Source organism: Macaca fascicularis, chromosome 7 (genome assembly GCF_037993035.2).
Source record: "Macaca fascicularis isolate 582-1 chromosome 7, T2T-MFA8v1.1".
In the NCBI taxonomy this organism is placed as follows: domain Eukaryota; kingdom Metazoa; phylum Chordata; class Mammalia; order Primates; family Cercopithecidae; genus Macaca; species Macaca fascicularis.
The window spans coordinates 87,659,295-87,731,383 of NC_088381.1; the positions used below are offsets into that span (position 1 = coordinate 87,659,295).

The 72,089-nt window shown below is 36.7% G+C and overlaps 3 protein-coding genes and 1 non-coding gene across 4 annotated transcripts; 2 read left to right on the forward strand and 2 right to left on the reverse strand.

The window, feature by feature from the left end:
- The first annotated feature begins 3,322 nt into the window (after positions 1-3,322).
- LOC123575045 (small nucleolar RNA U13) lies at positions 3,323-3,421 on the forward strand. Its single transcript, XR_006700212.2, has one exon. It is a non-coding gene; the product is annotated as a small nucleolar RNA U13 (small nucleolar RNA).
- A 3,079-nt stretch (positions 3,422-6,500) lies between these two features.
- On the reverse strand, positions 6,501-12,670 carry LOC107130342 (olfactory receptor 4S2-like). Its single transcript, XM_015453477.3, has 2 exons — positions 12,637-12,670; positions 6,501-7,477 (listed from the first exon to the last, which is right to left on the reverse strand). Exons 1-2 carry the CDS (start codon positions 12,668-12,670, stop codon positions 6,501-6,503), a joined length of 1,011 nt encoding a protein of 336 aa, XP_015308963.2.
- A 7,806-nt stretch (positions 12,671-20,476) lies between these two features.
- OR4Q3 (olfactory receptor family 4 subfamily Q member 3) lies at positions 20,477-26,430 on the reverse strand. The gene is made up of 2 exons (XM_005560652.4): positions 26,330-26,430; positions 20,477-22,566 (listed from the first exon to the last, which is right to left on the reverse strand). Coding segments are annotated over exons 1-2 (966 nt in total). The 5' UTR covers positions 26,332-26,430; the 3' UTR covers positions 20,477-21,602.
- An 8,702-nt stretch (positions 26,431-35,132) lies between these two features.
- Positions 35,133-35,903, forward strand: LOC107130341 (olfactory receptor 11G2-like). The gene has a single exon (XM_015453476.3). It carries the CDS (start codon positions 35,133-35,135, stop codon positions 35,901-35,903), a length of 771 nt encoding a protein of 256 aa, XP_015308962.3.
- Positions 35,904-72,089: the final 36,186 nt, after the last annotated feature.

The window sequence follows — 72,089 nt, forward strand, 5'->3', positions numbered from 1 at the left end:
GTTAAAAAATCCATACTACTCAAAATGATCTGTAGATTCAATGCAATCCCTATCAAAATGGAATGAACATTTTTCACAGCAATAGAAAAAATAATTCTGATATTCATATGCAATCACAAAAGAACATGAAAAGCTAAAGCAATCTTGAGTGTAACTACAAAGCTAAAGGTATTAAACGTCCTGATTTCAACTCCATTACAAAACTGTAATAATCAAAACAGATGTTGCTGGCATAAAAACACACAGACCAATAAAACAGAATAGAAAGCGTGGAAATAAACTCACATACATACAGTCAACTAATTATTTCAACAAAGGCACCAAGAATATACAATGTAAATGACAGACTTCTATAAATGATGTTGGGAAGTTTGATATCCATATGCAAAGAATCCATGCCTCTCTTATTCCAATCACAAAAGTTAATTCAAAGTGGATTGTAGACTTAACATAGGACCTGGCCCCATAAACTCCTAGGAGGAAGCATGGGGATAAGTTCCTGGACATTGGTCTCATCTTTATTTGTTCGATGAAAGGGAAATCTACAGAATGGGAGAAAATATTTGTATACTATACATCCAATAAGGAGTTAATACCAAAAATATATAAAGAACTTATACAACCAAATAGCAAATAAACAAGCTTCTAAATAGGCAAAAGATATTTTAAAAATGATTTCATAAAATGGGCAAAGGATCTGAATAGACATTTTTCCCAAGAAGATACACAAATGGCCAACAGGTATATGGAAAAAAATGCTCAAAATCAGAAATAATCAAGGCAAATCAAAACCTCACTGAGATATCACCTACCACCTGTTAGATTGCCTTTTATCAAAAAATCCAGTGATAACATGTGTTGGCAAGGATGTAACGGAAACCTGATATGGTTTGGCTGTGTCCCCACCCAAATCCCATCTTGAATTGTAGTTACCGTAGTCCTCACATGTCATAGGAGAGACCCACTGAAAGGTAATTGAATCATGGGGGCAGTTTTCTCGTGCTATTCTTCTGATGGTGAGTAAGTTCTCACAAGATCTGATGACTTTATATGGGGCTTTATCCTTCACTCAGTTCTCAATCTTCTCTCTCTTGCCACCACATGAAGAAAGACATGTTTGCTTCCTCTTCCACCATGACTGTGACTGTAAGTTTCCTGAGGCCTTCCCAGCCATGCTGAAATGTAGGTCAATTAAACCTCTTTCCTTTATAAATTTCCCAGTCTCAGATATGTCTTTATTAGCACTGTGAGAACAGACTAATACAAAGCCCTTGTAAACTTTTGGTGGAGATATAAATTAGTACAACCATTATTGAAGGCAGTATGTAGGCTCCTCAAAAAAAATAATAATAAACCTCCCATATGATACAGCAATCCCACTTCTGGGTGTGTATGCAAAAGAAATAAAACCACTATCTTAAATACATATCTGCACTCTCAAATTTTCTGCAGTATTATAACACTAGCCAAGATATAAAAACAACTTAAGTGTTCATCTACAGATGCATAGATTTTTTAAATGTGGTACAAATACACATAATGGATTATTCAGCCTTAAAAAGAAGGAAATCCTGCCATTTGCTACAACATGGATAAACCTGGAGGACATTATGCTAAGTGCAATAAGCCAGACGCATAACGACAAATACTACTATATGATATCGCATATAGGTGGAATCTTTAAAAAAATCAAACTCATAGCAATGAAGAGTAGAGTGGTGGTTAGCAGGGGTTAGGAAATGCCAGGAAAAAGAAGATGTTGGTCAAAGGGTACACACCTTCAGCTGCAAGATGAGTAAGTACTGGAGACCCAGTGTACAGTAGCTTCAAATTTGCTAAGAAAGTAGATCTCCGCCGAGCACGGTGGTTCACACATGTAATCCCAGCACTTTAGGAGGCCGAGGCGGGTGGATCACAAGGTCAGGAAATCGAGACCATCCTGGCTAACATGGTGAAACCCCGTCTCTACTAAAAATACAAAAAAAAAAATTAGCCGGGCATGGTGGTGGGCGCCTGTAGTCCCAGCTACTCGGGAGGCTGAGGCAGGAGAATGATGTGAACCCGGGAGGTGGAGCTTGCAGTGAGCCGAGATGGTGCCACTGCCCTCCAGCCTGGGCGACAGAGCGAGACTCCGTCTCAAAAAAAAAAAAAAAAGTAGATTTCAAGTGTTAACACACATACATACACACATTATACACAAATGATAATCATGTAACATGATGAATATGTTAATTAATTTGGTTGTGGTAATCATTTCATAAGTATGCATATGCCCTAAATACATGCAAATTTTATTTGTAAATCATACCTCAATGAAGCCTGAAAAAATTGTAGTATATATATGCAATGGATATTATTCAGCCTTTAAAAAGCAAGATACAGAAGGACAAATACTGCATGATCTCACTTATATGTGGAATCTAAAATACTCAAACTGGAGGTGTAATGGTGGTTGCCATGGGGTGGAAAGGAAAGGGAGAAATGAGGAAATATTGATTAAAGTTTACAAAGTCTCAGTTATGCAAAATGAATTTCATTGTTTCTTTTAATGGAGAGTTAATGCACAACATGGTGTCTGTATTACAATGCAATACTGTATTGGACAACTGAAATGTACTAAGGGAGTAGATCTTAAGGGTTCACACCATACACACAAAAAGGTAACCCTGTGAGGTAAGGGATGTGTTAACTATCTTTAATGTGATCATCACTTCACAGTGTATACATATTTCAAAACATCAAGTTGCACACTTAAATATGTACAATTCTTATTTGTCAATTATACTTCAATAAAACTGGGAAAGGGGTATGAAGGAGAATAAGCTAGATCATGTGGCCACATGCTGGTTGACCTCCCACTAAAGGTCATTCCTCCTTTCAAATGGCTATCATAAATCTCTCTTCTGGGGGTTTCTGTATTTCCTCCCTCTCTCAGTCCCTTCAGGCACAATGGTTTAAACAGCTCCATCGCATCTTACCTCTGATGATAGCACTGGCCTGTGTGGTACTCTATGCCTATAAACTCACAGACAGCATCTCTTTAAATAAATCTTTATTATCCTATATTAAGTGTGTCATTAACTTCCTGATGGAACTCTAAATGATACAATTTTCCACAAATGTATCCTTCCTTGAGTGTATAAACTTGTTTCAAACTACTGACTGTACCTTTACAACTAAGATGCTTCAATATATTAGATAATATAAATTTTCACCCTCTCCTTTCTGTTTTAAGAACCTGGGGGGCTTCCATCTTCTGCTTTCATCCATTTATGTTGCCTCCTATGCCTACTGTACAGCTGTCATCTTAAGAGTGCCTTTGATCCCTTTGTGGTTCATAAGCATGATGACTGAGTTTTTGCACTCCTGCATGAGATGTATCTCCCTCAAACCTTATGACGTGCACATTACCTGACTCACATGAAGAAAAATAAAGGAAAAAGAAAAGAGATTGGGATCTTTTTAAAAATAGCTTTAGCCACCCTGCATTGCATATATTAATTTATTGATCTCATTTCTTCCTCTTGTTTTGCTGGGACACATTATCCCATACTTTCAGAAACAAAGAATACTTGTGAAGTAAACTTTATAAATTTTTGCGTGACTAAAGCTTTATTCTCTCTTCCTGATAGATTTATTCTATATAGAATTCTAGGATGAAAATCAGTTTGACGAACTTTTCCACTGTATCCTAAGGATGAGTTTGCTACAGAGCATACTCATGCCATTTTAATTTCTGCTCATTTGTGAGCTATGTGGTTTTTTCTTAATAATTTTACAGTATTTTCAATCATTAAGATGATAAAATTTCATAGTAATGTGCCTTGGGATTTTTTTAAATCTTGTGCTGGGCATTCAGTAAATCTTTCGTATTGAGAAAATTAAGCTTTTTCTGTTCTCAGAAATTCATTTTCATTGTTTCTTTTAAATCCATCCTTCTGTTTGTCCTCCTGGAATATGTGTGAGTTGAATGGTTTGCCCCCAACTTGACTTCTTATGTTTCTTGTTTTTATCTTTCCTATTTTCTATTTCTTTGACATTTTTACTCTACTTTCATAGAGACTGTACTTTTATGACTTCTTTGACTACTTGTTTTCTTATAATGCCGTACTAATTTATTTTAATTTTGTTTATTGTTCTTTTTGATTTTATTTACTTTCCAAAAATAAGTTTTTCAATATTTTTTCAATGCATCGTATTCTTATTTAAAGATTACAAATATTTTCTTTCATTGATGAGAAGATACAGCTTTTTAAAGTTTTTTTTTCCCTGAATTACCTCTAATTCTACCAGTTTCCTTTTGGTTTTTTTTAAGACTGACTTTTTTCTTTTTTCAAAACCCTTATGTAAATGTTTAATTTATTGGTAGGCTTCTGGTTAGGGTTCCAGTAGAAAGGTAGCCATTTCTTTTGCAATCTCCAAAGGCAGATGTGACATTAACATTCATTTTCTTAAGCAAAGGTGCCAATATTCTGTCTGTGACTCATATGCCACCGATGGCATCTGGGAGCAGAAAGAGAGGATGGAAGATTGAACTGTTCCTTTCTCTTAACCTTCATTAGCAGCCCTGAACCTCATCTCCCCCGACCTGGCATCCTGGCATCCCAATCATCATAGGGATTCCAGGAAGAGAATCTCTGCCCTTTTCCTCACTATTCCTCTGTTGGTAATTTAGACTTAGCCTTCCTGATGCTGTCAAATCAGTTACTACTTTTTTGTCTTACATTTTCCAAACTTTTGTTGAAATGTCTTGGCATCTAACTCCTGTCCTGTTTTGTTCCTGTGGGTCTAAGCCATTTTTTTCTCACTGCAAGTGTTGTTGTTGTCATTGTTATTGTTATTATAATACTTCGCTCTTAGGAGGAAAAAGGAAACCTAATGTATTCTATCATTTTAAATATAATTTGTGTGTTTGTTGTTTATCTTAAAAAATCAGGAGTTAAAAAAAGGATAGAATTACCCTTTTGCAAAGGGAAAGTAATATGAAAATAACTATAAGGCAATGCAGTAACTATAAGGAAATTTTAATCATCAAAATGTTCATGGTGATCATGTATGAGACGGCTGGAGTAGACAAACCATTTTAAAGACTTTTCAAAAGTGCCACCAACCAACTACTATTAATATCAGATTGTCCACACTGGGCTTCAAAAGGAATATCTTTTTCTTATAAGGTCATTCTAAATTATTGAATTGAAGTTTAAAAGAATCTGAGGCAAGTCAATGCAATATTTTAATTGGACCACCATAAATAATGTCAGGTCCCCATTACTAAGGAAAAAAATTAGAAATTAGAGTTATAATCAACAGATTCTGACAAGTACCTACTGTGCAAGCCCCTCTGTTCCATACATGGAGAGTAGAAAAGAATATACATCACTTATATTCTTCATAAGTGGTGGATACCAGCTAAAAATCCATTAAAAAAGAGAAAAAAGTAAGTGATATTTTATAAATTATATACAGGATTGCTTAAGGCATATAGAAAATAAATGTTGAATAAAAATAATCAGGGCAGAATTCTTGAACAATATGAGTCATGAGATAAGAACTAAGAAAATTTCTCAGGAGAAAAATGCCTTTCCCGGAATACTGAGAATACTTATCTGTTTTTCAACTTTACTAAGAATACCACAAAAAAGAAGATGTGTTTATTCCATTTTGTTCTTTTAAAGAACTGAAGACAAGTTCAACTAAAAATTTATAACAGAATTACATCTCCTTAGTCATTTCAATAGTACAAATATCAACTCATTTTAGTTGCTTTAATCTAGTCTGTGTATTTATTGCCAAAAAAGAGTAAGATTTCTTTCAGTAAAAATAGTATTATAGTAATGTAGTAGAAGAGTATTCAGATTTTCCAAGAGGGTCTTTAAAGAAATTGCTGTCCACCTCAAAATATGTAAAGTTATATTTTCTTTCCTGTACAGAAACCATCCTTCAGGCAATTTATTGATTGTAGGAAGTATATATTTCTATGTCTGCATTTGTTGTATTGCATTATAATTACCTCCTTGCAAATCTGTTTCCCCAACTAGATTTTGCAATATTTATAGGAAAATACTAGAAAAGGAAGAAAAAGAAAATGAAGTAAGGAAGGAAAGAAGGAGGGAACAACAGTGCAGCTTCTGGTAAATTAGACTTCTTTTTCGAAGAGACATGATCTGGTGTGAAGATATGACCAGGAATATCTTTCTCTTATAACCCCGTTCTAAATTATTGATTTGTAGCTTAAGAGAGTTTGATGTGGATAGAAGGGATCTAACGAGGTTAAATGAGCTATTGAGTAGCAGCGTTAATTCTTTTACTCTAGAAGTAAGAGAGGATAAACCTTGCCAAGCATGGAAAGGTTTAAGTTTAGCCTGTCTAAAATAGCCTCAAATTATTTCCTGTTAGACAAAACATAAAAGCTGCATTTAGGAACAATTTTTTTTAATTATTAATAAATTAGGGATCATTGAAGGTATCCACTAATTCTCTGATTTTGCAATTCTGACAAACTATCCTCTCTGCTTTTCCTTCAAGGAGATCTTGCTACTCCATAGCCGCCTCATGGCATTCTTTACATCCTCATTCCGCAGCGTATAGATGAGTGGGTTCAGCATTGGGGTGATGGTAGTATAGAACACAGACACAGCTTTATCCAATGGGAAAGTAGTGGATGGACGGAGATAAATAAAGATACATGGAACAAAGAAGAAAGTTACTACAGTCAGATGAGATCCACAGGTAGAGAGAGCTTTACGTCGGCTCTCTGCAGACTGTTTTCGAAGACTAAACAGAATGACTGTGTAGGAGGCCAAAAGAATGAGGAAACACCCCAGGGAGATGAGACCACTGTTGGCAACTACCAACATATTTACCAGAGTTGTATCAGCACAGGCAAGTTTTAGGACTGGGTGGACATCACAAAAGTAATGGTCTATAACCTGAGCATTACAGAAGGGCAGCTGGAAGGTCAGGAGGGTCTGAACAAAGGAATGACCCAGGGCCCCCAACCAGGACAGTGATGCCAGCACAGTACAAGCATTAGCACTCATGATGACAGTGTAACGGAGGGGTTGGCAGATAGCAGCATAACGATCAAAAGCCATGACGGTCAAAACAAAAATCTCAGCACAACCAAAAAAGTGGAAGGTAAACATCTGAGTTATACAGCCCCAGTAGGAAATAGTCTTTTTCTCAGAAATAAAGTCTGCAATCATCTTGGGTGCTGTGGCTGAGGAATAGGCAATATCCACAAAAGACAGGTTACTGAGGAAGAAATACATGGGTGTGTGCAGTCGGGAGTCAGAAAAGACCATAAGCAAAATGAGCAAATTTCCCACCACGATCACAACGTAGAAGAGGAAAAATAAAACAAAGAACATCAATTGCATTCCAGAATCTTGGGAAAGTCCCAGGAATATAAACTCAGTGACATTGTTGGCCACTTTCATGGGGCCCCAGGCAGGACTGGTGGAGTGACTCTGGTTCTCTGCAAAAATAAATATATGTTATAAATCATTGTAAGCGTGGTAAAGCCTAACAGTAAGAGTCTTGTGAAAATACCTACACGATGTTAAATATGGTAGAGAAAGTTCTTCATATTTCTTGAGCATAGTTCATGAATATTTTTCTTATTATTAGCTTTATTTCCACAGTATTGACTCACATTTGAATTTCTTCCATAATTAGTCTTATAGTTCCTTTTCTCCATACAAGAACCTAGAGAATCTGAGACTTTTTTATTGAGTTTAATGTTTTTCCCTAATCAGTGCTCTCTCTCCCCACCTCCAACTTCTCTTGTCAGAAATTTGCTTTGGAGTGAAAACTTTATTTAATTAAGTAATTAATTTTTTGAGGCAAAATAAAAGCATGAAGTCAGAGTATAAGATCTGATGTATAAAATTTCAGAATCCTTCAAAGATAATATATACTACTCACCTATAGAAAAGTAACATTTTATTTAATCAAGAGAGGAAGACTCAGATTCCAATTTCTCAATTAGATTGAAAGTCTCATCAATTAAAAATTAAGTCATTTTTGGTGCTTATAAATCAACATTGAGGAAGTCTGAATCATAAACTTGATCTGCAGGTTGAAAATTCCATTTTGCTTGCCAATAAGGAATACATGAGAAGTGATCAACTTATACAGAGAAATACTTTTTTCTATGTTGCTCTGAAGAGTTGAAACATTTAAAAGTTATTGAGTTCTGTATCATCCTCAATCCCTTTGCAGGTCCCTGTCATGCTCAATCCCTTTGCCTTGAAAAAAACCCAGATAACTCTCTGTCCTTGTTATCATAGATAAAAATTAGGAATGAAATTTATCATACAGATAATGTTATAAATGATAGTTTAAAAATAAGTGTCTGAAGCCATTTTATAAACTGTAAAAGGAATGCTTACATCATACAGAGAAAATAATGCTTAAAAATAATCAGGAAAAAATTCTTAAAGGAGATTAATATTAGACAAGATCCAAAGTTTCTTGAAATAAAAATGGCTTTTATGAAATATGAAAATTACAAGCTATTTTCCGTCTTTACTCAGAATACCTCTTTTCTGCATGGACAGCAGAAAGAGCACTGCCCAGAAGCTGAATGGTATAAGTTTGAGTGCCCTCATCAGCTTTATAACTTTGGATAAATCTATTTATCTTCCCTGAATCTCAGCTTTCTCATCTATAGAAGATGAATGATAAAATTTTTTACCTCACAAAACTGTTTCAGAATTCAAATGAGATCTATAGAACACGTTTTGAATTTATGAGGTGTTTCCTTTTAATTTGAATCTATCAAGTGGAATCTCTCCAGTAAGCACAATTTATAATTTGGTCTATTTTGTTATTATTTAAAAGCTATATAATGTAACTACTAGAAAATATTAAAAACATATATGATTTTATTTCTGAGATAATAGCTATAATATCTGCCCATATCCATTAAAGAAATATCATTAATAGTTGCTAACATTTACTGAGCATTTTACCATGTGCAGAATCGTGTGCTAAACTCTTTGCGTATGTTACTTCATTCCATCCTCACAATAATATCATAATTTTTATTATCTCCATTTTACAGAGCAGAGCACTAAAGATTAAAGAAGCAAATTGCCCAATATAATTTTTAGTGAAAGGGCTGGTATAATTGTAGTATTCTTATTCCAGAACACACCTAACTTACAAATCCTTAAATAAATGATAGGTAGATAGAAAGATTAGATAGACAGACAGATAGATAGATAGATAGATAGATAGATAGATACATACATACATACATACATACATACATACATACATAGATACATAGAAACATAGATACATAGATAAATTTCTTATAAAAGAACTGAATTTATTATTTATTTTATTTTATTGTTATTATTATTTTTTGGAAAGGAAGTCTCACTCTGTCGCCCAGGCTGGAGTGCAGTGGTGCAATCTTGGCCCACTACAAGCTCCACCTCCCGGGTTCAAGTGATTCTTCTGCCTCGGCCTCCCGAGTAGCTGGGATTACAGGCACTTGCCACCACAAAAAGAACTGAATTTAAACAATTGCTTTCTTATCGTGCAAAGTCCTTCAATTGGAGAATATGTTTCACATTCCTAAAATCATTGAATAGTTTGTGCCCCTTACCAACAAAGCCAAATTGTGCTCAGTCATCACCAGTTGGCAAAATCATTAGGGTTGAAAAAATGCTTAGGTAAATAGAAAACACTTATAATGTACTTACTATATACCAACTTTGATTCTAGATGTTTTACATATTATAGCTCATTTAATGCCCATAATGATCTTATAAAGTAGTATCTCACTCCTATTCCCACTTCAGAAATGAGGAAACTGAAGTACAGAAAGAGTAACTAACTTGCCCAAGGTCATAGAGCTAGTGACTGGCAGAGTTGGTATTTGAACCTAGGCAATGGGAGTTCATGATTTATTTTCCTAACTACTACGCATATCCTAGGTCTGATGGCATCAAAGCCACCAAATATGTTTCTCATTTGAAAGCCTTCAACCTTCTACAATAATCAAAAGACTCTTTTTCTTCTAATCATGAAAAGGTTTTTTTTTAATTATATATGCTATTTAGAGACAAAGACTATAGCTACAACTGGCAAGATCATCACAGCATAGAGTCTGTGCCCAACTCTTCTCACATTAAATTTACAGTGGGGATGTAATAACAAGTGATGGGATACTGATCATTAATTCAGTCATTATTTGATTTGGCAAGTATTGTCAATCAAGTGGAGGAGGTCCACATGTGAACTGTGACAGTTCTCTGGGAAAGGGCTCAAGAAGGAAGCCCAGGAGAGATAGGATTGCCTTTTCAAATGCTGTCACTGGGTGGAATTCTGATAGATGAGTTAGAGTTAACCTGATGAGGAGGAGGATTGCAGGGTGTGGGCACAAAAGAGTAGACAGGGCAGGAAGAACTTTGCAGGCCTAGCAAATAGAATATGTGAAGGTAAAAATCATCACACCATCCTCTTTGGGGAGTGCCAGCAAGTTGAGTATGATTCAGCACAGAATCCACATAGAAAAGTGGCAGAAGATGAGGCTGAAAAGAAGGCAAGCCTAGATTACAGAGTCTTGTGTGTTAAGCTTAAAAGTTAGCAATTGATCTTGAATTAATTGGGGTGCCATAAAGAAAGATCATGGCCACAGGAGGAAAGTAGCTGCGATGGAAGCTGGGGAAGAGAAGTTGTAAAAAAGAAGATGCCTGGAACCCCCAACTTGTCTAGGTTCAAATTTCTGCTTCACCATTTACTAACTTTATGACTTTAGGCAAGTTACTTCACTTCCCTTTGCCTCAGTATTCTCAAGTGTAAAATGTGGATAAGAATAGTACATTTATATAGAGTGTTGTACATATTAAATAGATATTACATATAAAGCACTTATGTGCATAACATACTTTAAGTGAATATATAATTATCATTATCCATCTTAGCTATCAGAGAAAATGCTGATTGGAAGGAGAGACAGACACCTAGATAGGAGTCATCTTAGAACACTAACCTCCTTACTATATTAGCCTCTTGATTCTCATCTATATGCATGCTCATGCTTGTCCAACTCTTAGACTGTGTATCTACTGCTCACACTCACCCTCTCAAATATATTCCTTTCACTGGAGCAGCAACGGAGTACATTCTATATCCTTGCACAGATGTATTCAAGAGTTCAAGCATGGATGCCCAAAGATGTTTGGACCGCTGCTGTATTCACCCTGAGTGGTGACAACTCAACTTTATCTAGACTCCTTCTGAGGAGTTTATCAAATTAATCAAAGTCTAGGACTTAAGATCTTTTTGCTATCTTTGCTGGGAGAAACAGCACAGGATTTAAAGATAGAACAACTCACAGCTCTGCTTCTTCAGGCTATGTAACATTAACATAATTTTTCTAACATCTATTAACCTCCCCTGTGACATAATGCTACCCATGGTAAGACTCAAATTAGACAATGGACAAAAAAATCTATAAACAATCTGCCAGACTAACTCTTGATCATTTTTGTGGTAGAATTTCAGGAACACCGGTATCAGACATCTGAACTCTATGAACCAGAGCCTCTATGGGATGGATTGTTTCTACTGGTCTACCCAGGTTCTTAGGTTAAACTTGATCTCTTTAAGACAATGCTAAAGAATATATATTAGTTAAAATGGGATTTGTGTAATTAAAGAAAAAAGTTTCCTCGTTTATTTAACTCCATGAGCCTATACAAATTATTTCCAATAGAACAACTTCAAAGAATGCAACTCTTGGAATCTTCTGGGAAAGAGATTGTCTTAGTCCCTCTCCTGAGAGATTTACAAAGGGCAGCCATATACTATTCTGGATCTCTTTCCTAACAGCAAGTTCTATCTCATGGAAAACTTTTCATACAATAGTGTTCTTGACTTCAATATCCCTCATAGAGACATTATGACACATGTGCATGCTTTTATGTCTCTTGTTACCTGACATTATTTTATTACTTATTAATCCTATCCTGTTCCTCTAATCGGCCCCAATTGAGGAAACAATTTACTAATCTTTGTGGAGCTGAAAGATAAGGAAAAATATTGAAAAAATCTGCAAATGAGTTAGCATAGCACAATGTATAGATTGTTTAAGGTATCATTGATTTGATTTATATTTCATAAGTACCAATATTAATGCATCCTTTCACTTAATAAATATTTACTAAACTTAATGCAACCCAATTCCTGACATAAAACCATTTATATTAGAGCAGCAGTTTTAAATGACCTCCCTAAATCATCTGAGACTGAAGCATAATTTATGTTAAGTCCTATACTTATCTATGTATAAAGGATTTTAGAGATTGTTTGATTTTATCACACTCATCTAACCATTGGGAAAAAAATAAGGTACAGAGAGGGGAATTAAATTATCTAAGTTTACTGATGATGATAAACCTAGTAAACCTAGAACTGAATTCCAATTGAAATTATATTGACACACACTTTAAATTGTAATATACTATTTCTTAAATTAATTACTAGAACAGACGTTATAAAGCAGGTGAAGAATTTATAGAAGTAAAGAATTTATCTTCGAATGTAATTTGAATCAATGACAACTGACCTTGCCTCTTTCACTGGTGGTTAAGGTATCATTCTAGATGGAAAGCTTACCCTGGACTTTTTCTTGAGTGTGGTCCCACCGCATGGATTTGAACAATCCAAGATCTTGGATCAGAAAAGCCTTTGAAATAAAAATGTGATCGATACCAAGATACGCACACTAAAAGACTGAGATTTATATAATGATGCTTCTCTTATATACGTGCCACATTTCCTCTTGTACAGCCTAAAAAGCGGTCTTGAGTTTGTTTTCTCTTTCTCTCTCTTCTTTCTCTCGCTGTCTCTCCCTCAGAAAGATAGTATTTTGTGAGTTTACAGCCATGCCATAGCTTCTGATCTTGGTATGCAAAAGATTTCTACGTTCCTGGATGCCAAAGGGAAGAAACTCTCAGGAATCTTTATGCATCATCAAAACCCTGAGGGAAATGATGGACAAGTGATTGGGTAAGCAGCTGGAGAATATGGTTAGGCAGAGAAAGTGCAAGTGTAGTCTCTACTAAATAACTCCTTGTAAAACCATGCTGAAAGCTGGCTGAAAATAAGGCTTTTAATTAGGGTATTGAAGATGAAGAGTTGGTCAATATTTCCAGCAGAAGCAGCAGCATGTTCAGAGGCATAGAAATATGAGGAAACTGCACATAGTTCAGAGGTTCAAACAGTGGAACAGGACTGGGCAAAAATTGGAATTAGGATTGATAATTGATCTTGGAACAAGTTTTTCTACTAGAACAAGGCCTAAGGTGTAGAGTGGTGGTGTAGTATGAGAAATATTATTATCCTAGATTTTCTTATCACCATGCAGAACCTATACCCCGATAGAATCTCATAATATGTGTACCAGAATCTGAGGTAGGATAGAACACGGAAACAAGAAAGTATAGGTTTGATGAAATAAGAGGGAGAGACTGGTAGGGCTAGGATGTATATGTTAATTGACTCAACTGAGCCATTTTACTATGTAGACATATTTCAAAACATCATGTTGTACATGACAAATATATACATGTTTTACATGTCAAGTAAATAAATAAGAAACCATGCACAGATGTGGGCAGAGTGGAGGGGGAGTCAAATGTTCACTTAAAGAGATAAAAACTAGAACTGCACTGTATTTATGTTATAGATTTCACCATTTCCTCTAAGTAATGGAAGCTCATCAAGTATTTTCAAGTATTTATTTACAGAATAATTTCAAAAAGCTTTTTGGGAACATAAAGAACATAAGGACAATAAATTAAATAACTGCCATGATAAATAAAAAGTGGACAACATGAGTAAGCCATTTCCTTAAGGAAGAACAAAAGAAATCTGAATAAAAGGTACAATGTAATTAATAATAATGCATCAATATTGGTTTATTTGTTTGACAAATGTACCATAGTAATATAACAATAAGAAAAATAGCATGAGGTGTAATTATATTCTGTGATATCCAACATTTATGTAAATCTGTAACTATTCCAAATTTTAAAAATTATTAAATTTAAAAATGATTTTATAAAATCTTCGAAAGCATGTTGTAAGCCAGAAATTTGGGAGGGCCTATAAACATCTGCTTTATTCATTCCCTTTCATTCCTTTTTTAATTTCAACTTTTATTTTAGATACAGAGGGTACATGTGCAGGTTTGTTATGTGGATTTGTTGCACCAAGGTAGTAAGTATAGTATTCAACAGGTAGTTTCCCAACCCATCCCCCACCCTTCCTCACACCTCTTGTAGTCCGCAGTGTCTATTGTTCCCATGTATATGTCCATGTGTGCTTAATGTTTAGCTCCCACTGGTAAGTGAGAACATGTAGTATTTGACTTTCTGTTCCCGAATTAATTTGCTTAGGATTATTGCCTGTAGCTCCATTCATGTTGCTGCAAAAGACATGATTCCATTCTTTTTTGTGGTTGTATAGTATCTAATAATGTATAAACCATATTTTCTTTATCTAGTCTACCATTTATGGGCACCTAGGTTGATTCTGTCTTTACTGAATAGTGCTGAGAAGAACATACAAGTGTATGTGTCTTTTTGGTCTTTTTGGCATAATCTATTTGTCATAATCTATTTATATATATATATATGTATATATGTAATAGAGAGAGAGAGAGAAATAGGATTGCTGGATCAAATAGTAGCTTTGTTCTAAGTGATTTGAGAAGTCTCCAAAATTCTGCCCGCGGGGCGAACTAATTTACATTCCCAACAACACTGCATAAGCACTCCTTTTTTTTCTATAGGCTCACAAGCATCTGTTGTTTTTGACTTTTTAATAATGGCCATTCTGATTGGCATGAGATGGTATCTCATTGTGTTTTTGATATGAATTTCTCTGACAATTAGTGATGATAAGCATTTTTTCATATGTGTGTTGGCTGCTTGTATGCTTGTATGTCTTTTTATTGAGAATGATCTATTCATGTCTTTTTCCCATTATTAATAGGGCTATTTGTTTTTTGTCCATTGTATTGTTTAAGTTCTATTTACATTTGGGATATTAGACCTTTGTCAGATGCATAGTTTGCAAATATTTTCTCCCATTCTGTAAGTTGTCTGTTTCCCTTCTTGATAGTTTCTCTTTCTGTATAGAAGCACTTTAGTTCACCTAAGTCCCACTTGTCAATTTTTGGTTTTGTTGCAATTTCTTTGGGGGACTTAGCTAATTTTTTTCCCAAGGTCAATGTCAAGAAGAATATCTCCTAGGTTTTGGTCTAGGATTTTTATAGTTTGTGGTCTTACATTTAAATCTTTAATCCATCCTGTTAGTTTTCTTATATGGTGAAAAGCAAGGGTCTAGCTTCATCCTCTTGCACTTTTCACCTCAAGGAATTAGAAAATAAAGGACAAACCAACTCCCTAGCTAGCAGAAGAAAAGAAATAACTAAAATTAGAGAACAGCTTAATGAAATTGAGGTGCAAAAATCTATACAAAAGGTCAATGAAACCAAGAGTTAGTCTTTTGAAAAAATAAGACTGATAGACTGCTAGTTAGATTAAAAATAATAAAAAAGAAGATCCAAATGATTATAGTCAAAAAGGACAAAAATGACATTACAACTGATCCCACAGAAATAAAAAAGATCCTCAGAGAATACTGTGAACAACTCCATGCACATAAATTAGAAAATCTGGAAGAAACTGATAAATTCCTGAAACCTCACAATCTCCTAAGATTGAATTAGGAAGAGATTGTAATCCTTAATAGACAAATATCAAGCTCTGAAATTGAATCAGTAATTAAAAAAAGAAACTCTACTAACCAAAAAAAGCCCAGGACCAGAGGGATTCGCAGTTGAATTCTACCAGACATATAAAGAAGAAATGGTATCAATCCTACTGAAACTATTCCCAAAAAAAAATCAAAAAGGAAGGGTTCCTCCCTAACTCATTCTATAAAGCTAACATCAGCCTATTGCCAAAATCTGGCAGAGACGAAACAAAGAAAGAAAACATCAGGCCAATATCCTGATGGACGTGGATGCAAAAATCCTCAACAAATACTAGCAAACCGAATTCAGCAGCACATCAATAAGTTAAGTCACTATGATCAAGTAGGCTTTGTTCCTGGGATGCAAGGTTGACTTGACATATACAAATCAATTTGATTCACTACATAAACTGAATAAAAAATAAAAACGATATGATCACCTTAATGGATGCAGGAAAAGCTTTTGATAACACTCAACATCCCTTCATGATAAAAATCCTGAACAGACTTGGTATCAAAAGACCATATCTCAAAATAATAGCCATCTATGACAAACCCATAGCTAACATGATATTGAATGGGCAAAAGCTGAGACCATTCCTCTTGGGACCTGGAACAAGACAAGGATGTCCACTCTCACAACTCCTATTCAATATAGTACTGGAAGTCCTATTTACAGCAATCAGGAAAAAAAGAAAAAAGAAAAGTCATATAAATAGGAAAGGAAGAAGTCAAACTATGTATTTTCACTGATAATGATTCTATAGTTTAAAAACTCAAAAGACTTTACCAAAAGGCCACTAGAACTGATAAACAATTTTAGCAAGGTTTCAGGATACAAAATCAATGTACAAAAATCAGTAAACATTTCTATATGCGAATAATGCCCAGGCTGAGAGTCCAATCAAGAGCATAATTGCATATACAATAGCCACAAAGAAAATGAAATACCTAGGAAAACATTTCAGCAAGATGAAAGATCTCAACAAGCATAACTACAAAACACTGATCAGAGAAATCAGAGACAACACAAATTAACGGAAAAACATTTTGTGCCCATGAATTGAAAGACTTAATGTCATTACAATGGCCATATTGCCCAAAGCAATATACAAATTCAATGCTATTCCTATCAAACTATCAACGTCATTCTTCACAGAATTAGAAAAACCTCTTCTAAAATTCATATGGAACCAAAAAAAGAGCTCAAATAGCGAAAGCAATCCTAAGCAAAAACAACAAAGCCAGAGGTATTACATTACCTGACTTCAAACTATAAGTCTACAGTAACCAAAACAGCATGGTACTGGCACAATAAAAAGACACATAGGCCAATGAAACAGAATAGAGAATAGGTGTGTGGGACAAAGCCACACACTTACAGCCCTATAATCCTCAACAAAGTAGACAAAAACAGGCAATCTTCATTGAATAGGATAGCCCCCTATTCAATGAAGAGTGCTTAGATAACCAGCTAGCCATAAATAGGAAAAAAAAGACCTAAAATATAAATATTTTACATAATTTTGAGGGCATATACATCACCTAACATAAAAGTTATTATGCCAAGGCCAGTTTCAATATGAATAAGGCAGTTATTAGGAATTTTGCTGTCACCTGATAATGGTCTGGAGTCAGGTTCATCTTTCTGTTCTTTGATTCTCTAAGATTAAACAATTGTACAATATTCTTTCAGTCTTGTTCCCCTTTCAATTTACGAGAACAACTAGTAATAATAATAACATAATCAATCAATATATAATGAGTTCTGACCATATGTAGACATTCTTACTAGAGCTTTGTAAGTATTATTTTGTTTAGTTTTTCCAAAAACCCTGTGAGTTGGGTTCTTTTATTGTCCTTATTGTACAGACAAAGAGGTATTGAGGTTGTCATTTGCCCTCTAGTATATGGTGGAGCTGAGCCATGATAAGACCATTTGACTACAGAGTCCACAGTTTGGACCTCTCCATTCTACTCTCCTCAATCGTCTGGGCTCACACATTGCCTTAAAATGCTATTCACCTCCCACTAGTAGACATTGAGAGACGTAGAGTCTCAATTAGATATTTGGGTGATCTATTGATGCTTAGTGGAAGGCCCAAATGGGAAGATATCTACATTTCCAGGCACATAATAGCACACAGCAAATAATTGTTGAATTAATAAGTGGATAATAACAATAAATGAAGAAATACTAAAAGATCCAAAAATCACTAGCAGTTTTTTATTAGAGGAACATCTTGCAGGAGATGTTTTCTCTAAATCTGGTGTAAATATTATGATGGCATGTTGGTGTCTCTCTAATAATACCTTCTAGTTTCTAGGGCTTTTAGAGGCAGAAATTTGGCAATGGGTGGGTAGGGTTTCCTGGCTTATATTGGCCCAGTTACAATGTCTACTTTAGAGTTAGGCTATAAATGTGCTTATCTTTAGTTCCCATGATGTGTCTTGGAAACATGAAGTAAATAATTCTCCCATGATTTCATGAATCAGGCTTGTCTTTGTCTCCTATGAGTTATTTCAGTACCTGAGAGGGCCATAAGAGCTGTACAGAACAAGAAAATCCATCCCAAATGTCTATGAGACCCAAGGCAAGAGTACAAATGAAGCCCATGTAACATATGACTAAAAGCTACACAGCAAGCTAACAAAATGTAAATAAAATATCTTCTCATAGCCTCATAACTACTAGAAGGCCAGTTTCCAATCCAAAATCCCCAGGCTCCTTAAATTTCTGCACCAGAATGTCAGCATGAACAGAGCAGGCCTTTGACTGTGAGACCTTCAGTCCACCTCTTCTCTAGTTCCAAACCCCACCATAAGGGGTCTCTCATGTATGAATGTGGACCCTGCTGCCCACATGTGGAGGCTTTGTCCACACGTTTTGCATACAGGGCCCCTCAATACCTCTGCAGTCTAGGGATGCACACATGATATGGTCCACTCTTAGGAGGAAAGACCCAGAGAAGAGGCTCAGGCAAGCTGTGAAAGTGGGCTCATGGTATCTGAACAGGAAATTCTGGAGGACCAGGTACCTAGATAATAACAGTCATGTGCAGTCTCAAGAAAGAGAAATTTTATCATTATTAATAAAAAGAATTTTAATATATATAATTGGTTAAACAAAGAGAGACTTGAAAATGTAGAAGGGAATACAAAAAGCTCTTGCTTTTCTTAAAATAATGCTACCAATTCCAGCTATCAACAGGACATTTAAAATGATTTGCCAAGACTATACATTTTGCTATGAAAGAAGAACATCAGAAAAAGGGGATGTTGCAGCCGGCTTATACTAAGAGAACGCCTGGAGCTCTATGTCCTTGAAACATGCCTGGTAATCCCTAGCACCACTCAAACCTTTCTGTTAACTCACACACTACTCTCGGGCAGTTTCCAGCTCTTCAGGATGTTCAAAATACTATCTTTGGGATATCATACTGCTTTTCGGGATATTCATTGTATGCAAAAAACTCTGAAAATGTTGAGTGAAGCGAAAGAGGAGAACATGATGTTCCAGGTGTTTCATTCTCACCCTCACCCATGCTATTTAGAAATCTCCCAAATGGCAGCCTAGTTCCTAGTCTGTGAGGAGTCCTTCTGTAGCAATATATACATATACACATACATACATATGGCTTCTTAAATATAAAGTCATTAACTCCCAACACAAAAATAAAAATACATTTTTTGTCCCTATATCAAGAAAGCTCTTACAAGGCTAGGGGTATTGCAATTTTCCAGTATATCCTAGGATTAGATGGAGTTTCAGACATTTTTTTCAGAGGTGTATTTTTCAGCTAAGTAATCATAAAAACCTCTCTATGTCAATTAATTAGGAGATAAAGTGACAAAATGTAAAAACATTGTTAAAAGTTTGTTACTATCTTATACAGTAAATAGAATAAAGACATTTTCACAGCCATAAAATATTGCAAGGATCCTACATCAGAGATAGATAATCTTAAACATAAATGTTTAAGTTAACCTTTTTAGGGATCTTCCAGCTCTGAAGCTCCTACACAGGTATTATAGAAATTAAGTAATCTGGCCGGGTGTGGTGGCTCACGCCTGTAATCCCAGCATTTTGGGAGGCCGAGGCAGGCAGATCACCTGAGGTCAGGAGTTCAAGAACAGCCTGACCAACATGGAGAAACCCCGTCTCTACTAAAAACACAAAAATCAGCCAGGCATGGCTGATTGTAATCTCAGCCATGTGGCCGGTGCCTGTAATCTCAGCTACTTGGGAGGCTGAAGTAGGAGGATCAGTTGAACCTGGGAGGCGGAGGTTGTAGTGAGCCAAGATCGTGCCACTGCACTCCAACCTGGGAGACAAGAGTGAGATTCTGTCTTAAAAAAAGAAAAAAAAAAAAAAAAAAGACATGAGAGAAAGAAAGAAAGAAAAGAAGAGAAAGAAAAAAGAAAGAAAGAAAGACAGACAGAAATAAAGAAAGAAAGAAAAAGAGAAATCTGTATAATTGGGATAAATACTCTTTCTGAGGAGAAGTAAAATATTAACTTCATTATGTAATTATAACCTTTCTTTTTCTTTTTCTTTGAGACAGAGTTTTGCTCTTGTTGCCCAGGCTGGAGTGCAGTGGTGTGATCTCAGCTCACTACAACTTCTGCCTCCCGGGTTCAAGTGATTCTCCTGCCTCAGCCTTCCTGAGTAGCTGGGATTACAGGCACGTGCCACCATACCCAGTTAATTTTGTATTTTTAGTAGAGATGGAGTTTCTCCATGTTGGTCAAGCTGGTCTCGAACTCCCAACTTTAGACGATCTGCCCACCTCGGCCTCCCAAAGTGCTGGGATTACAAGCAGCTTTATTGATTGATTACGTTTTTTCTAGGTGGTCATTGGCAAGTCACTTAACTCTGAGTTCATTCTCAAAAATGAAGTTAGGTAACATTATTTATTCCTCAAAGCATGTTTGAGACTCAGGTAATAACTGTGAGCATCTCAAGAATAAGTGCTTTCAACCACAGTTCATTTCTTCCTCCTTTCCTTTAGAGGTTAAAATTCTTAAACATTATGGTCAGTTGAAGAGCCAGCTTACCTATTCATCCCCACTGTAATTCCACTCAAAGAGAAACTCAATGTGAAATTGGGTACCTCTTCTTGAGAAGCCTCTACAACAGAATACTGACAGCTTCCATCACCCCAGCACTCCTGGACTTCCTTTCTCTCACACATAAACTTTGTTAAGAGCCTATGTTCATTAGAGTGATGCCTGACTGCATTTCTAAAATTTGGGACACTATGGAACATAGTTCCAAGGTAAATACTACTACATAGGGTGGTTGTTACTGTTCTCAAGCTTTGTTAATAACAGAACAAAGAAATTCACACTACTTCAGAAGAGGATCTGATGAGACCTCAGAAGGAACTTCCTAACACTAGGAATCATTAAACGCTGGAGGAACGGAACACAAAAAGAGATATATCTTCTTTCATTTGAATAGATTTAAAAAGTGGAACAAATTGAATAAATGAAGAGTATTTAGAGACATAAAGATAGAAAAGTTGATCTTTCAAGGTGTCCTCTAATCCTAGGACTCAATTAATGCTTGTTATCATTTGTGGCCAGTAAATTCTCCTGAGTTCTCGAGTTCTCTTGATTATGGTCAAAAGGCATAGGTGGCGTTCTAGAGTGCCACCTGTGCTTTTAAATCGTAATCAAGAGTGATCCATTATAATCTGTATACTGTCTTCTCTTTTATACCAAAGTCATCAAAATGGTTTTTACACATGTACAAGATGAGTTAAGAGTCTTCCAAGAAAGAGTATGTTTTTCAAATCACCTCTTCTGCTCATTCTTTAACAAAGCAATGGAATGCCACATGGTTTTATTCTCAGCTTCTTCATAGCTGTCTTCATATCAGCATTTCTGAGTGTGTAGATGAGGGGGTTCAACATAGGTGTAATCACTGTGTAAAACACGGAGAATATCTTATCCACAGAGAAGCTGCAGAAAGGCCTCAAATAGATGAATATACATGGCATGAAGATCAGGCTGACCACTGTCAGGTGAGAGGCACAGGTAGAGAGGACCTTGTTCTGGCCCTGGCGGAAGTGTTTTCTCAGGGTGATCAGGATGATAGCATAAGAGAATAGTAAGACCAAGAAGCAGACAAGAGACAGCAGACCACTATTGGCTATCATGAGCACCTCTACCACATAGGTGTCCATGCAGGCCAGCTTGATGACCTGTGGGACATCACAGTAGAAGTTGTCCAGTTCATTGGGGCCACAGAAAGGCAGCTGGATGACTAGTATGATCTGCATGATAGAGTGGATAAAACCCCCACACCAGCAGGCAAGAACCAACCAAAGGCATAGCTGGGGATTCATGATTGTAAGGTAGTGCAAAGGATTACAGATGGCAACATACCTGTCATAGGCCATGACTGTCAGCAGAAACATCTCACTGGCTCCTAGAAAGTGGAGGAAGTAGATCTGGGTCAGACATCCTGAAAAAGAGATGCTCTTGCTCTGCTGTAGGAAATCCCCTAACATCTTTGGCACAGTAACACAGCTCAGGCATAGGTCAATGAAAGAGAGATGACCTAAAAAATAATACATAGGAGATTGGAGCAGGTGAGCATGGACTTGCACTGTTACCACTATCAAGAGGTTTCCCAGGACAATAGCAATGTAAAAAAACAAAAATAGTAAGAAGAAAAATAGCTGCAGCTCCCAAGAAGATGATAGGCCCAGAAGAACAAATTCTGTCACGTTGGAATCTTGTTCTTTTTTCATCAAGCCAAGAATATCAAGTGACCTAGAGAAAGAAGAATTAAATCAGAACAAGGGAGATTTAAGGTAGATACAGATAGATAGATAGATAGATAGATAGATAGATAGATAGATAGATAGATAGATAGATGGATAGTATATAAATTATATAAAAATTATTTACGCAAGATCTATGAGGTAGTATAGGCAGTACACTCTTACATTGATAGAACAAGGAATTTTGTTCGTTTCTTCCAACTCTTTATTTCTGTAATACTTTTAAATTGCATTAACAGTAAACTAGAAAGAAACACAATGACCTGGACATGAGGTGATAAGTGCATGTTAATCTTTCCATTTCTTTTAATAGACAGAATAATGTCCTCTAAGGACAAAAGTTCTGGAATGGAATATCTAGATCCAATGCCCAGCTCCACCATTACCAATGGAGTACTCTCAGGCAAGGAAATAAACCTCTCTGAGTTTTATTATTTGGTCATTCAGTTTAATGCAGAGTTAGTAATATCTCCCAAGATTGTTTTGAGAACCAAATGTAATGCCTTTGAGCACCATAAAAAAATAACTAGATCTCTCAAGATGAGGAAATATCTCTTACTCATCTTTGTAACCACAGCACAATACTTACTGCATAGCAGAAGCTCAATAGTTTATCAAATCAAAGGAAGAATGTTTTGTAAACAACAAATTGCTATGTTGTTCAAAGGTTAGTAGTTACTACGAATAAACGTATTAGGAAACAAACCATTTAGGAAGGATTGAAAAAGAGCTCATATTTTTTTGTCTTTACTATCCCAGGTCACAGAAATTGGGAAGTTTGTAAAAATGAGGTAAGAAGAAATAGTCTCAGTCTTTAAGATATAGGAAAGCATCAGACTCAGAATGAGTAGGACAATGATTAAAAGACACTAATCACCAAGAGAAGAGACCAGGGGCCATGACCCACATCATGGGGGCATGCACAAAAGCCCACCATGACCCTTTTATAAAACAGAGTAACAAGAGAAATCAGAGTTGTATTGCTTCTGGACTTTTCAACAACCATAGATCCATAAGAAAATAAAGGATTTGCTAAGATATTGTTAGATCCATTTTCCCCTGCTCTACACTCATACTCATCCCCAACGTTTGGTGAGAGTACCTTGGATTACAAACAGAAAATCAGAGAACGTTGATACATTTCTTCCATTGAAGTAGTAGATGCTTCTCTGTCTAGAATATTTTTTATCTAGAACCAGCTATAAGCAAAATATGAAGTAAGACAAGATTTTATTTTGTGTCCCAAGCTTCGTAATCCATGTTGCACTTGGTTCTATCGAGTCATTCAGAGAATGTTACCCAATAAAATCCTTCATACTAGATATCAGGTATTTACAAAGATAATGCAGAAAAGTACTTAAATTCTAAAAATAAAAGCCCCTAATGACAAGAAAACTTTCTCTAGGATATTGTTCCAAGATAAGCCAGTAAGAGAGAGATTCAGGGCTCAAGCCACCTTTGGATGCCTCTGTCACACTATGTTTGTGACCATCCTCCAACTGCCTATATAACCAGGTGCACAGGTGCATCTAAATCTATAATCTCATAACTAATAGAAGGAATCACCTCACTTTCTATAATCAATTGGAAAATAAAACAAAGCAAGAAATACAAGTTAGGGAACGATTTGCTGTTATAGGTACAGCCCTACTTGAGCTCTGCTATATTGAAAATTCTCCAATCTTTTTTGCATGCACCAAGGATTGCAAATTTCCGTAAGAAAACATCATTTTGATGTTCTTTTCAGTTATCTAAAATGCATAATTAACAGGGGTCAAGTCTCATTAAAATTATGGGTCTAATTTTTAAAAATAATCTTGGGAAAACTGGAAAAGTCTGAGAAAGAGAAACCAAAGTTATTTTTTTAATTAAAAAAGGTTTCTAGAAGCCAGAAAACAATGGGAACACATAGTCTAAAGTACTGTTATAATTTAGTCTCAGAATACGGCTGAGAAACAATGTCATTATTTCCTAATGTAAAGGCATAGTATACCCAGGGTGTATGGTACACTTGTTATTTCCACCAAACATGTTGAGAAAGAAACGATTATATTAAAACAGACAATATTAAAACTAAATAAATCAGAAGGATAGATTAAATAAGAGAAGAATATGTAAAACATGTTTTAACCCAAATTACTACAGTACATTTATAAACCTGAGTTTACGGCCTACTTGTTTAAAGTAAGATTTAATATTAGGAAATTTCAGTACTATAAATATTCTGGACAGTCCCTAGGTGATTATTCTGATAAGATTTTGATTAATAACATCAAAATCTTTACAATTACTTAAGATAAAAATAGGCAACTCTGTATGTTAGTTATTTGAGGTTTAATCAAGGTAAGGGCTGGATTCTGGTTATTCTTGGATTTTTTTTACTGACAATAAATTTGCAATCTTCAGCCCATATGAAACATAACACTAAACAACACAGAAAGCTTCCTTTTAGGTTGAATAACATTTCCACATTTGGTAGTCACCTCCCAGCTTCTGTGTTTCTGAAGTCTCATCACAGTAAGAAACTAAGCCTGTGACTGTTCTGTGAAGAATGAAAAGAACACGACACCTATCAACATGAAGGAATGTCTACACCCCAAAACTACCCCCAATCACAACATAATTTCCCTTGCCAAAGCCCTGCAGAGCATGGAAAGCCACATTCAAAAATACCAGCTCCATTACCCCATTAGCAGTAAGATCAGGCCCTATCAAGCATTTCATGTTTCAGAGCCTAAAAATAACCTAAGAATGTGAAAAAGTCAATAAAAATTTTAAGTACACAAAATGAGCCAAAATAATTGAGAATGCTTAATGCAAAATGAAAGTCTTTATGGAAGGACCCTGCTTTGAGAGAAGAGGACAAACTAAAGCTCCTTAAATAATCAAAGGCTACTTGTGTGCAGCTGAGCAGCTGGTCGCTCGTCTTTCTAAACAGGGAACCAGAGATGTTTATGAGGAAAATATGAAGAAAAGGAGTAAAATTTTTCTCCTGGTACTTGTGCATGTGTGTGCTTTAAGCATAATAGCATACTATATTTTGCTATTATGTTTGTCTTGTATTTATTTTGGTCTGTGTGGAACTAAATGCATTATTAGAGGAGGAAATTTGACTAGCTCAACAATAGAAAATGATTTGCTAGCTGGAGTTTCAATTCCATATGAATTCCTTCTGGAGGCATTTGATGCATTTTTAAATTTCTCCTGAAAACCAAGAAGTGGACACCATTGTTGAAGATGGTACCTACAGTGGTATTGTCTATTGAGAAAGAAACAATCTTTCTGCTGTAAACTTCTTTGGCCTTGTTTGAAACATTGCATTCTATATTGCACCTGTGGAAAGTAAAGAAGATTTTAGTAAAAAGAAACTTTAATAATTAAAGAAATGGAAAACGGAATCTAGAAGGGACTATAGCAGAATTAGGTAGTCTTAAGACAATATTGCCATGAAACCCGTGCCTTCAGTTATGTGAATTTGGTCCTATCTTATCCAAATCTTGCAACTACCTTCTAAGATGCCACTAGCCCTAGAATTCCTTGATGCTATAGGAATTTCACTGTTCCGTGAATGTTTCTAAGAGTAAATTTAAAACAACAAAACTCAAATGATCTCTTAAATGTAAAAATGATCAATGCCAGAGTATATAGAGAAAAAGAGTGAGGACAACAGTAAACATAAAAATAGCATCAGAGTCAGACAGAGGAGCAGGAAGGGGAGGGGAGCTTTGAATAAATATATCTGAGAAACCTACATCTTTGCTTGTCAGAAGCTATGTGGTTTCAAGGAAGGAAGATGTTTTCCTGCCATTCATCCTACCAACCCTGTCTTCAGCTTCAGGCCAGCAAAATGGGCAATCTTCAGATGACCATCGCAGCTGCCCAGTGCATGTCTTAACTGCTTCCTTATAAGCCAAGCCCTAGTTGAGGGCTGGCTGTATGAACTGGAAATATCTCCTATCCCTAGGACTCTAGCTGTATCTGAGGTTTTTATGGTTCTTACAACACTGCTTAGCTTAATGAGCCCTGGGATTCCCTAGGCTGCTGCTGTTTGAGTTGTATTAAATTTAGTTCTTGCTAGGAAGCTGACCTTGGGACCTGCAGGCTCTGAAGCAATTAGAACTGCTTCATAACAGAACCCACTTATTTTACTTACTTTGGATTGATTAATTTGTAATTTGTCATTGATTTATTTGTATATGCCATCCATTTTCCATGCCTCAGTCTGTATCTGAAGAAGATTCTCACTGGTTTTTCTCTCAACCATGCTCCTTGAAGTAGCAGAAGCTAAAGGATAAATACCATGCTAAGGTATTTATCTCTGGGATAATTCCAGGGATAGCTTAGTATTTATCCTTTAAGGTAATATAGAGTCTTGATACAACACCTGATCTCTTGAAACCTCGAGCAGCTTACCTACTGGCATTTATTCATGGAGTGTATCCAGAAAACACAGCTGTTGTCATTAGTAATTTAATTTTTTATAGACTGACTGTCAAATCTAATTTTTTAAATATCATAAAACATAATTCTCAAACAAATACATAATGAACACATCAAAACCTGTATTTAACTAATTAATGAAGGATAGCAGGATAACAAAACCTGTTCAAAAAAGAATATGAAAAGTGTGATTTTACATAATCAGAGCAAAAAATGAACACTAAAATAAAATTGTTAAATTAGACGTAATCCAGTTAATGTCTCATGACACAGATTTACCTATATAACAAACCTGCACGTGTACCTCTGAACTTAAAAGTTAAAAAATATCAACATGACAAAAATATTCATTTTATTTCATACAGCTCTAAAAAGGGGTAATAAGACCTTAATCTTTGGGATTATCTTTTCTACCACACTAAAAAGATACAATTTAGCAGTTTTCTATAACATCTAGCTATATGTAATTATACAATGTCTGAGATTCCATAATTCATATATAATAAGTTAAACAAAATCACATTTGCTAGAGAGTCAGATGACTCTTAGCTGGGCTTGCTAAACAATGATTTTTGTTTTGTTATTTTTTATTTCTGTTGGTACATAGTAGGTGTATATATTTATGGAGTATGAGATATTTGGGTACAGGCAAATAATACATAATAATCACATCGTGGTAAATGGGGTATTTATCCACTCAAGCATTTATCCTTCGTGTTACAAACAATCCAATTATATTATTTTTGTTATTTTAAAATGTACAATTAAATCATTATTTACTATATTCACCCTGTTGTGCTATCAAATACTAGATACTATTTGTTCTTTATATTTTTTATCCCTAACTATTCCCATTTTTCCCCATCCCACACTTCCACCATCCGTCTCAGTTTTTGGTAATCATCATTCTACTCTTTATCTGCATGATTCAATCGTTTTAATTTTTAGTTCCCACAGATAAGTGAGAATATGGGAAGTTTGTCTATCTGTGCCTGGCTTATTTCACTTAACACAATAATCCCCATTTCCATCTGTGTTGTTGCAAATGATCTCATTCTTTTTATGGCTGAATAGTACTCTATTGTATATATATGTACCACATTTTCTTTCTTCATTCATCTATTGATGGAAATTTAGGTTGCTTCCACATCTTGGCTATTGTGAACAAAGCTAAAACAAACATGAGAATGCAGATAACTCTTTGATATACTGTTATTTTTTCTTTTGGGTCTACATCTAGCAATGAGGTTGCAAGATCATAAAGTAGCTCTATATTTTGGGGAGAATCTCCAAACTGTTTTCCATAGTGGTTGTACTAATTCACATTCCTACCGACAGAGTATGACAGTTCCCTTTTCTCCTCATCCTCATCAGCATTTGTTATTGCCTGTCTTTGGATAAAAGCCATTTTAAATGGGGTGAGATGGTATCTCATTGTAGCTTTGAGGTTCATTTCTCTGATGATCAATGGTGTTGAGCACCTTTTTATATATCTGTTTGCTATTTGTATTGTCTTTTGAGAAATCTCTATTCAGATCCTTTGCCTAGTTTTAAATTAGATTATTAGGTTTTTTTCCTATAAAGTTGTTTCCTGGTTATTAATCCCTTGTCAGATGGGTAGTTTGCAAATATTTTCTCCCATTCTGTGGGTTGACTCTCCACATTGTTGATTGCTTTTCCTTGGATGTGCAGAAGCTTTTTAACTGGATGTGATCCCACTTGTCCATTTTTGCTTTGGTGGCCCGTGTTCATGGACTATTTCTCAAGAAATCTTTGTCCAGACCAATATCTAAGAGAGTTTCCCCCAATGTTTTCTTTTAGTAGTTTAATTTTTTAAGGTCTTAGATTTAAGCCTTTAATCCATTTTAATTTGATTTTTGTATATGCCAAGAGATAGGGGTCTTGTTTCATTCTTCTGCATATGGATATCCAGTTTTCCCAGCACCATTTATTGAAAAGACTGTTCTTTCCCCAATGTATGTTCTTGGCACTTTTGTAGAAAATGAGTTCACTGTTGATGTACAGATTTGCTTCTGGGTTCTCTATTCTGTTCCATTGACCTATGGGTCTGTTTTTTATGCCAGTACCATGGTGTTTTGGTTACCATAGCTCTATAGTGTAGTTTAAAGTCAGGTAATGTGATTCATCCAGTTTTGGTTTATTTGTTCAGGATAGCTCTGGGTATTCTGGATCATTTGGGCTTCCATATCAATTTTAGGATTGTTTTTTCTATTTCTGTGAAGAGTGGCATTGGTATTTTGATAGAGATTCAATCTGTAGATTGCTTTTGGTAGTATAACATTTTGACAATAACTGTTTCAATTCGTGAACAAGGAATATCTTTCCATTTCTTTGTGTCTTCTTTAGTTTCTTTCATCAATGTTTTATAGTTTCATTGTAGAGATTTTTACTTTTTTGGTTAATTCCTAGGTATTTAATTTTATTTGTAGCTATTGCAAATGGGATTACTTTCTTGGTTTGTTTTTCAGACAGTTCACTGTTGACATATAGAAATGCTACTGACTATTATATGTTGATTTTGTATCCTGCAACTTTACTAAATTTATCAGTTCTAATAGTGTTTTTGTTGAGTTTTTAGGTCTTTTCAAATATAAGACCACATCATCTGCAAACAAGGATAATTTGACTTCTTCCTTTCCAATTTGGATGCCTTTTATTTCTTTCTCTTGTCTGACTGCTTTAGCTAGGACTTCTAGTACTATAGTAAATAAAGTGGTAAAAGTTGGCATTCTTGTTGTGTTCCAGATATTAAAGGCTTTCAGTTTCTCTCCATTCAGCATAATTCTGTCTGTGGGTCTGTCATATATGGCTTTTATTATGTTGCAGTTTGTTCCTTCTATACCCAGTTTTTTGGATTTTTATGATGAATGGATGTTGAACTTTATCAAATTTTTCAGCATCAGTTGAAATGATGAGATGGTTATTCTCCTTCACACTGTTGACTGTGTATCATATTGATTGATTTTCACCTACTGAACCATTCTTGCATCCCTGGGATCAATCCTACTTTGTATGTTGTCATTTACTTGTGGAAGCTAAAAATTAAAACAATTGAACTCATGGAGATATAAAGTGGAAGGTTACCAGAAACTGAGAAAGATAGTGGCTGGGGGAATGGGAAGGCAGGTAGGGATAGTTAATGGGCACAAAAGGTAGTTAGAAAGAATGAATAAAATCTAGTATTTAATAGCACAAGAGGGTGACTATCATCAATCATAATTTAATTGTACATTTCAAAGTAACTAAAAGAGTGTAATTGAATTGTTTGTAACCCAAAGGATAAAAATGCTTGAGGGGGATGGATACCTCATTTACCATTATGTGATTATTATGCATTGCATGCCTGTATCTAAGTATCTCATGTACTCAATAAATATATGCACCTCCCACGTACATACCAAAGTTTAAAATAAATTTTAAAAAAGAAAAGAAAAGGCCAGGCACAGTGGCTCACACCTGTAATCCCAGCACTTTGGGAGGCCAAGGCAGGTGGATCAACTGAGGTCAGGAGTTCAAGACCAGCCTGGCCAACATGATGAAACCCCGTCTCTAATAAAAAATACAAAAAAAAAAAAAAAAAAAAAATTAGCTGGGCCGTGGTAGTGGGCACTTGTAATCCCAGCTACTCAGGAGGCTAAGGCAGAAGAATTACTTGAACCCAGGAGGCGCAGGTTGCAGTGAGCCCAGATGGTGTCATTGCACTCTAGCCTGAGCAACAACAGCAAAACTCTGTCAAGAAAGAAGGAAGGAAGGAAGGAAGGAAGGAAGGAAGGAAGGAAGGAAGGAAGGAAGGAAGGAAGGAAGGAAGGAAGGAAGGAAGGAAGGAAGGAAGGAGAAACTACAAGGCAATAACTTGACCATAGATGCAAAAATTCTCAACAAAATACCAGCAAACTGAATCCAACAACACATTAAAAAGACAGTTCACCACAACCAAGTGGGTTTTATTCCAGGAATGCAAGAGTGAGTCAGTACAAGTGAATCAAAAAGTTTGATACATTACACTAATAGAATAAAAGACAAAAACTATACAATCATTTCAATAGATGCAAAAAAAAGCATCTGATAAAATTTATCCTTGCTTCATGATAAAAATTCAACAAATTTAGGCATAGAAGGAGCATACTTCAACATAATAAAGGCCATATATCAGAAACTCACAGTGAAAATCATACTGACATAGGAAAAACAGAAAGTCCTTCTTCTAAGAACAGAAAAAAGACAAGGATGCTCACTTTCACCACACCTATTGAATGTAGTACTGGAAGTTTTGGCCAGAGAATCAGCAAGAGAAAGAAATAAAAGGCATTCGAATTGGAAAAGAAGAAGTTAAATTGTTTCTCATTGCAGATGACATGATCTTATATAGACAAAAAACATAAAAACGTTATCAAGACAACTCTTAGAAGTGATAAATGAATTCAGTAAGGTTGCAGAATACCAAATCAACATACAAAAATAAGTAGCATTTTTATGTGGTAATAATTGTCTGAAAAGAATTCAAGATAACAATCTTATTTATAATATCTACAAAATAAAAAAATATAACTCTTAGGAATTAATTTAACCAAGGATGTGAAAGATATCTACAATGAAGCCATAAAATGTTTATGAAAAAATTTGAAGACAGAAATAAATGGAAAGATAATCCTGCATTCATGGATTCAAATAATTAATATTGTTAAAATGTTCACACTACCCAAAACAATCTATGGATTTATCGAAATACCAATGACATTCTTCACAGAAATAGAAACAACAATCCTAAAATTTGTATGGAACTTACAAAAGACCTGGAATAGCCAAAGCAGTCTTGACCCAAAAGAACAAAGTTGGAGGCATCACACTACCTGACCTGAAAGTATACTATAAAGCTATAGTAACCAAAACAGCATGATACTGGCATAAAAACAGATGCAAAAACCAATGGAATAGAATACAGAGCCCAGAAATAAATCCACAGGTGATACAGTCACCTAATAATATTTTGACAAGGCTGCCAAGAACACACAATGGGTAAAGGTCAGTATTTTCAATAAATGGTATTGGGAAAACTTTGTATCTATATGCAGAAAAATGAACTTATAAACCCTTATTTCATACCATACAAAAAAATCAACTAAAAATAGTTTAAACACTGAAACATAAGACCTAAAGCTGTAAAACTAGTAGAAGGGAAAACATAAGAGAAAAACTATACAACACTGATGTAGGCAAAAGCTAAGGCAAGAAAAACAAAAATAGACAAAGGAGGTTACATCAAAATAAAAAGCTTCTGCTTAAAAGAAATCACAGAACCAAAAAATGACCTACAGAATTGGAGAAAATTTTTGCAAACTATGTATCTGATAAGGGGTTAATATTCAAAATATATGAGGAACTCAAGCAACTCAATAGCAAAAATCAGCAACATCATCAAATAATTCACTTTAAAAGTAGGCAAAAAACCTGACTAGACATTTTTAAAAATATGACATGCAAATGACCAAAAAGCATATGAAAAAATCCTCAGCATCACTGATCATCAGGTAAATGCAAATCAAAACCACAATGAGATAGCACCTCAGCCCAATCATGATCAAACAGACAAAAGATGGCAATAGTTGGTGAGAATGCTGAGAAAAGGGAATGTTTATACACTGTCGGTGGTAATGCAAATTAGTACAGTCATTATGAAAAACGATATGAGGTTCCTCAAAAAATTAAAAATATATATAGTATATGGTTAAGTATACAGTAGGCATTCAGTAAATATTTGTGGAATAACTAAATGCCAATTAAATTTTTTGTGCGCTACATAAAATTCAACTCAAATATCTCTAATAACTCTGCAGGTATAAATATTTGATGAGCAGAGAATGATTTTTCTTCAAAATAGATATAGAGAGTATTATGGTAAAGCTTACCACTGTAGCTATAATGACAATCCCTTTTACTACTTAATTATTCCTCAGGAAGCTTTGACAATACATGGACACAAAAGAAAAAAGAAAAGATAAGATCTGCTTCCACATTTTCACTATTCTTTAGGGGATAGTAAGAACTGGCTTTTGATTGTGAAAATTCAAAATGATATCCTCTTTTAAACAAACACTATCAAAACATCACAAGAGAGACAGAGCTCCAAGTCCCAACAGGCTATGATGCAAGTAAATAGACATATATAATACACTCACTTGAGCTTGCATTTTGGCCATTAATATATGCTTTGAAGGTGGGGAAAATCTTTTAGGGTTTACTTTTTGCAACCCATGAGAGATTACAAACAGGATCATGCAATTCCTTGGAAGTTCTTCACGTGTCTTTGGCTCTGTGGAATAATATTTTGTCTCCTGTCCCTGACCTTCTCAGCATTCATTCAAAGAGTGAGTGGGAAGTATATAACACGTGAGTCACCCAGTTTTTTTTTCAAAAATAATAGAAAATGTTTTCTTCTTGTCTTTGAGAAAACTAAAAATATATCTTAGAGTGAAATGCTGGCAAAGAATGAAGCTGAAAAATACAAGTTCTTCTTCTTGTTTCCCTGAATTCTGGAGGATATTTTTCAATTATGGTTCATATCCCTTTAAAATATGAATAGCCACATATACAAAAAGAAGAGGATTTCAAATGAAGATGTATATTAACTGATGAATTGATGGAGAAGGGTATATTTTGGTAATTTTTGTTACTTGGTAAGTAGAAGAAATATGGCATATTTCTCTTTCCAGCAATATTTTCTTTCTCAAGCCCAAATACTGATTTTCAGTTCCATTACATTAATAAGACTTGGTATTATACAAATTACTTATTATTTAAGCAACAAAAATCTTCAGCTTGTATGACTTTTTCTTATTTTTGTTGTTATTTGGGCTAGAAGTTAACCAGAGAGTGATCAGGGGAAACGTTTCATGTTTCAGGTTTGCCTAGATAGGAAAGGCCTCAGAGAACCACCACAGTGAGATGCAAAATAGCACCAAAGGTCAAAGAAAGAAAAAGGAACATGTGGAAGAAAGCAGTGAATAAAAAACATGGAACATTCATAATATAAACCTTATCTGCCTTTCTTATTTTCCTGCAGCTGACTTGGTCATGGTTAACAAATAACAAGCACATTGAACTTGGCCACATTCACTCAGACCAGCTGCTCTCCCTAACCTCAATGTCATAATGGGCATATGAAGTTCATATATTCACCTGGAAGCATATAAAAATATTTAGAGCAATTTAAGGGCCAAAGTGTGGCACACTTCTTCACAGCATATAGTGTATCCAGCTGCCTAAAAAGAAAAGAATGTATTTTGTATGCTAAACATTGGTAGAGATACATGAAACAGCATAAAAGACCATATATCTTCTAATGACCTAGTTCTTTCTTATTACCACTTTAAAACACTACAAGTAACCTGGAGTAGCTGAAATTGAAAGTAAATATTAATTTGTGCCCTGGCATGGCACTATATTGAGAAAGAGTATTTTTAAATATCTTGTTTTGTATTTTATTTTTATATCACTAATGAATCATAATGAATCAGGTATTCATAGTCCTGTTGAAAGAACTTCATACCCAGATAAATATAGTATCAATAATGCAGGTAGACAGAAGAAAGGGTAGACTCATTGTATATAGGTAATTTATTGGAATCACAAAAATTTGCATTCCCGGTTTCAAGTCTAGTGGTCTTAGCAAGAAAAAAAAAACAAAACTCTCCACAATTCATATTTTCCCTGCTTTTTATTGTTGTGATTTATTAAAATAAATATGTGTAGGAGTTGAGTCGTGAAAGTCACACTTTTGTTGTTTAAACAAAAGTCCAATTGTTTACTACTTTATAATATACATGATAAAGAATTTTGGTTGTTTCCAAGAAGAACCAGCATGTTCCATTTCATGTTTCAATTACCTCTGCCATCTCCATGTCTTCCAGACTAATGAATGTGTCCAGCATAGAAACTATCAACTTTGTTAGCTCCTTTATCCTCATGGGCTTTCCCTCAAGCCCAGAAATGCAGCTCCTCTACTTCAGTCTCTTCTCAGTAGCCTATACTCTCACCCTGATGGGAAATGCAGCCATTGTCTGCGCTGTGTGGTGGGACCGGCACCTTCACACTCCCATGTATATCCTCCTGGGAAATTTCTCTCTCCTGGAAATATGTTATGTTACTACAACTGTTCCTGAAATGCTGGCCAACTTCCTCTCCACGAGCAAGTCCATCTCATTCATGAGTTGTTTTGCACAGTTCTACTTCTTCTTCTCTTTTGGGTGTGATGAGGGCTTCTTCCTTTGCATCATGGCCTTTGACAGGTATCTTGCCATCTGCCGCCCTCTACATTATCCACGCATCATGACTAAACAAGTATGCACTGGCCTTATTATCTTTGCCTGGTCATGTGGGTTTGTAATCTTCCTGACTCCAGTTATTCTCATTTCACAGCTGTCATACTGTGGCCCAAATATTATCAACCATTTTGTTTGTGATCCTGTCCCATTGATGATGTTGTCCTGTTCTGAAGACATCATCACCCAGCTCATTTACACCACATTCAATTCTGTCTTCATGATTGGCACCTTTCTCTTTATCCTTTTTTCCTATGTTCTGGTGATTCTGGCTGTAATACGGATGTCCTCAGAGGCTGGCAAACAAAAGGCTTTCTCCACTTGTGCTTCTCATTTGGCGGTTGTCACCTTGTTTTATGGCTCTATCGTGGTGATGTATGTTAGTCCTGGATCAGGACACACAGTAAAAATGCAAAAAATCATTACCTCATTCTATTCTGTGATTACACCTCTCTGCAATCCTCTAATATATAGTCTCAGGAACAAAGAGATGAAAGATTCTCTGAGGAAAATCTTCAGGACTGGAAAGGGTGTTAATAAAATATAAATAAGAGATAATTTCCATTTATCAAATGGAACTTAATTAGACATGAATATTTGTCTACAGAATCATTGTTTTATTTAAGAACTGCTATAATAATGACCCATTAACATCTTAAACACCACTAACCATAATTTGCAATACTATGGTCTTAAGAAGAAAGCTTCAACGGTGAATTAGATTTTGTGTTGAAGTGAATAAAAAGCATGTAAAATTCTGTGTCTAAGCTAATCAGAACCTCTATATGTAATTCAACTTTTTAAAAAAAATACAGATGTCCATTTTGTATTACTGAGCTAAAGCAATTGATAACACATGTAACAGATATCGTAGACTGCTCCCACAATTAACACTGTAATTCCATAATTGTCCACCAGGACATACTGGCTGAAATAGAGTCAAGTTTTTAGATGTTCATCTTGTCAAAATGTAGCAAGTGGGCTTTACATTATGGAAATAGATTAATAGCCTTAGTTTGATATTCAGTGTTTTTTCAGAGAGTACACAAAACAAGAATTAGGAATTTAAAGCAGTTTAGTTACCTGGAATATAGTTCAGGTAAGACCTAAACAAAAAGGTGAGCACTACTCAGGCTATAGCTTGCTTTGCCGTAAACCCAGTTTAAACACAGGTTTTGATATCATAATTAATTTAGTATTAATACTTTGTAACTTGTGTACTGCTAGGCAGTACTAAAATAAAATTCTTAAAATCCATTTTATAAATATTTGACTAACATATTGCTTTGATTTTGATCTTTGCTTTGTTCTATGGCCATTTTTTCCAAATACAACTCTCAAAAACATGATGAAAAGGAATCACAATATGAAATGTAATTTACAGAATTTTAATTTGTAAGCCCTCATAGTTATTTGCTCCGCAAAATGAGGTGCAGCTGCAATTAGTTTTTGTGTCATAAAGAACCTGTGTTGAGAATATTTTCTGGGTTTGAAAGGCAGGATTTATGTGAGTCCTGGGGAAATGGGTGGTTGTTTTATTATACTTCACATGTGAAATGTAAATTAAATAGCTAAATACTTGCCTGAAAAACTCTTTTATATAGGAAGAAAATAGAAACAATTTAGAACTTCATTCAAACTGACTTAAATGGTGGCCTCTCTTTAAAGTGCTGACAAATTTAACACTGAGTTTCACCTTTCCATGCCAGTTTTGTTTATCTTTCTTAATTATATGAGAAAAAAAGGGATAGAAATTCTTAATAAAATATAATGTCAATTGTTATGAGCATGCACCGTGCCCATATTTGCAATTATCTTCAAGTTAATCATTAACTAATCTTATCTTACCGATATTAAATTCTATCTCATATTGAGCTTGCTAGCACCTGATAGAAAAAATAGCAAACTATTTGATACAGTAAAAAGCATTTCCATAAGATACAAACATGCCTTCATTGTGACAGCATCTCTTCCTCAGTTTGTCCTCTGACTGGGCCAGGTCCCTGATGGGCACAGAGTTGAGAAACAAACATCTGCATACTTTGTGCTTATTCTCATAGGCCCATACATAGGCCTCCACCTCAAATTTCCTTAAATCTGATTTTTCTGTATTTTGGGGGAGCTTTTCTAAGTGAAGTTTTTTTACAACAATCTTTATTCTACACATATCCTTATCTTGCATAGCAAGCTATTTCTCCCAACATTCAAAGTGGACAACTAAGTATATTGCTCCCAGATCATCGGTTTATGAGGATTTCCTCCATCACTACATTCTATGGCTACCCTTGAGAGGTGTTAAACTGCAGCATGCAGTCATACCTATGGCTTCATGGTGGGAAATAGAGAGATTTCATACAACCAACTAATAAAGGAGGAAAGAGCCTCAGGCTTCGCTCACAAATGGATTGTCTGAATATACACTTGGACAAGGAAAATACTGACTAATGCTGCAGCTAATGCCTCTCAAGGGTAATCATAGAATGTAGTGATGGAGGAAATCCTCACAAACCCATGATTTGGGAGCGATATACTTAGTTGTCCACGTTGAATGTTGGGAGAAATAGCTTGCTAGGCAAGTAGAATAATGATTGTTGTAAAAAAGCTTCACTAAGCAAAGCCCCCCAAAAATACAGAAAAATCAGATTTAAGGAAACTTGAGGTGGAGGCCTATGTATGGGCCTATGAGAATAAGCACAAAGTATGCAGATCTTTGTTTCTCAACTCTGTGCCATTAGAAAGTATCCTCCAGAGTGGAGGCACTCAATAGCTAGGTGAAAAGAATGAGTCATCTAAAAATGTCAGTCAACTCTGATTTCATTCACCTCAGTGCTTATAAAAGGGAATATAAAGAAAGTTTTATACATGGAAAATATGCACGAGCCAGAAAATATGGGCATTCTCTTACCAAGGTTGGTGACAAGTCACTGAGCCACTGATGAGCCACTGAAGATGCAGCCTTGATGAGAAACCAACACTAAGCCCTCAATATGGCATCAATCTTTGAGAAAACCAGCCAGCAATGGGTGGCAAATTGATTACATCAAATTTCTTTTACTTTGGGGGGTGCAAAGTGACATGAAAGAGCATAGTCAACCTCTACTTCTTCATTTCTTTTTTTTTTTTTTTTTTTTTTTTGACACGGAGTCTCACTCTGTTGCCCAAACTGGAGTGCAGTGGCGCAATCTCGGCTCACTGCAAGCTCTGCCTCCCGGGTTCACGCCATTCTCCTGCCTCAGCCACCCGAGTAGCTTGGACTACAGGCACCCACCACCACGCCTGGCTAATGTTTTTTGTATTTTTAGTAGAGACGGGGTTTCACCGTGTTAGTCAGGATGGTCTCGATCTCCTGACCTTGTGATCCTCCCGCCTCGGCCTCCCAAAGTGCTGGGATTACAGGCGTGAGCCACCGCGCCCGGCCCTACTTCTTCATTTCTTATTCACTCCCCAACCCCCTATGATCTTGCTTTCTATCTCCTCTGTTTGACTAAAACTTCTTTTCATCATGTTTCTGTAGAGGATTAACAATAATCATCATATGGATATTTTATCTTAGGTATAAGAAAGTATAGTAACTCAAATAGGTTTTTCAATCTACCATTGTTTTCATTAGTCAACATTATCTTAGCCAGTGAAGATGTGAACTCTACATTTTGTAATTCTGTGTTGTTTGGGTTTGAAAACCTTTGCTATAACCTGGGAATAAGTTGTCTTGGATCAGTTGCAGCCTCTTATGAACAAGAGTAAAGATGAAAAAGTTGAAAAATGTGTATTACCCTATAATTGCAACCCGAAATCTAGCTTATTTTTCATGTTTCACATGAAATAGATGTTTAACCTAGTAGTTCTCAACTTTAATATCCATATCAATCACCTATGGATCTTTTCAAAACGCAGATTCTCTGTGACATCAGGAAGACTGAAGAATAGGAGGTCCCAGTTTTCCCTCCCCTTCATAGAATGTTCAATTAGCAACTGTACACAGACAAAAACTCCTACATGAACACTTCAAAACTCATAATTAAGCCTGAGAAACCTGTGTGAACTAAAGAACCAAACAAAATGCCACATGAGAAGGGTAAAAAGAATAGTCTCACTTTGACCACATCACCTCTCCCTCTCTCCCAAGTCAGCACACCACTTAGAATTTTTCTAGGCCCACAGTTTCTACAGTAGGAAAAGAGAACTAGAGGTGGACATTCACGTTCCCTGCATTCCAAGATGCTTCCCAGGAAGCCTACTCTGGTCTCACCTTGGAAGGAGCATGGGGTAATAAAATGGCTAGACTACTATGGTCAGGTAGAAACAGAGCAGGAAGGCAGAGCTCATAGTGACAAACATGCAGATCTTGGTGGTAGCTCTATGTAACGGCCATCAGTGGTATGTGATTAGGGGTATTAGCCAACAGTGTAACAAACCAACAAAGTCAAGCTGGTTGCCCCTGGAAATAGGAAGTTCTACCTGGCTTGAATCCCTAAACAATCAGCCTCCATGCCAGCCCCAGATCCCATCACAAAGCCCAGGGAGGGGAGATGACCACAGCACATTTTGATAAAGTACAAGGGCTAGACCTGCCCCACTCAGAAGCCCAGACAGTAGTTTGGCTTAGTCTCAAAACCCACAACAGGGACCCAGCCAGGCAGGGAGATGCATATCACAGCCCATTTTTAGCACAGTATAGGGTCTAGAACTGCCTTACCTGGGGACTCGAACAGTGGTTCAACTCAGCCTCAAAATCATCCCCAAAGCCCACTCACAGAGAGAGATACCTGCCACAGTGCATTTTGGCAAAGTGAAAGGGCTATATATACCCCAACAAGGAATCTAAATGGTGGTTTGGCTCAATCTCAAAGCCCACCCCAATGTCCCACCCAGGCAGGAAGGCAAACATCAAATGTGCATTCCCACCAAGTATAGTAGTTTTACTCTCCATCTTGAGCAGTGTCTCCACCTAATTTTGTGAGTAAGCCTGCAACCCCAAACAACTGCAGAACTCAAATAGTGGTATCATTTAGCCAGGAAATACATCCTGTGGCCTGGCCCAGTCAGAGGCAATCACCATCCAAGCAAGCAATTTTGTCTGCTTGCAGAGCTCATTTAGTGGTCTTACCAAAAATCAGAGCCCAGCCAGTAGTCCCAGCTGAACTCAGAGCAAAGACAAAAGCTGAGCCATCAGGAGAACCTGAAAGCAGAAAGCAAGCTCTACTTTCCCAGGGTTAGTACCAGCTGACCAATCTAGAATCAAAGTCTAGACTAAATACTGAAAGTCTATCCCTGCCAACTAATACCTCCTCAAATGAACAGACGCCAGTGCAAGAATACAAGGATTGTGAAGAATTGGGGAATGATGACACCTCCAAAATAAACTAATAAAACTCCAACAATGAACCCTAAAGAAATGGAGATTTGCAAAATGACTGACAAAGAATTCAGAAAAGTCCTCTTTAAAAATGTAGTGAACTACAAGAATATAACAATAGATAATTAAATAAAAATTGGAAAATAATACACAAACAATATAAGCTTTTTGACAAAGAAATATAAATAATAAAAATATAGAAATCTTAAAGAATAAAATCACTGAAATGAAAGTGCAATAGATAGCTCTAACAACAGGCTCAATCAAGCAGAAGGGAAACAATCAGTAAGCTAGAGACAAAACATTTAAAATAATTCAGTCAGAGACCAGGCGCAGTGGCTCAAGCCTGTAATCCCAGCACTTTGGGAGGCTGAGGCGGATGGATCACGAGGTCAGGAGATCGAGACCATCCTGGCTAACACGGTGAAATCGCGTCTCTACTAAAAAATACAAAAAACTAGCTGGGCGAGGTGGCGGCGCCTGTAGTCCCAGGTACTCGGGAGGCTGAGGCAGGAGAATGGCGTAAACCCGGGAGGCGGAGCTTGCAGTGAGCTGAGATCGCGCCACTGCACTCCAGCCTGGGCGACAGAGCGAGACTCCATCTCAAAATAATAATAATAACAATAATAATAATAATAATAATTCAGTCAGAAAAAAATAAAAAGAATGTAAAAGAATAAAGACAGACTCTGGATATGAAGGAAAACTATTAAGACCTAATATTCATCTAATAGGAGTTTTCAGAAAGAAAAGAAATAGAAAAGAGACCAGAAAGCATATTTGAAGAAGAAATTCTAAAAAATTACCAAATCTGGAGAAAGTTGCTAACATCTAAATACAACAAATGCAGAGGTATGCAAACAAGTTTAAGCCAAATAGGAATTATCCAAGATGTATAGTAATCAAAATAACAAAAATTAAAGAAAAAGAAAACATTCTGAAAACAGCAAGTAATGAGAAGCACATCACATACAAGGGAATACCAAAATAGCTGTCACTGGATTTCTCAGCAAAAACCCAGGAGACGAGGAGAGAGTAGGATAATGTATTCAAAGTGCTGAAGGCCAACAAGACTACTTAACCCAGCAAAGTTGTCCTTGGCAAATGAGAGAAAAAAAAAACTTTTCCAGACAAACAAAAGCTATGGGAGTTCATTACCACTAAATATATCTTAAGAGAACCACTAAAGGGAGTTATTTGAGCTAAATTAAAAGGCTGCTAATTAAAAACATAAAACATATGAGAATGCAAACGCATTGGTATAAGAAATACAAAGTCATAACCAGAATATTCTAAGACTGTAATGACAATGTGTAAAGCAATTTTTTTCCTATAGTACAATGGTTAAAAGACAAACCTATTAAAACACATAGAGCAAAAATAGTCAATGGATACCCATTAGAAAATGATGTAAATTTTGACATCAAAAACATGAAATGTGGGAGAGGAGAAATAAAGTGTACAGATGTTGTTGGCAAATAGTGTACAGTTGTTGTTGCTGTCAGCTTAGAATAGTATATCACATAAAAATAAAGACTACAAACATCACCCAACACTACATAAGTACATGGAAATTAAGTGACTTGCTCCTGGATAACTTCTGGGTGAACAATGAAATTAAGGCAGAAATAAAAAAAGTCTTTGAAATAAGTGAAAACAGAGACAAAATATGCCAAGATCTCTGGGATGCAGCAAAAGCAGTGTTAAAAGAAAAGTTTATAGCACTAAACAATTACCTCAAAAAGTATATCTATATACTTTGAGATATATCTATATCTCAAATTAATGACCTAGCATCAAACAGAAGAGCTAGAAAAATTAAAACAAAGCTAGCAGGAAAAAAAATAACTAAAACCAGAGCAGATCTGAATGAAATAGACCAGAAAATTAATGCCAAGAATCAATGAAACCAAAAGTTGATTCCTTAAAAGGATAAACAAGATCGATGGGCTGCCAGCTATAGTAACAGAGAGAGAGAGAGAGAGAGAGAGAGAAGATTCAAATAACCACATTAAGAAATGACAAAGGCAACATTACAAATGATCCCAGAATACAGAATATCCTCCAATACTATTAGGAACCCACCTCTATGAACACAAACTACTAAATCTAGAGGAAATGGATAAATTTCTGGAAATAACCTCCCAAGATTGAATCTGGGAGAGATTAAAACCCTAAAAGACAAATATTAAGGTCCAAAATAGAAGCAACAATAAAAATCTACCAACCAAAAAAGTCCTAGACCAGATGGTTTCACAGCCAAATTCTACCAGATATACAAAGAAGAGCTAGAACCAATTCTACTGAAACTATTCCCAAAAATGATGAGAATGGACTCCTCCCTAACTCATTCTATGAAGGCACATCTCTTTGATACCAAAACCTGGCAAGTAAAAGTTTATAGCTACAAGTGCCTACACCAAAGAAGTAGAAAAATTTCAAATAACCTAGTGATGTATCTTTAAAAACTAAAAAAGCAAAAGCAAACAAATCCAAATTATTAGAAGAAAATAAATAATAAAGGTCAGAGTAGTAATAAATGAAATGGAAACAAAACATACAATACAGAAGATCAACAGAGAGAAAAGTTTGTTTTTTGAAAAGATAAACAAAATCAACAAAACTTTACCTAAGAGAAAAAGGGAAAAGACCCAAATAAATAAAATTAAGACATAAAACCAATACTGCAGAAATTAAAAGGATCACTTGCAACCATATGCCAATAAACTGGAAAATCCAGAGAAAAATAGATAAATTCTTAGACACATACAACCTACCAAGTTTGAGCCATAAAGAAATCCAAAATCTGAACAAACCAATAACAAGTAATGAGATCAAAGCCCTAATAAAAAGTCTGTCTGCAAAGAAAAGCCCAGGACACGATGGCTTCTCTGTTGAATTTTACCAGATACCCATAGAAGAATTAATACCAGTCCTACTCAAACTATTCCAAAAAATATAGGAACACAGAATACATCTAAATTCATTCTATTAGGACATTATTACTCTGATACAAAACCAGAAAGAGACATATCAACAAAAGAAAACTACAGACCAATATCCCTGATGAACACTGATGCAAAAATCCTCAAGAAAATACTAGCAAACTAAATCCAACATCACATTAAAAAATTAATTCACCATGATCAAGCGAGTTTTATTCCAGAAATGCTAGGATGATTCAACATATACAAATCAATAAATGTAATTCATCACATAAAGTTAAAAACAGAAACCATAGGATCATTTCAATGATGTTGAAAAAGACAACCATAAAATAGGAGAAAATATTTGTAAACTATCCATCTGACAAGGGATTAACAACCAGAATTTATAAGGAGCTCAAACAACTCAATAGGAAAAATCTGATCATCTAATTTTAAAATGGGCAAAAGATCTTGCTCAAAGGAAGACATATAAATAGCAAACAAGCATGTGAAAAAGTGCTCAACATCATTGATCATCAGAGAAATGCAAACCAAAACTACAAGATGAATCATCTAACCCCAGTTAAAATGGCTTATATCCAAAAGACAGGCAGTAAGAAATGCTGGCTAGGGGCAGGGCGCGGTGGCTCACTCCTGTAATCCCAGCACTTTGGGAGTCCGAGGCGGGCAGATCACAAGGTCAGGAGATCGAGATCATCCTGGCTAACACAGTGAAACCCTGCCTCTGCTAAAAATACAAAAAAAAAAAAAAAAAAAAATTAGCCGGGCGTGGTGGCGTGCGCCTGTAGTCCCAGCTACTCGGGAGGCTGAGGCAGGAGAATGGCATGAACCTGGGAGGCGGAGCTTGCAGTGGGCGGAGATCATACCACTGCACTCCAGGACCTGGGCAACAGAGCAAGACTCTGTCTCAAAAAAAAAGAAATTCTGGCTAGCATATGGAGAAAGGGGAACCCACTGTTGGTGGGAATATAAATAAGTACAATCACTATGGAGAACAGTTTGGAGATTTCTCAAAGAAAACAAAAATAGAGCTACCATATGACCCAGCAATGCCATTGGTAGGTATATACATAAAAGAAAGGAAATCAGGATATCTGAGAGATACCTGCATTCCCAAGCATACTGAAGCACTATTCACAATAGCCATGATTTGGAAGCAACCTGTGTGCCCATGAACAGTTGAATAAATAAAGAAAATGTGGTTAATATATACAATGGAGTAATACACAGCCATGAAAAAGAATGAGATCCTGTTATTTGCAACAACATAGATAGAACTGGAGGTTATTATGTTAAACAAAATAAGCCAGGGACAGAAAGACAAATTTTCCATGTTCTCACTTATCTGTGGGAGCTAAAACTTAAAATAACTGGATTCATGGATATAGAGAATAGAGTAATGGTTACCAGAGACTAGGAAGAATAGTAGGGTTAAGGGGAGGAATGGATAATGGGTATAAAAATACAGTTAAATGGGATAAATAAGATCTAGTATTTGATAGCACAACAAGGTGAATTTAGCCAAACATAATTCATAGTACATTTAAAAATAACTAAAAGAGCATAATTGCATTGCTCATAACACAAAGAAAGGGTAAATGTTTGAAGTGATGGATATCCCATTTACTATGATGTAATTATTATACACTGTATGCCTGTAGCAAAATATCTCATGTACCCCATAAACATATACAGTCACTGTGTACCCATAAAAATTAAAAAAGGAAAATATAAAATAAACAACCTGATATTACAACTCAAGTGACTAATAAAAGGAAAGCAAACTAAACCCAAAGTCAGCAGAAGGAAAGAAATAACAAGGATCAGAATGCAAATAAACAAAATAGAGACTAAAACTATAATAGAAAAGAACTCAATGTAATAAAGAGTATTTTTTCAGAAGGATAAACAAATCAACAAACCTTTAGCCAGACCAAGAAAAAAAGAGAAAGGACTCAAATATTAATACAATCAAAAGTGAAAAGGGAGACATTACAACTGATACCATAGAAACATAAAAGCTCATCAGAAAAAAAAAGCTTATAAGAAAGTATTATGAACAGTTGTACACTAACAAATTGAATAAAGTAGAAGAAATAAATAAATTCCAAGATACATGAAAGATACCAAGACTGAATCAAGAAGAAATAGTAAGTATGAACAGATCAAAAATGAGTAATAAGATTGAATTGTAATAAAGTCTCCCATCAAAGAAAAGCCCAGAATAGCTTTACTGTTGTATTCTACCAAACATTTAAATAATTAGCAATCCTCAACCTCTTCCCAAAAAATTCTAAGAGGAAGGAATACTTCCCAACTTTTTTTAAATGGCCAACATTACTCTGATACCAAAGACAGACAAGAACAAGAAAAAGAAAAGAAAAATGACAGATCAATATCCCTGATGAACGTAGATGCATGAATCCTCAATCAAATACTAGCACACTGAATTCAATAGCACATTAAAAAGATAACTTACCATGCTCAAGTGGATTTACCCCAAGGATGCAAGATGGATCAACATACATAAATCTATAAATGTGATATACAACATTAACAAAATGAAGCCCCAAAATTATATAATCATCGAATTAGATGCAGAAATAGCATTGGAAAAATTCAACATTGTTTCATGAAAAGATTCTCAACAGAGTTGGTTTAGAAGAAATATACTTCAACACAATAAAGACCATATATTACAAGCCTACAGCTCACATTATACTCAACGTACCCTCCAAATCTCAGGTTTAATTGTGATCCCCAATGTCAGATGGGGTGCCTGGTGGGAGGTGTCTGTGTTATGGGGGTGAATCCCTCATTGGATGGTGATGGTATCCAACCCAACCCTCATGAACAGGTTTGTATTTTACCTATAGTAGAGTTACCATTAGATCTGATGGTTAAAAAGAGTATGGAACAACACCCCCACACACACACAACCTTGCTCCCTCTCTTGCTATGTGACACACCTGCTTCTCCGTTGCTTTCTTCTATGAGTAAAAGCTTCCTTAGGCTTCAGAAGCTAAGCAGATGCTGATGCCATGCTTGTACTGCCTGCAGGACCATGAGCCAAATAAACCTCTTTTCTTTATAAATTACTCAATCTCAGGTATTCCTTTATATCAATGTAAAATGGACTAACACAAATGTTATTGGTGATTTATGCAATGGCCATTTTAAGGGTGTGGTGGGGGGAAGCCATATTTAAATATATTGGAGGTGAGGAAGACATGAGGAAAAGATGAAGATTCCTTACTGTCTTTTAAGTATGGCAGGCACGCTCCTGCCTCGTGGCCCCTATACATGCCATCTCCTCTACCTGGAATGCTCTTTTCCCAGATATTTATATTTCTTTCCCCCACACTCCCTTCAAATCTTTGACCAAATATCACCTTTTCAGTGAGGCCTTTCCTGACTAGCTATTGAAAATTCCACCCAGGGGAATTGAAAGATATTGGTTGAAAGATACAACATTTCAGCTAAACAGGATGAATACATTTGGAGATCTATTGTACAGCATGGTGACTGTAGTTAATAGTCATATGTTATACCATTGTCCCTAAATATCTGCAATATCTGGGGGCAATTGGTTCCAGGACTCCCCAAGGACACCAAAATTCTGGGATGTTCAAGTCCCTTATATAAAATGATATCATTTTATATTTGCATGTAACCTATGCATATTCTTCCATATACTTTAAATCATCTATAGATTATTTATAATACAAATAAAATATAAATGTTTTATACATAGTTGTTATACTTTTTTTTTATTGCTTTTATTGTATTTTTTGTGGGTTTTTTTCCTAATGCTTTCTATCCAGTTGGTTGAATGCCTGAATGTGGAACTCATGGAAACATAAGGCCAAAAGTATACTTGAAATTGTTAAAAGAGATTTTAAATGTTCTCTCACAGTAAAATGAAAGTATGTGGAAGTGATAAATATGTTAATTAGTTTGAATTAATCATTTCACCACATATACATATCAAAAAATCATCTTGTATGCCACAAATACATAGTTTTTTAATATAAAATAAAAAATACTCAATCACCTATTATAAAGCAAGCACGTATTGAACAAGTGCCAAGCTAACCTCACATACTGGATAATGAGTCCATGGAAAAGTCCTTGAGCCTTGCTTAAATGGGAAAAGACCCAAGTGACAGAGTAGCTCCCTGTGGAAAATTGTAACTGGTTTAAATGACAGCTTAAACTCCAGAATGTCTCACCAAACAGTCAAACATATCTCTGTAAGGACAGAAGTAAAACAATGCTAGTTTTGTGAATTGTTTTTTCTTCTCATGTGAATCTATATACTGTTTTTGTCAATTACATCTTAATAAGGCGGGGGGGGCGGGGAATGCACCTCTGCCAGCTCCCACACACACTCCTATTGACCTGACATTTCTAATTTTTCACCACGTTTACTCATCACTCCCTAACATACTATATAGTTTACTTATTTATTTACCACCTGTCTTCTCCCTTTGGAATGTAAGTTCCACATAGGAATTTTTGTACATTTTCTTCACTGCTATGTGCATGAGCATTTACAGTAGTCCCTGGAACATTCACAATCAATTGTTATTGATGGATTAACTAATCAGTTCTGAACATTAAAATATAAATATGAATAATATAAACATGTATAGTAAATTTTATACTTAAATGCCAATACTACTCTATGAATATAAGTATGATGAAAGGAAAAATTTTAAATGTTAAGTGGTTATATTGTATTCTTGTGGATACGTATGTTTTCTCAAATTTTTCTATAATAAACTTGTAGTTACACTTGTAAAATATCGAAAGTGAGTATTTGTTAAGATAAATGTACGTAAATAAATTTCATAATTTCTGAAATGGCCATTTCAGAGGTGGTGGGGAGGTGAGGAAGAGATGAGGACTCCCTGCTGTCTCAATCATGCCAGGCGTGCTCCTGCTTTGTGGCACCTATACATGCCGTCTCCTCTGCCTGGAACCCTCTTTCCCCAGACGTTTATGTTTCTTGCCTCCACACTTCCTTCAAGTCTTTATCCAAATATCACCTTTATGAGATTTCTGAATTTTTTATTCATCTATAACATACAAAAAGTACATTGTACAAATCATAAGTATATTGCTCAATGAGTTGTTAGCAACTGATAACTCCTGTGTAAAGGTACCCAGTTCAAGAAACTGAATGCTATCAGCATCCCAAAATCCCAACCTTTTCAGTGAGGCTTTCCCTAACTACCTACTGAAAATTCCACCCAGGGGACATGGGGAGGCATTTGTCAAAGGGTAAAATGTTTCAGCTAAAAAGGATGAATAAGTTCTACTGTACACCTTAAGAGAGATTAACCTTAAGAGAGATCTCAAAAAGGAAAAGAACTCACAGAAAAATTGCTGTAAAGGCTATACATGAAAGGGGCAGAAGGGAGGTGGAGGGAGTGCAGAGAGCTGTGGGCTGAGTCTGAGCCTCAAGGCTGTTTCAGCATAAAATACTACAAAGACTGTTGATAAGCAAGCCTGTCCCCCATTTACTAAGCTTAGGCAATTAACTTTATGTATCAAAATTTTATTACTGCCCAACCCTGATTTAAGGACTCAACACTCTGACTTGAGAAAACCTACAGTACAAAAAGTTACCTCAAAGGTGGATGAGAATCTCTAAGGAGCTCAAATATATGTCTTCAATGTGTTCTAATTGCAAGTTACTTACAATCTGGCAAAACATATTGGGAGAGAGGAGTAGTAGAATGGTAAAAGTCAAACCTAACTTCAAAATATTGTAAATTATGGCTCTAAGATCATTCTTAACGACCCAATATGTGCAATGAGGCTCTTCTCTTCCTCCTCCAAGTTACAGACGGAAACACGAAAGACTAAGCCATTCACATTACCCGAGGGAAGGTAGAGGGAAAGGGCAGTCCAAGTGTCCTGACCTGTACTGCTCACAGGGGAGGCCTGGCCCACCAGTAAGTCTGGATACTTCCAAACCTATTCTTACATAGAAACAATATCTGGGGACCATTTCATTCCAATTGGTTTTGGGTCCTAGTTTCTGCCCAGTGGTCAAATCCAGAAACCCGGTCAGGACCTAGTTTCAATGAGTGGCTCTGAGCTTAGCTAATTAATGGCTTCCTGGCCCAAGAAAGGTTTCTTGTTTTTGTTTGTTTAATTAATTGTTTGCTATTGCACTAAAATACATTGTCTTACCTGACAATGAGTGAGCTCAGGATTATCTTGGCACATTTGGTTATGTGGTTTGAGTCCTCCCAGAGTGTTACTGTCTACTAGCTACCCATTAAAGTTTAATAAGGTGGAAGACAATGAGCTTGCTAGAGATGTCACAGAGCCTTTGTTGCCATGGCAATAATTGTTGGACCAGAACACAGAGAAGAATGTAAGAGATAAGAAAGAGAAAATTGCAGGAAAAGCTGAAGCATAATAGATTTTTTTTAAATAGTCTCTAAAATTATAATAGAGTAATGTGTTTAAACTTGTGGGAAAAACTACTTTATGAGAAAGGCTAATTTTCCAACATCATCTTAAAGAGATATGGTTTTATGGAAGAATGGTTTCTAAGCTACACTTCAATTTTTTTTTTTTTTTTAAGGCGGAGTCTCGCCCTGTCACCCAGGCTAGAGTGCAGTGGCATGACTTCTGCTCACTGCAATCTCCACCTCCCAGGTTCAAACGATTCTCCTTGCCTCAGCCTCCCAAGTAGCTGGGATTACAGGTGCCCACCACCATGCCTGGCTAGTTTTTTGTATTTTTAGTAGACAGGGTTTCACTATGTTGGCCAGGCTGGTCTCGAACTCCTGACCTCATGATCCACCAGCCTCGGCCTCCCAAAGTGCTGGGATTACAGGCGTGAGCCACCATGCCTGGCCTACATTTCATTTTAAAATAAAAGTAAACAAATTGGATTAATTTGGAAGCACACTGACTATTATAATACCAAGAAGTTCATATGAAGGCTGATAGCCATTAAAATGGCAGAAATTCAACCGAATTTTTAATAGATGATTGAGTTAGTGAGAAATAGTTTTGATGTGCAGTATGAAACCCCAAATATTCCAGGGGCTCCTGCAAAGTGTAAACTTGGAGTATCCTTGACTTAGAACTGAAAGAACAGCAGGATTGGAGGTGGGTGAAAGAAAGAACCTAGTGATCTAGGTAATGTCACTTTGGACAACATTTGCTCTAAATTGCTCCCAGCATCAGTGGGTAGAGCTTGGGAGGAGTGAGTGTGTATTTCAAAGGCCGGGGCTTCAGTCCGTGTGAATGAGACAATGAGGATTATCCTGCCCCCCTTGTGCTTCTGAGCCAATATGCCAGGGCTTGAAGAGGAGAGGAAGGAAATGAAGAAGTCACAGAGTGCCTGACTGAAGAAGCAAAGTGCAGAAACACATCCTCCTCCCTCCTCCCTATAGAAGTCAACCTCCCCCCAGACTGCCCATCACTCTCAGCATGGGATGGCAGTGTATTTACTTAATTAGCTAAAAGTGAATAGAGCTTAAAGTTTAGTCCTTAGGTAGGATTTTGCTGACATAGACTTCCTAGGACTTTTGTTCTATCGGAGTGGCCTGTTGCACTGTGAGCTTCTCGTGTCAAAGGTTAATGAATCTCGTCTCTCCAGAGTCTAATGTTCCAATGCATGTTCATTTAACCAGGCTGTTTATTACGTGTAGCGGTTTAGTGACAAGATTATTTAAGAAAAAAAGCCCCAAAGATAACTTACATTGTTGATCAGAGTAAATTAAAGGCATAAACATTTAATAATACCTAGAAGCCATATTCAGAATAGATATAATTTTTACTAGTTATTCTAATCTTTTGAAAGAAACATCACAATTAGAAATGAAAAAGGCCATGTTACCACTGACCCCACAGAAATAAAAAATAACCATCAGAAACTACTACAAACACCTCTGCGCACACAAACTAGAAAACCTGTGAGAGATGGGTCACTTCCTGGACACACCAATAACGTGCTCCAAAATTGCATCCGTAATAAATAGCCTACCAACCAAAAAATACATATATTTTTAAAAGCTCAGCACTAGATGGATTCGCAGCCAAATTCTACCAGATATGCAAAGAAGAGCCAGTACCATTTCTGCTGAAATGATTCCACAAAACTGAGGAGGAAGGACCCCTGTGCAACTCATTCTATGAGGCCAGCATCATCCTGATACCAAAACCCAGTAGAGACACAACAACAAGAAAAAATGTCAAGCCAGTATCATGGATAAACATTGATGTAAGGCAGCTTGTGATTAGTATCATGACAAAGACACAAAGATGGTAAAATAAAAATGCAAGGATGGGGCCGGGCGCGGTGGCTCACGCCTGTAATCCCAGAACTTTGGGAGGCCGAGGCAGGCAGATCACGAGGTCAAGAGATAGAGATCATCCTGGCCAACATGGTAAAATCCTGTCTCTACTAAAAATACAAAAATTAGCTGGGCGGGGTGGCACATGCCTGTAGTCCCAGCTACTCAAGAGGCTGAAGCAGGAGAATTGTTTGAACCTGGGAGGTGGAGGTTGCCGTGAGCTGAGATCATGCCACTGCACTCCAGCCTGGGGACAGAGCAAAACTCCATCTCAACAACAACAACAACAACAAAAATGCAAGGATGGAAAAGGTGCTTTGGTTAGGGGAAAAGGGGAAAACATTCCAGGGGAAAAAAAAAATGTCTTTTGAACTGGACCTTGAAGGAGGGTTTTTACAGGTGTAGATGGAGATAAATAGAATTCCAAATACAGAAAATGGTCACAAAGAAGAGAACATAGAAAACTGAAGCTATTCAGAGAATGAAATGTTGTCGACTGTCTAGTTTATCTGTAAAAGAGAGTAGGGAAAGATAACACCAGGAAAATAATTTGAAGTCAATTTGTGGAGAACTTGGGAACTTGAAATCATTGACAGCTTTTGAGCAGACAACAAGATCAAAGCTATGTTTTAGGAGTTTCTAAGTGTTATGACTAAGTGATAATAAAGGTCTGAATAAACATTTTCCTCGTTAGTCTCTCCAAGTGGAAGTTTGCTTTTAGACAGATGTGTGTGGTCCTAGGGCATACATCCCTGATGTTCTCAACTACTTCACAGCACTTGGTAGGAGCATTCACTCACACACGAGTGTTCAATTACACTGTGTCGGCACCTAAATGCCATGAAGTAAAAAGAGAAGGGACACTAATCAATAAAAGTAAATACTTCTCTCATATTAAGTGGGAAGTCACATGTTCCTCTGAAGTATCTCTGTCAATTAACTTAAATGTTGCTACTTCTTACACTGTCTTCTCATATCTAAAGAATTCTGGGCCGGGCACCGTGGCTCAGGCCTGTAATCCCAGCACTTTGGGAGGCCGAGACGGGTGGATCACGAGGTCAGGAGATCGAGACCATTCTGGCTAACACGGTGAAACCCCGTCTCTACTAAAAAAATACAAAAAACTAGCCGGGCGTGGTGGCGGGTGCCTGTATTCCCAGCTACTCGGGAGGCTGAGGCAGGAGAATGGCGTAAACCTGGGAGGCGGAGCTTGCAGTGAGCTGAGATCTGGCCACTGTACTCCAGCCTGGGCGACAGAGCGAGACTCCGTCTCAAAAAAAAAAAAGAATTCTGCCAAAAAAGTGCCATCCTTCTAAAAGTTATTTCTAAATTCTATAAGTTTTTATTCAATATGCTACAATGTTGGAACCTCAGTATTTTCCTCACTGGGCTCTATATCCTCCAACATATGCACAGTAACACCTAAATTGTTCCTAAACATTATGTCAGAACTTTGGGTGACATATTTTGTATCTTATTTCTCCTTAGACTGTGTCTTCCAGAAGATTTTTTGGAATCTGTCTGGTGGGCAAGCTCTTTGTAAATAATGATGCCTTAGAATAGTTGTCATTACTCTTTACTGATTCTTCAGAGAATATGTAATCATTAACTTTTAAAGATTCATTGGCTTGAAAGATAACCTTCCTAATGCTATAGAGGCTACATCCCAGGAGAATGTGAGTTTTATAAAGTGCATTTTTAATTTTGGGGCCACAGTAAAACTCTGTCCAGCTGGAGGCAGAATATGGTTTATAAAATAAATTATTTAGAGATTTGGTTCATGTGATGGCTTCACCTTTTGAGCACTGCTAAGAATCATGACACTCCTGTGTCAATCCCTTTTCATTCCATAATTTCTCAATGTTGGTTTATTAATGATTCTGGTTGGAAGCCTATTAAAGAGACATATATTACTAAAAGAAGCACAAACATAGCTTCTAGCTAGTCATACCAAAAGACTTCCCAGAACACTGGTATAGAGAGCAAGTTGAAAGAAAAACTTTTGAAAATTTGTGTTTCTGCTCAAAATGTAAGCCCTCTTGACATCTAGGACTCACATCCCTCCATATTTCTGAGGAAAAAAAAGTTTTTCTCAGGTAACTCAAATCCCTAAAGCATTTTTATAATAAGGTAGGAGGAAGGAAGTTTACCTACAACAAAAAAAGTGCTTGATTTCTGTCATTTAGTAAAAATTTTTCAGTTTTACAAAAAGCATATAAGGAAAATCAATCTCAAAATTTTATGAAATACCTTCAAAAATAAAGTTTAATGTCTAGATCTTTGCACACTTTTGTACATAATGACTGAATCAATATGATATTGATTTTATCAATATAATAATCACTATATCAGTTTATGAAATTAAGGTAAAAGATTAATCCCCTAGTCCCCCACCCCCGAAAAGCCCCCAGTGTCCGATGTTCCCCTCCCATGTCCATGTGTTCTCATTGTTCAACTTTTCTGTCCTTGTGATAGTTTGCTGAGAATGAAGGTTTCCAGTCTCATCCATGTCCCTGAAAAGGACACGAGCTCATCCTTTTTTATGGCTGCATAGTATTCCATGGTGTATATATGCCACATTTTCTTTATCCAGCCTATCATTGATGGGCATTTGGTCTGGTTCCAAGTCTTTGCTATTTTGAACAGTGCTGCAATAAACATACTTGTGCATGTGTCTTTATAGTAGAATGATTTATAATCCTTTGGGTATATACCCAGTAATGAGATGGTTGGGTCAAATGGTATTTCTAGTTATAGATCCTTGAGGAATTGCCACACTGTCTTCCACAATGGTGGAACTAATTTACACTCCCACCAACAGTGTAAAAGCATTCCTATTTCTCCACATCCTCTCCAGCATCTGTTGTTTCCTGACTTTTTAACGATAACATGTGCAGAAAGCTGAAACTGGATCCTTATACAAAAGTTAACTCAAGATAGATTAAAGACTTAAGTGTAAGACCTAAACCCATAAAAACCCTAGAAGAAAACTTAGGCAATACCATTCAGGACACTGGCATGGGCAAAGACTTCATGACTAAAATAGCAATGGCAACAAAAGTCAAAATAGACAAATGGGATCTTATTAAACTAACGAACTTCTGCACAGCAAAAGAAACTATCATCAGAGTGAACAGGCAACCTACACACTGGGAGAAAATTTTTGCAATCTATCCATCTGACAAAGGGCTAATATCTAGAATCTACAAAGAACTTAAACAGATTTACAAGGAAAAAAAAAAAAGAAAACCATCGAAAAGCGGGCAAAGGATAAGAACAGACGCTTCTCAAAAGAAGACATTTATGCAGCCAACAAACACATGAGAGAAAAGCTCATCATCACTGGTCATTAGAGAAATGCAAATCAAAACCACAAAGAGATACCGTCTCATGCCAGACTGGAGATTCTGCATTTCTAAAAGTCTCCAGCTGATACTGATGTTGCTGGTCAATAGACCATACTTCATGTAGCAATGGTCTAGTCATGACCTAGTTAAAATGTCCAAGGAGACAAGTTCCTGAACAAGAAAGCCTCGGGAATATCTCTACCTCACCGACATAATGACAGAAAAAAATAAGAATTGGGAGTGATTCTTAAAAATCAAATGCTTCTCTCTCAAAGTCAGGTTAAGGGGTAGACATTGCCTGATTTCTATTAAATCCTACTAAGATTCTGCCAGATAGTAGAAAACATTGTAATACAAATTGAAAACCATCTTTATTCCTGTTACTTATCCATTTATACCTTACGCTATACCTTACCTATACACTGTGCACTGGGATGTGTGGTACTAATCAGGGATACATGGTGACCTAAACTAGACCTGGAACACTCTTGTGGAGCTTATGATCTACTACAAATCCTAAACCCTGAATAAAATAGCCAGGTAAATAAATGCCAAATTAATCATTCAGTAAGTGTTATAAAGGAAAGGTACGTTAAGGCCTAACATGATTCAATGGAGGTGGTGCAGGGAACTTTGTCTCACTCTTCATAGCATAAAAGTCGTCTTGAGAAAGGAATGCTTGAGTTAAGACCCCCCAAAAATGAATAACATAGTTTAGATAAAGGGAGATGAGGGTGAAAAGTGGATTTCAGGCACAGAGAATAGACTATGACATGATTTCATCTCCTTCTTGAAACAGTAACTCTGGCCATGGTAGCGAAGAGTTTAGAGAAGGACAAGGGCAAATGTGAAACTAATTATGAGGCAAGTATATTTGTTTTTGTTTTTTGTGTATTTTTGCAAGACAGGATGAATTTTATTCTATTTTTAAAAGAAACAAATTTATCTTTTTCTTTGGAAGACTTCTAGTAAAGAATAAAAGTCATGACATATTAATCCTCAAAATTGTTATTGTTGCTCAAAAAAGAAACTCAAAAACTAAAATTGGATCCAATCAACCCAGATAAAACACTGAAAATTATGAAACTTTTGCTCAAGATACAGTGATAAGTGCAGAAAAGCAGCAACTATTTAATCATGCCCAGCAAAAATGTGCAGTGTCCTCCAATGGCCAAACACACTCCGGGTGGTGGCCATGGGTGAAGAGGAAGAGGACTGGGGTTTTCTATGGGGTGATGACAGTGTTTTGGAGCTTGACAGAGGTGGTGGTGGCACAACACTGTGAATGTGCTGAATGAGGCAAGTATATTTGAAAAAGAGGGTGGCGGTCAACCTCTGCAGGTAGAGGTGGTGGTGGAAATGGAAGGAAATGCATATTACTACATATTCGGGAAGTAAAATGTATGTAAAGATTGGAAATGGAAGTGGAAGGTTAGGAAGATGGTCACAGATACCTTGCCATGGTGCCTCACCCTAATACTTCAGGGCATGCCAGCCTGACTTCCAGCACTCACCCTCGCGTTTCCTTACCTGAGGGCTTTCTCTGATCACGGAAGCTGCTTTTGCTGTCCCTGCTGCAGGTTGGGCATGCTGAGGAATCAATGCCACTAGGAGACAGTCCATAACTAATGACTATCAGAAACTGGTGTACAAATACCCTTTACTTCTCAGCACGCTTCTGAGATGAGTTTTCTACACTGGCTCTCAGAGTTATTCCAAGGTTAATCTCCAGTTATCCATTCTGGTAACTGCTTCATAGTTCACTCTTTATAAGGGTCTTTGCCCCACTTCCCAGTTCTCCTACCAGAGATTCTGATTCCTACCAAATGAATCACCTGCAGGTGAATCCTAGTCTCTGGATCTGCTTTCAGGATAGCACTGTAGTCAGATGAATGGGAATCCATTCTCTTAGAAATGCAAGAAGAGAATATGGTTTGGGAAAGTTCATTAGATCAGTTTTGGAGTTGAGTATGAGGTGCCTGTGAAACATTCAAGTAAAACTATCATCCAGCAGTCAAATATTAATACCATGTAGCAGTTGTCATCTGGAATTCCTAGGATGCAATTTGTATTAATAATTTTATATACTCATTGGCAAATAAGTAAAAATAACCAAAGCTTTGGAGAAGAAAATGACCTAGAGGATAGTATAGCATTGAAAGATGTGAAGGCCTGGAACTCAGCCTTGCAGAGCTTCAGAGTTTAATGGCCAATTAGAGGAAAACAAGCCCACAAATTAAATAGAGGAGTTGTAGCCAGAAAGGTGGGAATTTTCTGGGAAATCAGGAGGGAAAGTAGAGTAGAGTTGTCACTGAAGCCAAAGGAAAAAAAGTGTTGGAACAGCAGTGCTGAATTCTGCTGAGAAGAAATGTGTCTTGAAAAAAAAATGTATGTAAGACTTAGAGACGTGAATGTTATTGGTGATTTCTGCACTGGCCATTGCAGGGGTATGATGGGGAGGGAACCATATTTAAATATATTGAACATGAGGTGGACATGAGGAAGAGATGAGCTTTTCTTGCTGTCTGTTAAGTATGCCAGCCATACCCCTGCCTCGTGGCACCTATACATACCATCTCCTCTGCCTGGAATACTCTTTCGCTAGATATTTATATTTCTTGCCCCAACACTTCCTTCAAGTCTTTTCCCAAATGTCACCTTTTCAGTGAGGCCTTCCCTGACTAGCTTTTGAAAATTATACCCAGTGGGCATGGGGAGATATTTGTTAAAGAGTTCAAAGTCTCAGCTAAACAAGATCAATGAGTTCTGGAGATCTGCTGTATAGCATAGTGACTGTAATTAATAATTACATATTGTTCAGTTGTCTCTTGATATCTAGGGGAGACTAGTTCCAGGACACCCTGGAGACCACAAAATCAGCAGATGCTCAACCGCCTCGTATAAAATGGCACAGTATTTGCACATAACCCACACACATCCTTCCATGTAGTTTAAATAATCTCTACATTACATATACTAGCTAAGACAATGTAAATGCTACAAAAAGTTGTTATACTATATTTTTAAATTTGAATTTTTTTTATGTTGTTATTTTTATTTTTTTCTAAATATTTTCCATCCGTGATTGATTGAATATGCAGATGCAGAGCCACAAATACTAAGGGCCAACAGCATACTTGAAAATTGCAAAGAGAGTTGATCTTAAATGTTCTCACAACAATAAAATGGCAAGCATGTGAGGTGACAGATATGTTAATTAGTTTGATTTAACCATTTTGCAGTGTATACATATATCTAAAAAGCACCTTGTATACCGTAAAGGTATACTATGTTTTGCAATTTTACCTTAATTAAACTGAGGGAAAAATGTACCCCTGCCACCTCCAACACACACTTCCTATTGACCTGACCCTTCTAATTTTTCTCCATCTTTACTCATCACCCCCCCAGCATGCCATATAGTTTATTTACCCCCTGTCTTCCCCCATTTGAATATAATATGAACAAGTCAGGAATTTTTATCCATTTTGTTCACTGCTGTATTCATGAGTATTTAGAGTAGTGTCTGGAATGTTAACAATTATTATTGTTGAATTAACTGATCAATTATTAATATTTTAAAAATATAAATAATATAAACACCTATTAAATTTTGCATTTAAATGCCATTATGAGCCTGACTATAAATATAAGTATAGATGGAAGGGGAAACCTTAAATGGTTTTATGCTTATTTTTTTTGTTTATATGTTTTCTCACATTTCTCTACAATAAACTTCTACATTTGTATAATATTGAGAGTAAATATTTCTTAAGAAAAATTAACCTTAAGAGAGAGCTTGAAAAAATAAATAATTCACAGATAATTGCTGTGAAGGCTACGCATGGAAAGGGCAGAAGGGAGGTGGAAGGAGGGCAGAGAGCTGTGAGCTGAGTCAGTCTCAAGGCTTTTTCAGCATGAAACTCAGCAAAGACAATTGTTAAAAAGGCCTGCCCCCCACCGCCCCTGCTGTTCACTAAGCTTAGGCAATTACCTTAGTGTACCAAAGTCTTTTCACAGCCCAGCATATACTGATTTAAGGACTCAACACTCTGACTTGATAAAACCTAAAATACGAAGCTACCTCAAAGGTGGGTGAGACTCTAAGGAGGCTCAAATATATAGTCCTCAATTCATTCTCATCTGAAATTAGTTACAATCTGATACAACATATTAGGAAACAAGAACAGGAGAATGGTAAAAATCAAACCTCACTTCAAAAGATTATAAATTATTGCTCTCAGATTACTATTAACTAACACAATATGTACAGTGAGTCTCTTCTCTTCCTCTTCCCAAATACAGAAGAGAACATGAAAGACTAGGAGCCACACACATTACCCCAGGGAAGGCAGAGTGAAAGGGCAGTCCGGGTGTCCTGAACTGCACCGCTCACGGAGGGGGCCTGTCCCACAACCAGCCGGGCTATTTCAATCTATTCTTACCTGACAAAAAGGATCTGGGGGACTTGGCTCCACTGTAGGTGGGCAATTTTATTCCAACTGGTTTTGGGTGCTAGTTTTCTGCCCAGTGGTCAAATTCAGAAACCCAATCAGGACCTAGGTCTCCATCTGGAGCTCTTAGGTTAGCTAATTAATGGCATCTTGGTCCTCAAGGAAGGGTTTGTTGTTTTTGTTGGCGTGTTTGATTGGCTGTTTGCCATTGCATTAAAATTCTTTGTCTTACCCAGCAATTGATGAGTTCAAGGCTATCCTGGCACGTTTGGTGACGTGGCTTGAACCCTCCCAGAGTGTTACTGACTGAGATTAGCTACTAACCAAAGTTTAGTGAAGAGAAGACAATGAGCTTCTGAGCTTGCTGGAAATGTCACAGAGGCTTGGTTGCCATAGCAGCGATTGTCAGATGAGAGCACAGAGAAGGGTGTAAGAGAAAGGAGAGAAAAACTTGCAGGAAAAGCTGAAGCATAATATTATAGTAAAATATATATATATAATATATTATATATAAGTATTTAAACTTTAGACTTTATGTATGTATTATAGTATACATCTTATATTATATATATATATACTGGCTAAACTTACAGTAGAGTAATGTGTTGAAACTTGAGGGGAAAATCACTTTTTGAGAGAGACTGGCTTTCCAGCATTTTCTTGGAGAGATGTGGTTTCATGGAAGAATGGTGTCTGAGCTACATTTTGTCTTATTCTAAAGGTAAAAGGAATGGGACTGATTTGGAAGCACATAGACTATTGCAATATCAATACCAATACCAGACTATTGTAATACCAATTTATAAAAGGAAACTAGGTATCCATTAAAATGGCAGAAAATCAACAGGTATTTTCTGTAACAGATCATTGAGTTGGATGTGAAATGGTTTAAAGCTTTAAATACTCCAGGGGCTCCTGCAAAGTGTAAACTTAGCGTTGCCTTGAATTAGCACTGAAAGGACAGCAGGATTGAGGGAAGAAAGAAGGAATCTAGTCATCTAGTAATATGACTCTGGATGATGTTTGCTCTAAATTGCTCCCAGCATCAGTATGTGGAAGGTGGGCAGAGTGTGTGAACTTCAGAGCCCCTGCAGGGTTTCAGTTGGTTTGAATAAAATGATGAGGGTTATCCTGCCCCCTTGTGGCTATGGGCCAACATGCCAGGGCTTGGAGAAGGAAAGGAAGAAATTAATGAATCACAGAGTTGCCTGACTGAAGAAAGAAAGTTCAGAAACACATCCTGTTCTCTCTTCCCTACAGAAGTCAACTTGCCCATCACTTGATTAGCTAAAAGTGAATGGGGCTTAAAGTTCAGTCCTTGAATGAGATTTTGCTTATATAGCCCTCCTAGGACTTTTGTCCTGTCAGAGTAGCTTATTGCACGCTGTGCTCCTTGTGATCAAAGGTTAATTAATCTTGTCTCTCCAAAGTCTAAAGTTTAAATCCTTATTCATTAAATCAGGCTGTTTATCAAGTACAGTGCTTTACTAATGAGATTATTTCAGAAATAAGCAAACAAAACAATAAGACGTATGCGGTATGTTTTTTTGAGACAGGGTCTTGCTCTGTTATCCAGGCTAGAGTGCGGTGACACAATCACAGCTCACTGGAGCATTGACCCTGTGGCTCAAGTGATCCTCCTACCTCAGCTTCCCAAGTAGCTGGGACCACAGGTGTACACCACCACGCCCAGCTAGGTGTTTTTATGTTCGTTTGTTTGTTTTATTTTGCAGAGATGGAGGTCTCCCTAGGTTGTCCAGTCTGGTTTCGAACTCCTGGGCGCAAGTGAACCTCCCGCCTTGGCTTCTCAAAGTGCTGAGATTATGGGCATGAGCCACTACACCTGCCCAATATTGTTGACCAGAGTAAAGAAAAGGCATAAACATTCAGTAACAGTTATAAGCCATATTCAGATTAGCTATAATTTTCACTAGAACCATGCCAATCTCTTGAAAGATAAAACACCAAACCAAATGTAGCCAAATCTAATTGCTTCACCTCTGAATTATTTTTTTAATCACTTGAAAAGGGTAATGGTTCCCTCACATTTTGTATGTAAAATCTACTGGCACAGAGCCTGGCTAGGGGAAGGCTCAGAAACTTGAATGCTAAATAGAATCCCAGGTGATTCTTACACACACTGAAGTATAAAGGTCACTGGACCATTCTAGTGACCATGGGTCCCCTCTGGTTGGCCCGTAGGTGTAATGTAGGGGAACAACTTTCAAACTACCACATCTGAGGAATAAGAGGAGGTTGGAAGGTTACTTTTAGCTGGTGATTGGGAAAGTACTCAAATTTGAGATTTGTGAAAGTTCATTTTAGTTATCACAAATGAAAGAAGAAGCACACATGAGGAAAGGAGAGCTCCAGGGCTCCATGATAATTCAGCATGCCACAAGAGAACACGCAGAGACAATTAAATGAAATCACAACAATGATAGATGAGCAAGATAAAAAAATATTGAAATAAAGATATAGAAATTTTACAAAAAGAAACAATTAGAAATTCTGGAGCTAAGAATTCTATGACCGAAATAAAAAATTCACTCAGGGGGTTCAAAAGTAGACTAGAGCAAACAGAAGAAGGAATCAGCTCATCCAGACACTAGTCATTTGAAATTATATAGACAAAGGAGCAAAAGAAAAAAGAATAAAAAGAGCAAATGAACCTATGGACTTAAGGGACATCATAAAGTGAAATAATATACCAATCACAAAAGTTCCAGATAGAGGAGAGAAAAATAAGAAAATTATCTTTTTTTCCGGAATGACTATCTTCTTGAGGTAGATGATATGTCAGAGAAGATTGTTACTTTTTTCTGAAATTACAAATAGTAATATCTGATTTGGGGGGTCATGACTAACGGAATCCCAACATAAATATCATTAATTTTACATATGTGCCTGCGCATGTGTGTGCATAAGGAATTGTACCAAAGAGGCCAGGTGGTCATCATCAAAGTGACAAAGAATCAATAGAAGTTTTCCATAAGCAGGTCATTGGGGAAGGAGGTTAAAGAAGATTCTCCAACTGCAATATGAAAGCATTAGCAAGCCACAAAGTCTAAATTCACCAGAGGTGTTTCCAAGATGGAAGATTAGAGTATCTTCAAGTTTCTACTTGGAGAAAACACAGGATGTGGAGACAGCAGTAAAAGGACCTGGCTAATGCTACTCAGAGACGTATTCATCCAAAGTTACTCCCAGCAGCAACTGGTGAATGACTAGACTGCTTCCAGTATCACTGCCTTTGTCAGCTTGGATTAGATACATTCTGGCTGCATCCTACCGCTTCACTTCTTAGCTCTGCTTAAATAACCAAAGAAAAGAGAGACAGAACATAAAGCAAGTTATAGAGAGTCTAACAGAATATAACATCTGAAACTGGTATGACTTCCACCTTTCTATGAACTATGCCCAAAAGTTCAAATGCACAACATTTTCAATGCAGGATACTACCATGGGTCTACATAAGCAGCAAAGAAGAACAATGATCTAAGGCTTTCCCTCTCACGGGCTGTTGCTGAAACTGCTGAAACTGTTGCCAAAGTAGCTCATTACCCTGAAAGCTTCTTGTGGGCAATCGTCATTTTGAATAAATCTTTGTCAAAATGAGGACTCATTTTTCAGTAAAATTTGTTGTACCTAAATAAGCAGGAATTTAAGCCATAGTCATGGGCTATTGAACAAATTTATCAGTGTTTAAAATGATATATATTTAAAGAAAAGAAGCCAAAATTGTATTAATAGAAGTTTTCCACAGTGTCCAAAAGGCATAATAATGACCAGAAAAACATAACAAGTGGAAGACATCAGAAGATTAAATATATTAGACTCCAGATATCCTATTTGTGAAAAGAAAATAAACCAAATTAAATTATAGCCATATCTAAACTCTTACTGTCTGTAAGCTTCTGTTTAATCATTTTTAAATGATACAGCTGTCTTCAAAAGAATTTTGTGACTATTAGATTATGTATGTAGAATCTACTGGTACGGTAATTAGCACATAATAGAAACTAAATACAATCATTTCAACATGAAAAAACCTGGACAGAGTGTTTACACCCATTGGGTCAGAGAAAATATAATTTTTAAAAAGAACATGGCCAGGCGCGGTGGCTCACGCCTGTAATCCCAGCACTTTGGGAGGCCGAGGCGGGCGGATCACAAGGTCAGGAGATCGAGACCACGGTGAAACCCCGTCTCTACTAAAAATACAAAAAATGAGCCGGGCGCGGTGGCGGGCGCCTGTAGTCCCAGCTACTCGGGAGGCTGAGGCAGGAGAATGGCGTGAACCCGGGAGGCGGAGCTTGCAGTGAGCCGAGATCGCGTCACTGCACTCCAGCCTGGGTGACAGAGCGAGACTCCGTCTCAAAAAAAAAAAAAAAAAAAAAAAAAAACATGGACTCCTTGGGACAAGGTATGAGAGAAGGCTCTGAATGTGATATTAGACCCCAGGTGTTCTTATACTCACACTCACACTGGAAGCAACTGGGCGGTACCAGCGGGCATCAGTTCCTGCTCCAGAAGTCTACAGCAGGAGTACAGGAGACCAAATTTTAATACTACTACACTGAGTGACAAAGCTGGCAGGGAGGTAACTCTCAGTGGGTGACTGGGAAGGTACGCAGGATATAGGGATTTGTTAGTGGATTTTAACTGTCACTTCATGAAATATATATGATGGAATGGGAACTCCAAGAGCCTGAAGCACTTGATGCCATCCAAAACGGGCCTGTTTTTTCTTAATCCAGAGCCACCCTGGAGGTGCCAGGTAGGCAGCAAGCCAGTAGGGCCATGACTAGGTAACAGTATCACCAACGGATTCAAGAAGGCCCTTTCACCTCTGAGTTTATCACTGGAAGTAAAACACACTGGGGGACTGAGTGATGCACTGTGATTGTCCCCACTGCTCCTAAGGGATGCCCTCAAGGGACAATCTGTGCCCAAAAAGGAATGCAGAGTAAAAGGAAAGGAACATTTCCTGACATTCTACTCCTTTTTGTACAACAGCTAAAGAGAATTGTTCGCGAAGCTCAAACTGTGACAGGTATCCCCAAGAATCCAAAATGCTGCACAGTTAAGAGGGTGTAGGTGGGAGCCCAGTGATTGCTGGCTGATATTTCCACTGAGTGTGTAATCTTGCTAAAACACTGGGATACGAACTTTTCTTTATATTTATTTATCAATATATATTTATTACAATGTAGTATATAAAATAATATATAATTGTTTCATAAGGTTTCCCTTCCTCCTTGCAGGCATCTGAAATGTCTATCGAGGAAATATCTGCTTGAAAATACTACCAGAAAAATCTGAGTTGACACCTCTGTTTTCCCTCTTCTTCCAGATAAAAAGATGACAGAAGCCAGCGGACTTCGTATCACTACAGAGGAGAGACAACATTTGTAAGCAATGGGTGGTTATTTTTATTAAGTATAATTAAGATTTTTTAATTCTTGCATTTACAGTGAAAGAAAAAAAAATTGTACAATCCACAATGACTCAAGGCAGGAGAATGACCCTCAGTGTGTAAAACTCTGAACAGTGTGGCAGGAACAGAGATGTTCTCAAAGAGCAAAAAGCCTGCTACTGAATCAGGAAAATCCGGATGGAAGAGCAGCAAGAATAGCTCCAAGTATTCTAGCTAAGAACTTGGAAGAAAAGCTACTTCTCCTTTCTCTCACATTGTCTCTTCCCCTTCTTCAATGTTTAATTAACAACCACTCATTCCAGAGCCACCCTAGACACGCGAGAGGCTTCTTCTCAAAAACTCCTTATTCTTCCCGTAATTTTGAGGTGAGTTTACACTGACTCTAACCAAGAATGAAACAGGGCTTCTCATTCAAAGAAAACACCCCTGAAACAGACTTGTCCTTTCAAGATTACATCTCTTTGCCCTATTTACATGCAACCTTACCAGTTGGTTCAAGTGTGTAAGTTATGGTTACACAAAAGAATGTGGGAACCCTTTCTGCACATGCTTCAGTTAAGTCTCAAATATAGAAAATTTAGGTTGTCTCGTTCTGGTTTAACACATCCTACTATCCCTTCCAATGATTGAATTTCCAGTCCGAAGCCTTCTTTATTGAGCCCATAACCTTAGAAATAGGTTTTATAGCTTCCCATTTTAACTCATCAGTCTATTTGTATGCCCTGGTTGGTCTCTCTGAAAGAACACAAAATTATTTTTATATTTGGATCTCCCTTCAGCATTCGATGATCACTGTTAGCCTGGCAGATACCTGCCTCGCTGCCTCAGGTGAGGTATCTAATGTAAACTATAGAATCTATGAGAAATATGTAAATAATATTTTCCTATGATATATAACCTCGGTTCCTAACACAGATGTCCTGAGACAAATCTTCCAAATTCACAGGCAAAAATTTGATATAAGTAAGTTACATGTGAACCAATTCAATCAGATGCAATGAGAGAAAACAGCTAGCGTATAATATACATCGCTGAAAGCTGTGCAGAATAAAAACTTGGATTTTAGAATCAATATATTTGGAAGCACAGTGGAATTCCAATGGTACATTTAAACATGTGAGAGTGCTTTTCTACTCTAAAACTGGAAAGGAGAGGGGAGTACGATTTAATGAGATGATGAACATTATATAACTGTCACAATAAATGTTTAATACATGGCAATGGTGGTTGTTATGCTTACTATCTTAGAAGTCAAATGTTCTTTAAAGAAAGTGTCCAAAAGTAGATTTGCATCATAAATGGTGCCAAGAATTAGGGCAAAGGGCAGGTCAAAGAGGAATAGGGGGTATAATGTAGCAGTTGTCAGCTTTGGTTAGTAACCTGGTTAATGTCCTTCTCTATTATAAATAGGGATCTAATTCAAAGGAAGGAAAGGTCTAATACTACACAATATACCCTTGCAACCATCTGAGCTGACAAAAAAAGCAGGGTCCCACGATAGCAGAGGCTTATGAGAAAGGTCTGAACTGAATATATAAACACCTAAGTTTTAGGCCTCCTTCTTCTAACAGCCAAGATAACTTTGTATCATTCTAACGTCTCTGGTCTCTATTTCTGTGATATGAGGAAATTGAGCTTAATAAAACTAGAGGTCCTTTCTGACACTAACATTCTACACTGGTGTATTCCTATCACACTTTTAAAGTTAAATTAATGGTTTATTTTTTATTTTTTAATATAAGATAATTCATCACCAGTATAGTAACAAGATGAGAAGGCATCTGAGCTAAGGAAATAGATGTTTTTCCATCCGCCTCTTGTTGTCTTTCTATTATAGAGCAAGATCTTCCTAGTAAAGGGGTGAAGGCAACTTTTCTCTGTGTCAAATTAGCTGTTGCTCAGCAAATAGAAGTTAAATGCTGCTATACGAAGCAAATAAACACGTGCTAGCATGAAATCTGTGGCAGCATCCTCAGTACCCTACTTCAGTCAACAGAACTATCCAGGACAGATCTCCTAAAAACATAAGTTATTGACACTATAATGCGATTCTCTTTTTGTACTGACCTAATTCAATTTTAGATTATGTTTAAACTGATTTTTCTTAGAATTTTTCAAAATACCATACAAAATTTTCTTTGTAATAGGGAGAAATTATATGTATAAATACTTGAATATGTGTATCACAAAACATTACATCAAAGCAGAATTTAAATGAAAATATAGAAAGCCACTTGGACCCTATGTTATGTGATGTCAATGAAACCTATAGTCTGAAAAACAGAGATATGATATAGTGGGGGCTGTGGGGGCTGTGGGATCACATAGTAACCTGTTAGCCACATTCTCCCATAACCCTGATTTCACTGAACTAAGACAAAGATGGGAGGTGAGTTATTGAATTAAGAACTATATGGAACTTTTTCACAAAAGTGCATTAAAAGAGTGTCTTGGAGTCAAAAGAAATAAATATAACCTTCTAAGACAGAGAAAACGACTATTGTAGTGGTCCCTATCGTTCATTTCCTTCATAGATTAGAAGAATGAGTGTTGTAGAAGCCAATAATATTTCTGGGCCTGTGAGTGAATGTATCCTCCTGGGCTTCCCCTGCAGCAGGGAGATATAGATCCTCCTTTTTGTGGTCTTCTCCCTCATCTACCTTCTGACCCTCATGCGTAACACATCCATCATCTGTGCTGTGTGGTCAAGCCAGAAACTCCAACACCTATGTACATCCTCTTGGCCAACTTCTCTTTCCTGGAGATCTGCTACATTAGTTCTGATGTGCCCAAAATGTTGGCCAATCTCATCTCCCAGATCAAGAGCATCTGCTATGCTCGCAGCCTACTCCAGTTCTACTTCTTCTCCATGTGTGCTGCAGAGGGCTACTTTCTGTCTGTGATGTCCTTTGATCGGTTCCTTGCCATCTTTAGACCTTTGCATTACCCCACCATCATGACTTACCACCCGTGTGCCCGATTAGTGGTCTTCTGCTGGGCAGGTGGTTTTCTATCTATACTGATGCCTGCAGTGCTTATGTCCCGAGTGCCTTTGTGTGGTCCTAACATCATTGACCATTTTTTCTGTGACCTGGGGCCATTGCTGGTACTGTCCTGTGCCCCACTTCCCAAAACTGCTCTGACTCGTGCTACAGTAAGCTCTCTCATCATCTTCATCACCTTCCTCTACATTCTTGGATCCTATATCTTAGTTTTGTGAGCTGTTCTGCAGGTCCCAGCTGGCTCAGGCAGGAGCAAAGCTTTCTCTACATGTGCTTCCCATTTCTTGGTTGTTTCTCTGTTCTACGGCTCAGTCATGGTGATGTATGTGAGTCTAGGCTCCAGGAGCCACCCTGGGACACAGAAATTTGTGACATTGTTTTACTGCATGGCAACCCCATTCTTTAATACCCTGATCTACAGCCTCTGGAACAAAGATATGAAAGATGCACTTCAAAAAGTGCTTGGAGTGCCATCAAAAGAAATATCTTGAAACACACAGAAATGATATACATTCTTCTACCATTATTCCATAAGAAATGCAAAATTTCTCTCATTAAAAAAAAAAACTATTTTCTGGTGATGTCTGAGCATTTGACTTCTTACTCTTATAAAAGCATGACTCATTACACACAAAGAGCCCTGATCCTATCTCAAAGCAAAAAGTAAATGCAGCCCTAAGGTTCATTGTAGATAAGCTCTGTACAATTTTTATTCATCTATGTATCATTTTTCCCTTTTGGAGATTTTTTTAAGTCCTAAAACTATATGTAATTCAATTGGATATACAAAGCTAAGACCCATGTTTCTAATTTGTATTTTGGCCTTATCCTAATGCAACTTTATATATTTTAAATGTGTTTCAAATTTATCAACTATTCTTTCCTTGCCAACTCTAGGTTTTCCTATAATGAAAAACAGCACTACTCACTGTACTCACAAAAATTAAATTGCTTTATCTATAATATCAATGACCAAGAATCTGTCACTGAAATAGGAATTTTTTTAATGTGTATTTTCCTTATTACTAAGTATTGGTAAGATGTTCATGGTGCGCAGCAAGTAAAAACTAGAAATGGTATAGTTTCTTAAGGGAAATTCCTGGCCCAGCTCTGAAGAGAATACATAGAAAGGCATGCATACATTCACATATGCCAAATCATTAAATATTTCTTACTCAAACCTGGGCTTCTATACTTTCTAAGCTTATAGTGAAGGAACATTTACTGTTACAGAAAATAAACATGGGATACCAGGGAATCGACTCTATCAACCAAAATATAAGCAACCTTAAAGCAGTCACCACTTAACATAAACTTCTTTACTTAATCTGATCACCTGCCAACACTCTGAACTTTCATGTTTTTAACTAAGGCACAAATATTAGGGGGAAAGGAAAGAGAGGTGTTTGTGATGTTGTCTCCTATACGCTGAAGAGAAAGTTAATGATTTGACTAAAAACATCCAGTCTACATTAGACTTCATATTCAGGTTTTTTCTATGAACATATACCTCTTTTATTATTTTATTTGTTAAATTTTATTTCCAATGAACACATGATAATTATGTATTTATGGGATGCAATGTGATGTTTTGATAACCATTCACATTGTGAAATGATTAAATCAAGCTAATTAATAAATTCATCAAATTCATCATCTCCTATACTTATTTTTTGTGGTTAAAACATTTGAAATCCACTCTTTTAGTAGTTTCTAAATATACAGTGCATTATTACTTATTATAGTCACCATTCTATGAAAGAGATTGCTAAATCTTATTCTTTCCATCTAACTGAATTGTTGTATCCTTTGATCAACATCTCTCCTCCCCTCAGCCGCCTCTCCCCTCCAGCCTTAGTTAACCACCATTCTACTCTCTCTTTTTTTTTTTAAGAGTTCAACTGAATGAGCTATCACCTCATATCTGTTAGAATGGCTATCATCAAAAAGATGAAAGATAAGTATTGCTGAAGGTGCAGAGAAAAGTAAACATTCGTGCACTGTTGGCGGAAATGTAAATTAATATAACCATGGAAAACAATATAGAAGTTCCACAAAACACTAAAAATAGAATTACCATATGATTAAGCAATTTCACTTCTGGGCATATATCCAAAGAAACTGAAATCAGTATGTCAAAGAGATATCTGCACTCCCAAATTCATTGCAGCATTATTCACAGTAACCAAGACATGGAAGCAACCTAGGTATTTGTCATCAGATGAGTAGATACACAAAATGTGATACATACACACAGTGGAATACTATTTGGCCCTTAAAAATAGAGAAATTCTGCCATTAGTGACAATGTGGATGAATCTGTAGAACATTATGCTAAGTGAAAAAAAAGCCAGACACACACAGACATCTCAAAATCCTCTTCCAAGTTATTTTGACTTTTGGAATATTTTCTATAATTAAATATGTTAAGGGATAAAGCTTCATAGACCACTGTGGAGCTAAGGGAGAATTCAGAGCAACCTGCAATCCCAAAGCACTAGTTCTTCTTGTCCTCTGCAGAGTGTAGAGACTATACCCACCTGAGATAACTCTATCAGAGTATAATTCTGCCAGTGTTCTTACTTACATCCAATAAAAGCTGACTCTAGCTGATTATGTCAATGAAAAGGATTTGTTGATGGAGTAGCAGGAATCTCACAGAACCAATGAAAGCTGAAGAACCATAATTGAGGCTCAAATTCAAAGATACATATGCAAACCACCATGCAGAACTGGTGATGAAAAATCGACATGACTGCAGCCATGACTGTGCTATGGGCCACTAAGCTGCTACATGAGCACCACTGTCATTCTGTTCTAGGAACTTGTCTTTTCTGCAATAAGTGTGCTTACCTTCTTCATTGTCTTTTTTTTTTTTTTTTTTTTTTTTTTTTTTTTTTTTTTGAGACTGAGTCTTGCTCTGTCACCCAGGCTGGAGTACAGTAGCACCATCTCGGCTCACTGCAAGCTCCACCTCCCAGTTCACGCCATTCTCCTGCCTCAGCCTCCTGAGTAGCGGGGACTACAGGCACCCGCCACCATGCCCGGCTAATTTTTTTGTATTTTTAGTAGAGACGGGGTTTCACCATGTTAGCCAGGATGATCTTGATCTCCTGACTTCGTGATCCGCCCGCCTCGGCCTCCCAAAGTGCTGGGATTTCAGGCAGGAGCCACTGCACCTGGCCTCTTTATTGTCATTTTTTATGCCAATATTTCAACATTGTTCCTCTTCCTACTTCTGCTTCTTGATTCAAAGCCTGGTATAGCTGTATCTGGTGGAGCCAAGAGTACATTTCTACACCTTTATGTGCAAGGGAAGCTGGGAGAGCTAATATCTGGCAATATAAACAACAATTACATAAATAGAAGCTCCAAGCCTGATAATATTGGGATTACCTCAAACATAAAAAGGGATGGAGATACTGGGCAGCAAACACACACACACGTACACACACACAGAGAGAGAAAGAGAGACAGAGAGAAAATATCAACTCAAGCCATTTATTTTGAATATCCTATATCTCTGAGCTATGTTCCCTCTAGAGATCACACAGGGTGGAAATTAAATTATCCACCTATGCAACAGCAGTGAAAGGGGAGCAGAATGAGTAAGGGGTAAAACACTGCCTCTTGGGTAGTTGAGGACTTGTCTATCTCATGATGAATGCTGTTAGAAGATACTGTGCTGATTGTAAGTTACTACTGCATTACCTGGAGTTCCGAGAGAAAAAGTTAAACTAAAGGTAATGAATTATCATCTGGAAAATCTCTGTAAGCTGCAGTAAAAAATTTAATGTTGTGCACTTGCCTTTCATCCTTCTTAGAACTAGTGAAGAAGATAGAGAGGATTCTTCACTTA

Excerpts from the sequence above, each read along its gene's own strand:
- LOC107130342 (XM_015453477.3), bottom strand. The coding sequence starts at position 12,670 with ATGCGGTGGGACCACACTCAAGAAAAAGTCCAGG. Across the intron at positions 7,478-12,636 it reads CACTCAAGAAAAAGTCCAGG|AGAACCAGAGTCACTCCACC; the intron begins GTAAGCTTTCCA and ends TTATTTTTGCAG.
- LOC107130341 (XM_015453476.3), top strand. The coding sequence starts at position 35,133 with ATGTATATCCTCCTGGGAAATTTCTCTCTCCTGGAAATATGTTATGTT.